The sequence below is a fragment of the Cucurbita pepo genome, chromosome 2 (genome assembly GCF_057944985.1).
Source record: "Cucurbita pepo subsp. pepo isolate OVF chromosome 2, ASM5794498v1, whole genome shotgun sequence".
NCBI lineage: Eukaryota > Viridiplantae > Streptophyta > Magnoliopsida > Cucurbitales > Cucurbitaceae > Cucurbita > Cucurbita pepo.
The window spans coordinates 9,570,382-9,642,470 of NC_141799.1; the positions used below are offsets into that span (position 1 = coordinate 9,570,382).

Consider the following 72,089-nt stretch of genomic DNA (forward strand, 5'->3'; position numbering starts at 1 on the left):
ATATCACAGTTCATTTAAGACAGATTCCACTTAAATTGATTCGTATTCGAGCAAGGTATAGGGGTCAAAATTGGGTACTCAACATTGTACTTATCCTAAATTTTCTGTTGTTTCTTGCTGTTGGTTTGGCTGATTTAAATCTTCTCTTCTCCCAATTGCTTCTCCAAAATTGTTTATAGTTTCCCCTAAAGCTAATGGTACGATAAGTACGAATGCATATATTTCAAAATTGTTTATACAATGATGCTATGCACTTACTGCAACAAATATGATTTATTATAGCGGGTTGATATCCCCCAATCAGTTTTCTTTTTGTCTTTTTTTACTTTATTTTTTTTAAATGGTTATTCCTCCCACCTAAATAAGGGGTATAAAAACCTTTTCTTTCTTTCTTCTTTCTTCTTTCCTTTTTCCTTTCCGCACAGTTTTCTTTTTTCTCTCTTTTCCCTCTAGGCACCAACATTGCTCTCTCTCTCCGACCAGGTGGCTCTTTCAGTGCAACGACCATCCATCACCCATCTCTCTTTCGAATTGCTTTTTCTCTCCATCCATCATCTTTCTTTCTTTCGTTCTTTAAAATTTTCTCCTCAAAGCTGTTTGATTTGCATCAGATCTTAAGATGGTGACATTGGAAGGAAACATGCATTCGGTCGCATACAGCAAGTTAATTGTTTTCTTTCCTTTTCTCATTTTGGTTCAGACTTTTTAAGTGTGTATTTTCTTACCTGTAGAATTTTTCTTTGAATGTAGTTTGGTGAGTTCTGTGAGGTAGATGTGATAGTTGTTTTGTGTTAAAAGGTTGAATGTAGTTTTGTGAGTTAGGTTGACGGAACAAAAACATAATACAAGAAACTATGTTTATTCATTGTTTGTTCAATCAATACATGCCCAAATTGAAGAACCACATGAAGATTACAAAGGAGTTAAAGACTAGAGGAATTTGTTAATTTATAGTTTATTTCAAGCACATTCTACAAGTATGAATGATGTGTGTTGATAGGTTGCACATTCTAAAAGTACCAAGTAGGAAGAAATATATTTGTGTATTGATGGGCTGATTTTGAGGATTTCTTCCACTTAGATCTTAGATAAATTAACTGATTTGAGTCGTTGGCTTTTGTTTGCTGATTTGTAGTGACCCGTTGCTAATTTGTAGTGACTAGGTGAAAGAATTTTTCAGACCTTTTAAAGGCCTTACTAGTTATATGATTATTTAGATTCCTTCAAAATAGACCATCCAAAGTCAAAGTCACTTAAGACTCTAGAACTCTTCAAACACATTGCAAAAGAAAGCATAGAATCAAGCCATTTACTTGTAGAAAATGTGGAACAACCTTTGCTATGGGATTTACTTGTAGAAAATGTGGAACAACCTTTGCTATGGGAGGAGATTGAGAACTCAAAACATTTCTTGTTTAAATATTTTTTGGACTTGGATTATAAAAATGTGTCTATAACTTTTTAACATTTCTTACTTTGGTATTTTTCTTCCAATACTCCAAGGAATTTTACTGAAATCAAACTTGATGTGCTTTATTTAGAATATTAGATATTGTGTTGGCCTATAATAAGAACATTAAAATTTACCAATTTATGTTAGTGACACTTATTCTCTCTTTATAGTTTGTTTGGGTGTATAATTGTTTGTTGGCTTGCTGCATCTCTTGAATGTAAGAATTTTCCATAATTGTTTAGTGTATCTTCCTTTGAAATTTGGTAATAGTTCTTAAGTTTGTCAATGAAGGAAACGAGTTGCCCAGTTTCCATAAGAGTGAGTTTTTGTGTTTGTTGGGCAATGTTGCAACAACTATGGCATACAAATCACTTCTTAGAGGTAAGAAGTTTTGGACTTCCACCTAGTTTTCAGTTATATGATATCTCAATTTTGTTACTTTGGTGTTTGATAAAGGAAGAGCTTGAAAGGACATGGAAAAGAAAAAAAAAAAAAAAAAAAAAAAAAAAAAAAACTTCAACATATGTCAGACCTTTCAATACTATTTTAACTATTATGTCTTTTGTACTTCTCTTTGAATTATTAATTTTTGTGTTTCCATAATGTTGCAGGATAAGCAACAACGAACAATTTATCAATTGACATTGATAAAAGAGTGGAACATAGAAGATAATGATGTCTGTTCAAATACCAATCAAAGATGTCACATATTGTGGATTATGAGTTTTTGTTCTATTTATCTTGTATTTGGGTGGGGAGGAACTAATTTAAAAATTGGAGAAGTGTAACGAGTCTAATATTCTTATGTAGATTTAGTTGAATACTTTATTTTGTAATGTGTTAGCAGATTATGAAATCTCAATTATGAATAGAAGTCTCTTGATGTTTAATATTTAATGTATTATAAAATATTATTTCATGTTCATTGATTTAGCAAGAGTAAATTAAAACTTTATACGACATAAAATGTAATATCAAACGTGTATTAGATTAATTATAGCATACTATATTGTAACTTAAAAAAAAATGCTACTAAAGTTAATAATAGCCTAATATTTTAGCTATGTTTACCTAGGATAGCTTTAATAAAAATGCTATAAAAGATTTCCATAGCATTATATATAAGCTATATTTGCATACTTTATTATAGCATTTGTTATAGCTATACAAAAACGCTATAAAAAGTTTCAGACTTTTAATAACATGAGCTGTCACGACATACGAAAAACGCTATAAAAAGTCTACAATAATGTTTTTTTGTAAGTTGTTGTATCCTATATTTGTTGTGACATACGTAAAAGAATCCACAATATGTAATATAAATAGATACGTAAAAGAATAGCATTTTATGACGTAAAAGAATAGTATGAATCTCATATAAAGTCTACAATAGTGTTTTTCGTAAGCAATGACCATGAGCGTTCTGAGCGTAAGAGATACGTCGGCAATGATCATGAGCGTTTTTTTGTAGGCAATGATCATGAGCGATCTGAGCAATAAGACAATGATCATGAGCATCGATGATTCATACTAAATTTTGTTAGAATCCACAATATGTAATATAAATAGATACGTAAAAGAATAGTGTTTTACGTATCTTTTAATAACATGGACTAGGTTTTTTGCACATTCAAGGATCGAAGACCGCGGAGAGAATTGTAACTATTCGAATTTCTGAAAAAAAAAAAATAATAATTAAATGGTCTCACGAAATCTCCCTAGAAATCGCTGGATTTCTCGCAAGACATTTATTGCCTAATAGAAACATTTCTATTTCTCTAAGTTTCCTTATTCTAAAACCCTATATGTTGCGTCTATGAGAAAACATACGGGTTTTGAAGAGAAAAATCGTGAGACGTACGCAAGGCTTTGAGTTTTCCGTGAGGAGTTTTGGGTAGAAGCGGAGTAACGTCGTGGGCGTTGTGCAATGAGTTGTGGCAGACGAAACGACAGCAGGGATGAGCGTAAGCGTCAAAGTCTTGTCGTAATTGAAAAGGGAAAATCGTGTCTAGGGTTTTTGTGTCTTTCAAGTAAGAAAGATGAGGGACTGGATTGGATCGGGTTTCGGCATCTGTGTACCCACAGGCTCGTACCACCCAAATCAGGCGTCAGTCGCGGCTCCTCTTGGCTCGGATTGGCGTGTACGTCGGCTCGACTGCCAATTCACACGGCTCGGCTTAGCGGCTTAATGGTAGGCTTGGCAGCTCAATGACTCGGGTTATCGGCTCGGTATCTCTATATTATATCGATTCCTAGGTTTTCGGCCCTTTTGAAGCCGTTTCTGCCCTTATTTTTGCATTCTAAGGTCAGTATGGTCCTTAATAATCAAAACATAGTGTTTTAAGATTTTCCTTTGATAACTAACATGAGGGTTAGCTAGAATACGTTATGAAATGTTCCTAAGTATATTATGTGGATCTTATAGGACATAGTATTGGAATTAGCTTGTTGTGAGTAACTTCGGCCAAGACCATCGAGGTAAGTGATCTTACTATTAGAGGTTAACTTATTTAGTGTTGTATGATGGTGCGTGCCCTGTGGCCCCTGCATGCACCATATTTTATGTCATATGACTATGTGATGTATGGATTGTGTTGACTGTTGATGTTATGAAAAGTCATGGTTGATCTACTAGTAGTATTTGCCATGAAAGTGATGAATGTTGCCATGTGTACACGTAGCATGATGGAATTACATTATGAAATGCATATGGAATTGGAACGTATTTTCATGTTATATAATATGTCATATAATGTAAGTTATGTAATATGCCACATAATGTAAAATATGTAATATGCCATGTAATGTAAGTTAAGGGACCTCATGAATATATGTATGTCACTTGCATCGGGATACTTCCCCTTTTTGTCACGAAAGAATGAAATACGATATTTATGTTCGTCATGATATCATGCGGGCCCTTTTCTATTCTGTGGTGCCCGGCGACCTGTAATACATTGTGCCCAACCGAGCCAGGCCCAGGGGGTACGTATATTAGCCCACTTGATGGGTCCATGTGCGCGTACATGGGCCGTGTGTGGAGAAGTACCACTCATCCAACCTTACCCAGAATAGAAAAGCACCCAAGGCCATGCAAAGTTTACAAAAGTTAGGTCCCACTCATATGTTGCATGTGTTTGCATATCTAACCCCAATAGTGGGGTGACTTACTGAGTATTTCATAAAATACTCAAGCCACGTACTACCTATATTTTACAGGTAAAGGAAAAACGCCAATGTACGGCTGACGGTGGAGCTGAAATTACCATTGAAGTTAAGGAGAGGGCATAGTTAACCGATTATGATGTTGAACATTTATTTCATTTAAACTTTTGAATTCAGTTATTGAATGTTTCATTTTGGAGTTAGGTTTAGTTAGATTTTGAACCTTTATAAAAGACTGATGTTGTTTTCCAAGGTTATTTATGATGAGCTTCCACTTAATGAGTTATACATCACTAATTAGGATAAGAAAATTATGGGCGTTACAAGAATTAACCCCAAGAACATGCATAACCGGAGAACTTTAGTTTCGGGATCAAATTGGGGGTAAGGATCGAACTCCAATCTATAGTCCATGTTTTAAAATTGAGTATTCCTTTAGCTTAAGAGGATTAAGATGAGTAACTTTGATGAAGAAATCGAGGGCGAACACATCCTAGATCAAGCTGTCCTAGAAGTCGTGTTTTCGGGTAAGTTACCGACCAAGAATAATTTCTCAAAACTAAGGCCACACACTTCAAGACGTTACTTTAAAAAATTCCTATAGGTGGAGGGAAAGATAAGGAAGAGGTTCCATGAAGAAATCGGATCCTAAAAACCTTTAGAATCAGCTGCCCAATATAAATTTCTGCTTTGAGCTCCAACGAGGAAAAAGTTTTTTGACGTACTTTGGAGGCAAATAACTTACGCTATTATCTACGAGAAGGTACAAAATCAATCCCTAACTCTTCCCTATGATACAATATTTAGTGGATAATAACTATAAGCTTGTTTCATAGACAGAAGAAGTGCTTTAGCAACAATATGTGCTACCCATTAACTAATGATTGCTTGTGTAAGTTTTCACACGACTTGATCACAAAATCTATAGATTTTGTTAAATTGCTTACAAATGTTTGACTTGTTTAAATAATAAATTGCAGTTTCACAATTTATTGGTAAAAGGGTCGAACCTGTTTTTAGTGATCGAAGTAATCCATTATCAACTACGAGGATGGTTAAAATTTCTTGCCTTCATTAACCTAAGATACCAATAATTATCTCAAACTCTTAAACGTAAAGAGAGATTTTCGATCATAAAAAAATTTAATGGATATTTTGGTTTAGTACCATACTATTTTCTTCGTTACATTAATTTGATAACATATTATTCCATAATTTACATTAATAATATAATATTTTTAGTACTATTATTACTTTGGCACATCATTAGTTCTTTGTTTAAGTTTCCTTGTTGATGCTTCTGCCAACAAGTTGTCTTCCAATAAACAAATTTGTGTAGGGTTTCTTATTGCTCTCGTCATCGGCAACCGTAAAAGCTTTAAACTCAGGTGGTGGAAGCCTTGGATCATGTCTATTATTAGCTCCTGGTTCAGCATAGTCATTTATCACAACCGTGGTTGCTTGTTCTTCTGAAACTTCAATTATTACATGAGATGTTTTTAGTTTATATAGAAGGAATGACTTAAAAATCGTATCCTATTAAAACCGCACAAGCTACATGAATCTAAATTATTTGAATTTGTAATGATTTGTGTACCTGGATGAGGCACAATTCGAGCTAAGCTGATGAGGGTGAACGAGAGCAAAAGGAAGAGGCAAAGACGAGCTTTAAACTCCATGTTGTTCCTTTGTGTTCTTATGGAATGAGATCCAAACATATATACATATATAAATTATAGAGAAGGAAAGAAACAAAATTTTTATTAGTTGAAACCACTCCATGGAATGAGAGGTCAAGCGAAAATAGATGGAAATGTTCGGTTTTGAAGTCAAAAAGGGTAAATAAAAGCATCACTGTTTGTGAAAGCTTGTAAAGCTAATGCCTAAATTTATTCATAGGTTAGTTGACCAGAAATGACGAGAGATAATTTGGTATACAATATAGAAACATAAATTATGAATTTTTTTTTAAGACAAATATTCAAATATTTAATTTTTAAGGTAAATATTCAAATTTTTAATTTTTAAGAAAAATGTAGTTGACTTTATTGATAAGGGAGCATAATTGTTTATATCATACCTCATATGCTGCTATGACCTAATTTTTGAGTTGTTTGAATTACGGATCTTAATGTAGACTAACGTGAAGGGGATGTAAATAAAAATACGGTAACAGTTCTCGTTTTTAAAAAAACAATGAAACTTAAGACGTTTAAAAACAAACAGCGTACAAATGCATGTATATATATTTATCATAAATAAGAGTTTGAGTTCAAATTATAAAAGAGATGATGTATATGAACACAACCCATTCAAAAATTCACAAAACCAAAGGAGACCGGTGATCTAGAGAGTCTCCTTGGACTCACATGTAACAACCCAAAAAAATATGGGAAAATTTATTTTTACCCACTCCACCCCTATAATCTCTCTACTTTAATTAACCATTTCTCCATAAATCATCTTCATGTTTATCCTAGGTAATGATCCAATGTTTAACTTTTCTTAGTATAGACCATCACGATGAAATAGGTTATATAATGATAAAATGGTAATTTTATTTTTCATTTTTGAAATACAAGAAATAAAACAAATAAAGTAATACATTAAACTCAAAGATCAATTACAGTTTGAACAGGGATACAAAAGACATACAAATAAATACAAGAATTAGATCAATGAGGTCCCTTCCATAGCTCTATGGCCCACATACCCACCACTGTGACCAGTGATTTATTGCACACTAGAAAACAGGAAGGTATAAAAAATACTGAGTATGCAACCTACATCTAAGCTCTCGTCAAACTTATTCCTGTACATGGAATCATTAGTGAAACTGAGGTTCAATATTTGTACCGACCTTTTTAGGTCTCTACATACCAAAATGCATTACACATCTCCTCTAAGGAATTCTCTAACCTCGTCGGGTTCATAACTGAAAAAGTTAGGGCTAGGGTAATTCTAGTAAGTATGAAAGAGCCCTTTTGCTCTAATGTAATATACATACTTCACACTTGACTATCTACTAAGCTCGTACAAGAGGATTTTCTCTAGTGGTGCTGGGTTTTAACTACCTTATACCACATAGACCCTAACCCCTCTAGGCTAGTTGATGAACAGGGGTGTCACCCTAAGGGTGACAACTAGATTCACCTATTTTTAGGGTCTATGTGGTGTATATAGTTGAGTTGTCACCCTTAGTGAGTTATATGAGTCATAGAGGGTACATAGTTGTGCCTAGTTATTGTCTCCGCTCCAAAGTGGTTTTTTTCCCTTACCCTATTCTACATATTTGCCTAAGCCTAAAAGAAGTTAAATGAAATAGGTCGTATAATTTTTTTTTTTTTAGTTTTAAAATACCAGACATAAAATAAATAAAGTAATATATTAAATTACAAGAAGTTAAATACATACATTCATGAGCGTGTTGTTTTAAATACAAAGATCAGTTACAGTTAGAAACTGGTATAAAAGACATATATAAATAAATATAAGACTGAAAAGACTTGGGTCAACGAGGTACCCTCCATAGCCACACGATCGAGCATGCCCCCACAGTAACCAGTGATCTATTACTCACCTGAAAACATGAAATGTAGTAAGACCATGTATAAAAATACTCGGTATGGAACCAACTTATAGCCTCTTATCAAACTTATTCATGTACATGGAATCTTAAGCTATGTGCTCATACTACCCTTAGAGTTAGCCAAAGTGAGACTCAACACCTGTATTGACATTTTTAGGTCTCTACGCACCAAAACCCTATACATACCTCCTCTAAGGAGTGCTCTACCCCTTTGGGTTCTGAACTGAAAAGGTTGGGCCTAGGGTAAGTCTAGTAAGTATGGAGGAGCCCTTTTGCTCTAACGTAATATACGTACTTCACACCTGGCTATATACTAAGCTCATGCCAAAGGATTTTCCCTAGTGGTGCTGGGTTATAACTATCTGTTGCATCACCTTTTAGGCTAAAATAGTCACTAACTTGTCGCATCGCCCTTTCGAGCGGAGATAGTAACTTGCTTGTTCGAACCCCATCTTGCTGGTCACCCTTCTAAGCAGAGATAATAACTAACCTGGCTCCCCCACTGAGCACAACTGAAACTACCTCAATAACATACCCTCTATGACTCCTGTAATTCACTAAGGGTGACAACTCGACTATATATACTACATAGACCCTAACACCCCTTGGCTAGTTCATGAACACGGGTTGCACCCTAATCATCCCTACAAGGTACATGGTCAACCCAAAGGAGACAGTGGGACCTGTAGCTAGGTCTAGTACCTTAGTAACGTAAAACAATGGTTCATAATCAATCACCAACTTATTGAGACTCTAGGACACATATCGATCGTCCAAAGCAAAATTGGTCATAAACGGATTTTGCAAACCCTTTGGCATGTATCTAAGGACACTCATAACATACATCATGCTCAACATGCTCAATATCAGGAATAAAATCAATCTAGACATGTTGAAAATCTTATAAACATGGTAAAAATATTAGAATTATCAAACATGCAAGCGGAAACTATAGAGCTGTAAACTATGCTAAACCGTAAACCATACACATTTCTAATTTAGCTATTATGATACTAGGTCAATTACGTTTCTAGATATGATTTCTAATCATATGTGCTTGTCCTAATCGAATTCTACAAGTACTATTCGATGTTTGTTCTATATGGCTAGTTACTTGTTCCAGTGTGTTTAGATACTAGGTTTAAAGTCTTCCTGATGCTGCATTTCTTCCAAATTTCTAGGGTAGGATGCAAATTGTGTCTAGTGTCTAGAACAACAAACAATTTTAAGAGAACCAGTCTAAATAGGAGTTAACCATCTGGTAAAGGTCATCAAACATAAAAAATCATTATAAGAACAGATCTCAAAATAGGTGAACCAGTGTGACAGAGGTTAAGAAAACAAAGTTAAGATGATGTATCTATCTCATAGACTGCAACATCATCATCTCTAAACTTAAGATGCTGAAACAAGGCAGTGAGCGTGATTTTCTTCCTCTGAATATTCGTTTGTTTTCTAGCGATTCAACGGATATTAATACCTGAGTTCTTCACAAAATTTATAGTCCTACATATCACAGTTCATTTAAGACAGATTCTACCTAAATTGATTCGTAATCGAGCAAGTTATAAGCGTCAAAATTGGGTACTCAACGTTGTACTTATCCAAAATTTTAGTTTGTTTCTTGCTCTTGGTTTAGCTTATTTAGATCTTCTCTTCTCTCAATTCCTTCAACAAAATTGTTTATATTTTCCCCTAAGTCTAATGGTATGAGACCCATGTCACGACTTGTATAATAGAGGTCGAATTTTAGAATAAAAATTCTAAAATTCTAAACTCAAAAGCTTAACGATAGACAACCTATGGGTTCTTTGCATTTGGCGACTTTCAACCTTCGTTTCATTCATCAAAGTTTTTTTTCTTCGGCCATGAATCTTTATAGACAAGTGTTAAAGGATTAGCTTAAACGTGGGGAAGAAATTTTTCGATTTTCAGAAACTGCAGTCGAAATGTCAAGTCGTGTTCTCAATCCTTTTCCTTTAGCTTAAGTGAAGTATAAGAAAGAATTTTGGTGATGGAAGTGTGCCTAATAGTACCTATATCGTCCTGCCTCATAACCACACCCTCTAGGTTTGCTTCAGCGACAAACTGAGTTTTCTCTCAACTTTGGACGTCCATAATTTAAGTTGAAGTCACGAACTAGTGAGATACGAATCCCAATCTCTTCCATGATACTCCATCTTTACATTTCATAAAGAAATCGAGGGGAGAAACGCCCTAGAATGAGCTGACGGAGTCGGTTTTCAAATGGAGGAGCAATGGCACGTGTGTCTTCTTCCCCTCGAGGAGGAAAAAGATGATGAGGTGGCCAGTTGAACTCAATTGACCACGTTAGCCTATTTTTTTGCTCCTCCTTAATTATTCATAAAATTGGACCCCTTTGTGGTCTGTTCTCATAAAATTCTCAATGGTTCCAGAAACTATATTCACTAAGGAACCTACCAAATAAAATTTGGGGAATTGGGTGTCGGAAGCTCAAAAATCGAGGCCTCGAACACCATACAAGAGGTAAGTAGCCATCTTATACTTTCCTTATGAAATGCTTGTAGGAATCGCTTGGATGTATGTATGAACCTTAAATTAGATGTGTATTAAGGAAACATGAAATAAAAGTACCTAGAATTGTGAGTTAATGTCTTGAATCGACCAAATTGCTCAAGATTTAACTAACGTTAAGACACCTATGTAACATGAAACTTCTTACATGATCTTGTAGTAACGTTATCGATATACTAGTAAATTTTCACGCTCATGGGACCACGTTAGGCTACCCTTTAGATTTGACCTAAATTGAAAACCATTAAGTTTTAAGCCTGCCCCATGGTATTATGTACGAGTCTAGGTTCACCAACAGTCCATGTGTCAAGAATGTACCTCAGATGATTTGAATAGCATGATAAATAAGTTTCTGAGATTCATGCCCAAAAGTAACCATGATCTCTCATCACGAGGTGTACTACGAGACCTCTATTTTTCTTTTATGGGGATGCTCTGTGTTATGTATCATGAGCATAATGTTATGGAGGGTCTCCCATTTCCCTCTCCTAGAAGAGATGTCATGCACCACGATTCACTAGCATGATGACACAATCATGATAGCACCACTCATGTGTTTACAGGGAGAGAACTAAAGGTTACTTTAAGGAAAGTTTTTCAAAATCTATATATGACATATAACAAGATGAGCTCTAAGTGTCATGCCCCTAAAAACACAATAAGAAATGATATCCTAGCTTAAGGTTGCGATTAAGAGTCTACAAGTAGGCTACTTGAGTTCTTATTCACTCCATGTTTATCATTTTTTTTTTTCACGTAACTAAGAGCTGGTCGTGGATGAGAGCAAACTTTGAAGAATAGATTAACCTTGTCTTTTTAGCTAAGTATATTTTAAGTTGTTCTTTTGAGTCTGCTTCTTATTTTGTTTTTGAAATGAGTCTCTATAGACGCTACTTTAATATATCAATAGTATATATATATGAACTTATGTTTTTTCAATAGTTATAATAATAATAAATAAATAAATGAAAAAAAACATTGGATCTTTATAATTGGTATCAGAGCAAACGTTTTTCTATGGCTCAGGTTCAAAAACGACCCTTCACGGCCAAGTAAGAAAGCCTTTAAAACCTTATACCTAAGAAAGACCTAAGACCGAGTGAAAATAAGGTTATAGATTTTCCCGTTGGAAGGAAATATAGACATCAACCTCAGATGGAATCAACAAGTGACCTCCACTACAATCGATAAGTGACCTCCACTACTATTAGAGGAAAGTTAAAAGGATGACACCTAAAATGAAAGTTGCCACAAGGCGTAGGAGCCAGGAACACTCTACGGAAGGAGCATAAGAAGTAGGAATGACTCAACCTTCTGGCAAGGTCTAAAAAATATTCATTTAAGACGGGTTCTACTTAAATCGATTCATACTCGAGTAAGGTTATAAGAGGACAAAGTAGGGTATTGGACGCTCGACTTATCAACAATTCTAGGTTGTTTCTTGCTCTTGGTCTAGCTGATTTGGAGCTTATCTTCTCTCAATTCCTTCAACAAAATTGTTTTATATTTTCCCCCAAAGCTAATGGTATAAGACCCATGTCACGACTTGTACAATAGCGGTCGAATTTCAAAATCAAAATTCTAAAATTTTAAACTTGAAAGCTTAACGATACTTAACCTATGGGTTCTTTGCTTCTAGCGACTTCTAGCCTTCGTTTCCTTCATCAAAGTTGCTTTTCTCCTTACCACGAAACTATACAAACAAATATTAAAAGATAAGCTTAAACGTGGAGAAGAGCTTATGAATGATACCAATATTGAATCTCAATTCAAATGATACTATGAAAGTCTACAACAAAGCTCAATTCGAAGCATGGAGGGAGTACATAAGATTTGAATTTTTGGTCGCTAATGGAGAGAATGAGCTTGGAGGAAATGAAATTTTTGTTGTTTAGATGTGTTTTGAGCTCACGTAAGTATCATGGTCATATAACACTTGAAATCCACTACATAGAACTCCGCCAATTTTCCATAAATGAGAATTTTGGTAATTATCTGATATTTATTTCTTTAATTAATTAATTAATACAAGTGACCAAGTGGGTTACATTTCCAAATTCATCTCAATTTTGAAGACTTGTCAATTATTGATTTTTGTAGGGTAAAATTGAGAGATAAGGGTTGTCAAACTATGAGATAAGGGTTAGAACGCATACTACCCTTATCACGGAGTGGAAAGGAGGTGTGCTATCTTTTTCGTCCTTTTATATCATAGAGGCCTATTACGTTCTTAGGGGCATCTAGGTTGTTTGATTCTTAACTATCATTTCCAAGACATTTAGGACTAACTCCTCAGCTAATCTATACTCGGGTTCACACAAATTAAAACCTTTAATCGCAGCTCACGATCTTAGAGTTCTTGGTCTACTGAAAATGTATTGACCTTGGTTGACTTGAAACCACTCTAACTCTTGTGACCTAGTCGTAACTTTGTTTTCTTGTGCATGCTTTGCTAGGGAGATTATCCTCTCGAACACCTAGAGTAGGGTATACATAGTCTAAACATTTGTGCATGTTTATTAGGGAGATATCCTATCGTTCAACTAGAGCACTCGAAACATACACTAAAATATTCATGAAAACAAAGAAATATAACAGGGAGATAACATCCATCAATTGCCTGAAATAATATCTCATCCTCTTTTCTAACACAACAGAAAATATATAAAGAAAAATTCATCATAAGTCTCACTGTAAAGCCATTTTGGTAATTTCTTACATCTTACCTAGCTTACTAATCCATATTGCCAAACTCATGTTCATCATAAATCTCTTCCAGCTTTGTGTAACATAAAAACAACATGCATCTTGGAATCTTATTCTAGGACATAACGGTAATTTTCTTTTATATTGTACATATAATGCATTCTTATCCAAAGTTTCCCTTTTGTAGTCTTAATCATGCATATTCTAACGGGCTAAGACAATGGATGCCTTCATGTTAGGACGTCTTAGCGATCCTTACAAGTATTATTTGTTAAAATTTGGGCGACTACTTATACGGTTGATGTGTTCCTTCATATCTAGCTTTTTTTTACGTTTGAATCTCTGCAATTTATGAAATTTCTCTCGTAGGTCCTAATTCAAGAAAAATAAGGGTTAGTATCGAGATGAAAAACTGACAAACGGGAATTAAAATGGGATAGAAAATGACCTTTAAGTGCATCATATGCAACTAGAGAGCTGCTCATGCGCAAATAGGTCACGCGCCAAGGAAGAGTATTCGCGCCCTGGACTTGATACGTGGCAACAACAGATCGGTTCATTCGGCTCCTAGGCATGCATTCAAATCTAAAGCTACACGGTGTTCTTCTAATTAGTTATAACCTAGCACAACTCGAGTTTATAACTGAAAAGGAAAGGCCTATGGTAAGTCTAGTAACTATGGATGAACCCTTTTGCTCTAACGTAATCTACGTAATTCATAGCTGACTATCTACTGAGCTCATATCGGAGGATTTTTCCTAGTGGTGTTGGGTTATAACTACCTGTTGCACCGCTTTTTCAGGTGAAATAGTCATTGGCTTGTCGAATTACTCTTCCGAGCGAAGATAGTAACTGACTTGTTCACACCCCCTCTTGTGTTACAATAGTAAATTACCTATCACCCTTCATAGTGGAGACAATAACTAACCTTCCTCCTCCACTAGGCACAACTAAAACTACCTTACTAACCTACCCTCTATGACTCATGTAACTCACTAAGGGTGATAACTCGACTATATATACTACATAGACCCTAACCCCTCTTGGCTAGTTCATGAATAGGGGTTGCACCCTAATCATCCCTACAAGGTACATGGTAAACCCAAAGGACACAGTGAGGCTTGTAACTAGGTTCTAGTACCTTAGTAGCATAAAACAGCGGTTCATAATCTATAACCAGCATAACAGATGCTCTAGGACATTCATCGATTGTCCAACACATAATTGGGCATAAACAGGTTTCCAAACTCCTCTGACATGCATCTAATGACAATCACAACATATATCATACTCAAAAGGCACAATATAGGGAATAAAATCAACCTTGGCATGCTGGAGAGCTCATAAACATGTTAAGAATATTTGAGTTCTCAAACATGCAAGCAAAAACTATAAAGCTGTAAACTATGCTAAACGATAAACAATACACATTTCTAGGTTTAACTATCATAATAATAGATCAATTTGGTCCATAGCTATGATTTGTAATCATATGATACTTGTCCTAATCAGACTCCTACAAGTACTATTTTTACTTGTTCAAGTATGTTCTGGTGCTTGGTCCACAGTCTTCCTCAAGTTCCTTTTCTAACAAATTTCTAGGGTATGTTGCAAAGAGTGTCTAATTTCTTTACCAAAAAAAATTATTTATGAGAACTAGTCTAAATAGGTGTCAAAACAATCTGAATAGTGAGTCAAGGTCATCAAATTCAGTGATTTACCATTTAACCTACCTATGGTTAGGGATCACTTTTGATGACCTTTCTATAGCTATTTCTTCCTAAAATTTCTTAGGTATGTCTTAAATTTAGTCTACTTTCATGAAAATAAAAAAAAAAATCATTAAGAGAACGGATATAAAAATAGGTGAATCGATCTAAATAGTACACAGAGGTTAAGAAAATAAAGTTAAGATGATATGTGACGCCACATTATCAACACTATCACGACCCAATATTTACTACGAGTCGTGACTGAAACCCCCTGGTCCCCCACGAAGCTATGACACCAATCACACACATGTAGCCTAGAGTACTCTAGCGGTGGTTTGTATGCCGTGGTGGTTTGTTAGGCTCCTAGGGGAAGGGTTAGGTCTTTACTTAGTGACTTGTCCCACTAGCCACAAAACCCTAAACTTATCGTTACACTGGTACATGAAAGCTAACTGAGTGTCCATGCAACTATATCCATCATTCATGCAAAAATAAACAAACAAACTCAACAGGGCGATAACATCCATTAGTCTCATGGAGCGCAAAGTTCACAAATTTTCATCCTCCTTTCAACATGAGTTTGAGATAATTCTCTGTTATCTACATGAAACTATTGATATGGGCTTGTAAGCCAACACTGATTTTTTCCGTGCCATCTCGGATGCTGATTGGGCCGGGACTCCTGATGACTGTTGAAGCACCGGAGGCTATGCGATCTTCGTTGGTGGCAATCTTAACTCCTAGAGTTCAAGGAAACAATCAACAGTTTCTCGTTCTAGTATAGAGGCCGAATACAAGGCTGCTATTGATGCCACGAATTAATATGGATCCAAGTCCCCTTGCGTGAGCTCGGGATTTCGCAAGCGCGAGTGCCTAGCCTATGGTGTAACAACATTGGTGCCACCTATTTGTCTGCCAATCCAATCTTTCATCGACGAACGAAGCATGTGGAGGTTGATTATCACTTCATTCGTGAATGAGTATCGACTCATTAACTTGATGTGCGACTCATATCTTCCAAGGTTCAGCTCGCCAACATCATGACAAAGTCAATGCCAACTCCTTTAGCAGTTTTTAGCGCAATCTGAACTTATTATAGTACATCGTCGAGATTGAGGTTTGTTACTAGATCAAGGCTCACCATGTAATCCTCATTGTACACACACACACACACATATATATATATAATATATATATACATGAGATCATGGCCCATATCGGTCGAGTTGTCACCCTTGAAAGTTACATAGAGAGGGTTACTGAGGTAATATATATATATATATATATATATAATATATATATACATGAGATCATGGCCCATATCGGTCGAGTTGTCACCCTTGAAAGTTACATAGAGAGGGTTACTGAGGTAGTTTTAGTTATGATCTATGGGAAGCAAGGTTTTAATTGTGCCTAAATTTTAGTTATGCCCTATGGGAAGCAAGGTTTTAATTGTGCTTAGTGGGAGGAGCAACCTATGGGGAGTTGTGCCTTGGGGGAGAAAGCTCCTTATGGTGAAAAGAGAGCCAGATTACAAAATTATACATTTAATCGATTTAATTTAAGATGGGTGGATAATGATGTTTTATATTTATTCATTTATTTTGCAAATTTTATAAATTAATCCATTATATTATATTTAGGAAGTATAGAACTTAAAAAAACAAACTATTTCATAGTTGTATACTTTACGAAAAGAAATAAATGATCAATAAGTCTGATATTACAACAAATTTTGTTTTATTTTATAACAAAATTTGGTAATATAAACAGATACACAAAAGAATAGAATGAATCTCCACCGTCCATGATCATGCCTTCAATCCACTACATTTAGCAACACCAAACCCAATTCTCTTATTTCTCAGATCGTACTCCACCCACATATTCTGCTGATGAACGTTCCCAATTATATTACTCTCAGTCACAAGTCTATCTGACCGTCCGATCCCCACGCACTTCACCCCTTTCTCCACTTTCGTCAATAACCCTTCCCCTTTCCCGACCAATATCTCCACCCCATTCTCAAACTGGAACCACATGTCGCCGATCCTCCGACCCACCGTTGCCGCCACTGTGCCGTCAAAACACATGTCGGTGACGGCGGCGTATTCATATCCTTTCTTCATCATGGGCCCCACTAATCTGAACATCTCTTCTCTGACCTTGCTGTAGGCCTCATCTACCAAATACGTCAAATCGGAGCCGGAGTCGATCATGGTCTGACCGGCCCTAGATGGGTCCGGTTTGAAAACGGCGGGCGAGATGTTGACTTTGTTGTTGCCTATTCTTATCCCCTTCATCGGGAGGGTGTAGGCCAACTTGTCAAGATTCGGGGAGCGTCGACTTTTGGGGAAAGTCAACATGTTGACGTATTTGAATGTAGCGGAGTTGGGGTTGTCTCCAAGGTAGAACAAGCCGGTTAGATCCGACCCAGTTCGATCCAGAATGCAATAGGAAAACTTGGATATTTTGGCCTGGGAGATGAAGGAGAGGCGTCCAGTGTTCATTCCCAACATACCCCTATTTTGGGTGGAGGCCGTAGCACAGCCCAGAAGGAGGGAGCGTGTAGTTAAGGAATTGGAGAAGGTAAATTTTTCAGTGACGAGATTACCCTCGGCCAGGGTCCCATCCGCTAGAAGTAGGAGTAGTGGCAGTGGCGAGTTGGGTCACAAGAAGTAGAAAGGGTAAAATCGGGAATTCGGGGTCTGCATAGAGTGGTGTTACAGGGAAGGAAAGAGAAAGAGGAGGAGAGATAAGGGTCAAACACATTAATCATGGGCTTCACTGATTTTCTCCTTACTTTGTCGTGGCATTGAATCCAGGACAGTTGGCTGCCGGTGTCTACTACCATGTCCATCTGCTGAGGCGGCGATCCAATGGGAACAGACACCACAAGAGCGTTGGAGTACTGGAAGGGGAACTTCCCATGAGATTTGGTTTTGGAGGAGAGGGAAAGGGAGGCTTCTTGGGAGGAGACAGAATGGGAGGTCAGAGGGAAGGAGAGGGAGAGGGAGTTTGATGGGGAGAATAAGAGACCGAATAGGGAGAGAAATAGGAGAGAGAGAGAGGCATGATTATGGGTTTGTGACTGTTTTGAAGTTGGATATGACCACGGTCCAAATACACGAAACAAATATAAAAAAAAAAACAACAATTAAAAAAGAACTTCTTTTCTATTCTCTTTTTTTGTTGTCTCCATATATTTTATTAGTGGGTCATATCCAACCTGTTTTTGGATGGAGCTGTTGTTTCCATTATATAAAGAGTAAAAATGGAAGAGAGAGAGCACATAATTAAATGTAAGTTCGAGAATTCAAAAATCCTATTTCACAATAGTATTATAAACCAATTTTAGTTTTAGTTTGAACAAATTTGTGGTACAAATTTGAGATCTAATCAGGATTAAATAATTTATTTTTAGTTTGACTATATATGTGATAGAATTTGAATATGTAATTTTTTAGTTCACAACTATGATATTTAATTTCACACTGATAAATCTTTGTTTAACAATAATATGATCGTAGATGTAATCTCCATGAGTAGAATCTACCCTTAATGTGGTTGGGAGTCAATTTTTAAACAAAACCTGTGTAGGACCAAACCAATAGCAACTTAGAAAATTTAGTGACTGACCAATTATGTGACTTTGTTATTGGATTGGTTAGATGAATTGTGTGTAGTATGAATGGGGTGTGTTTTATGTCGCTTACACATGTCGTACTTGTGACTGTTTGATGTGTATCGTGTTATGTTATGTCATAACTAAATCTATATTCTATTATGTGGGATCCCATGAGGCATATACATGACGTTATGTTATGTATCTTGTGATTACTTTCATGTTGTATGATGCATGATGTCTCTAGACATACATTATGTCGTGCACACTATATTAGCATATTCTCTTCTTGTTTATGAAATATTGTTTAGCCATGTATGCTATTCATGAAAGTTATGTTTATGAAAGAATGAAGGTATGACCCACATCATAAGTATATGCGGTGGGTTAAAAGCTATGGGGACCTCATGCATTTTGTGTGTCCTGTGTGTCGGGATACTTCCTCCTTATGATGAGTACGACTGCATACAGTACAATATTGCGTACACTATAAGTATTATGCACGCTCTTTTTCCTCCACAACTTTTCCGGTAGCGCGAAAGTGCGCTAGTCAAAAACCTTGTCCAAGGGGTACATATATGAGTCTACCTTGGGGTCCATGTCCATGTGTGTATACCATGCGTAGAGAAGTAATGTACATCCAATCAGCCTGAACTAGAAAGTGAGACCACCCTAAAATCTTTACACTCACAGGTTCTTCACCCCTAGATCTCTATACTTTAATCAACTCTCTCCATTTTTTAAAAAATAATCATCATATTTTATCATATGTAATGACTCGATTTTCCTCTCATTTTAGCATAAACCATCCCGATGAAATAGGTCATAACTTTTTTTTTAAAAAAAAAAATTTAAATACAAGACATAAAACAAATAAAGCAATACATTAAATTACAAGAAGTTAAATACATATATTAGTAGGCGTGCGATTTTAAATACAAAGATCAGTTATAGTTGGAAATGGGTACAAAAGACATATATAAATAAATATAAGATTCAAAAGACTTAGGTCAACGAGGTCCCCTCCATAGCCACGCGACCCAACAAGCCCCCACAGTAACCAGTGATCTATTACTCACCTGAAAACATGAAATGTAGTAAGACTGAGTACAAAAATACTCAATATGGAACCAACTTATAGCCTCTTGAGTATAAAACTACTCAATATGGAACCAACTTATAGCCTCTTGAGTATAAAACTACTCAATATGGAACCAACTTATAGCCTCTTGTCAAACTTATTCCTGTACATGAAATCTTAAGCTATGTGCTCATACTACCCCTAGAGTTTTAGCCAAAGTGAGGCCCAATACCTGTATTGACCTTTTTAGGTCTCTACGCACCAAAACCCTATACATACCTCCTCTAAGGAGTGCTCTACCCCTTCGAGTTCATAACTGAAAAGGTCGGGACTAGGGTAAGTTTAGTAAGTATGGAGGAGCCCTTTTGCTCTAATGTAATATACGTACTTCACACCTGACTATATACTAAGCTCATACCAGAGGATTTCTCCTAGTGGTGCTGGGTTATAACTATCTGTTGCATCACCTTTTTAGGCTGAAACAGTCACTGACTTGTCGCATCGCCCTTCCAAGCGAAGATAGTAAATTACTTGCTCACACCCCATCTTGCTAGATCAGTAAATTACCTGTCGGTCACCCTTCTAAGTAGAGATAATAACTAACCTGGCTCCCTCACTAAGCACAACTGAAACTACCTCAACAACATACCCTATATGACTTATGTAACTCGCTAAGAGTGACAACTCGACTATATATACTACATAGACCCTAACCCCCCCTTGGCTAGTTTATGAACAAGGGTTGCACCTAAATCATCCCTACAAGGTACAAGGTTAACCCAAAGGAGACAGTGGGACCTGTAGCTAGGTCTAGTACCTTAGTAACGTAAAACAATGGTTCATAGTCAATAACCAACTTATTGACATTGTAGGACACATATCGATCGTCCAAAGCAAAATTGGTCATAAACGGGTTTCGCAAACCCTCTGGCATGCATCTAAGAACACTCATAACATACGTCATGCTCAACATGCTCAATATAAGGAATAAAGTCAATCTAGGCATGTTGAAAAACTTATAAACATGGTAAGAATATTAGAGTTCTCAAACATGCAAGCGGAGCCTATAACGCTGTAAAGTATGCTAAACTGTAAACCATACACGTTTCTAATTTAGCTATTATGATACTAGGTCAATTAGGTTTCTAGATATGGTTTCTAATCATATGTGCTTGTCCTGGTCAACTCCTACAAGTACTATTCGATTCGATGTTTGTTTCATATGGCTACTTACTTGTTTCGGTGTGTTTAGATACAAGGTTTAAAGTCTTCCTGAAACTGCTTTTCTTCCAAATTTCTAGGGTAGGATGCAAATTGTGTCTAGTATCGGGAACAACAAACAATTATAAGAGAACTAAACAGGAGTAAACCAGTCTAAATAATGGTAAAGGTCATCAAATTTAGTGCTTAACCTCTTCACCTATGTTCGGGGATCACTTTTGACGCCCTTTCTATAGCTATTCGTCTTTAAATCTCTTAGGTAGGTCTCAAATTGAGTGTAGTTTCTGGAACATAAAAAATCATCATAAGAACCGATCTCAAAATAGGTGAACCAGTCTAAATGGTACATACAGGTTAAGAAAACAAAGTTAAGATGATGTATCTATCATATAGACTGCAACATCATCGTCTCTAAACTTAAGACGCTGAAACAAGGCAGTCGATGTGATTTTCTTCCTCCGAATATTCGTTTGTTTCCAGCGATTCAACAAATATTTCTACATTAGTTCTTCACAAAATTTATAGTTCTACAAATCACAGTTGATTTATGACAGATTCCACTTAAATTGGTTAGTATTCGAGCAAGTTATAGGGGTTAAAAATTGGGTACTCAACATTGTAATTATCCAAAATTTTATGTTGTTTCTTCTCTTTGTTTAGCTGATTTAGATCTTCTCTTCGCCCAATTGCTTCTCCAAAATTGTTTATATTTTCCCTTGAAGCTAAAGGTATGAGACCCATGTCATGACTTGTATAATAAAGGTCGAATTTTAGAATAAAAATTCGAAAATTTTAAACTCGAAAGCCGATAGAAAACCTATGGGTTCTTTGCTTCCGACGACTTTCAATCTTCGTTTCGTTCGTCAAAGTGTTTTTTCTTCTTGCCATGAATCTGTACAGACGAGTTCCAATCTCTTTCATGGCACTTCATCTTTACATTTCATAAAGAAATGGAGGGGAGAAACGCCCTAAAATAAGTTGACGGAGTCCGTTTTCAGACGGAGGAAAAAGATGATGAGGTGGCTATTTGAACTCAACTTACCACGTTAGCCTAATTTTATGCCCCCTTAGTTATTCATAAAATTGGACTCCTTTGTGGTCTGTTCTCACAAAATTCTCAATGGTTCCAGAAACTAGACTCACTAAAGAAGCTACCAAATAAAATTTGGAGAATCGGGTGCCAGAAGCTCAAAAATCGAGGCCTCGAACACCATACAAGAGGTAAGTAGCCATCTTATACTTTTCTTAAGAAATGCTTGTAGGAATCGCTTGGATGTGTGTGAACCTTAAATTAGATGTGTATTAAGGAAACATGAAATAAAAGTACCTAGAATCGTGAGTTAATGTCTTGGATCGACCAATTTGCTCGAGATTTAAGTAACGTTAAGATACCTATGTAACATGAAACTTCTTACATGATCTTATAGTAACGTTATCGAGATACTAGTAAGTTTTCACGCTCATGGGATCGACGTTAGGCTGTCCTTTAGATTTGACCTAAATTAAAAACCATTAAATTTTAAGCCTACCCTATGGTATTATGTACAAGTCTAGGTTCACCAACAATCCATGTGTCAAGAATGTACCTAGGATTCATCCATGTGTCAAGAATGTACCTAGGATTATTTGAATAGCATGACAAATAAGTTGCTAAGATTCATGCCGAAAAGTAACCATTATCTCCCATCACAAGGAGTACTACGAGGCCCCTGTTTCTCTTTTATGGGGATTCCCTGTATTATGTATGATGAGCAAAATGTTACGAAGGGCCTCTCCTTTCCCTCACCTAGAAGAGATGACATGCACCACGATTCACTAGTAGAATCATGATAGCACCACTCATGTGTTATAGGGAGAGAACTAAAGGTTACTTTAAAAAAAAAAGTTTTTTAGAATTAGCATATGACATATAACAAGATGAGTTCTAAGTGTCATGCCCCTAAAAACACAATAAGAAATGATATTCTAGCTTAAGGTTGCGATTAAGAACCTACAAGTAGGCTACTTACTGAGTTTTTAATCACTCCATGCTTATCATTTTTTTTTTCATGTAACTAGTCGCTGGTCGTGGATGGGAGCAGACTATGGAGCATAGATTAACATTCATCTTTAGTTAAATATATTTTGAATTGTTTTGAGTATGCTTCTTATTTTGTTTTTGAAATGAGTATGTATAAACGCTACTTTAATATACCAATAGTATATATATATGAACTTATGTTTTTTTAATAGTTAAAAAAAAAAAATAGAACTTTGGATCTTTATAATTGGGATCAGAGCAAAGGTTTTTTTATGGCTTAGCTTAAAAAACGATCCTTCATCGCTAGGCTGCCTTTAAAACCTTATGCTAAGAAAGACCTAAGACTATGAATTGAAATAAGGTTATTGACTTTTCCGTTGGAAGGTAATAGAGACATCAACCTAAGATGGAATCAACAAGTAACCTCCACTACACAGGAAAGCTAAAAGGATGACACCTAAGAGGAGAGTTGCCACAAGGCGTACGAGTCAGGGGTTTGCTTCCGAACACTCTACGAAAGGAGCATAAGAAGTAGGAATGACTTAGCCTTCAAGCAAGGTTCATCAAATATTTCTATTCGAGTTCAAAAAAAAAAAATAATAATAATAATCCTTCATATCACAGTTCATTTACACAGATTCTACTTAAATTGATTCATAATCGAGTAAGGTTATAATGGGTCAAAGTAGGGTACTCCACGCTGTACTTATCAACAATTCTAGGTTGTTTCTTGCTCTTGGTCTAGCTGATTAGGAGCTTATCTTCTCTCAATTCCTTCAGCAAAATTGTTCTATATTTTCCCTCCCGAAGCTAATGATATAAGGTCCATGTCACGACTTATACAATAGAGGTCGAATTTCAAAATCAAAATTTTAAAATTTTAAACCTCAAAGCTCACCGATAGTCAATCTACGGGTTGTTTGCTTCCAGCGACTTCTAACCTTCATTTCTTTCATCGAAGTTGCTTTTCTCCTTACCACGAAGCTATACAAACAAGTCTTAAAAGATCAGCTTAAACGTAAGAAGAAATTTCTTGATTTTCATAAACTTTTCGAAACTTAAAATGAGAAATTGAGGACATTCATATGGTTATTTTTCTTTAAGCTTTTCTCACGAAAAACATCCTATTAGAGCTCTAGAAACTTTTGGTGCATGAAAATTGTCCAATTTCAAGAAATTCTTACCAAGTAAAAATTGTCCAATTTCAAGAAATTCTTACCGAGATGCTTGAATGACATTTTATATTCTCAGCCTTTCAATTCTTCACAAAGAAGGAAGAGCTCCTTCTTATTAATATAAAGAGACCAAATTCAAGATTTGAGGTGGTCTATAGAGAATTTTTAGAAGAATTGTGTTGGCATAGTCTGAAAACCTACCTATAAGGCTTCTTATGATCAAAACGATGTAGTCTTAATACTGCATCAAGGGCTTGCCCTCTAATACCGTCTGCTTGACCTATGCTCATGGCTTCATGCATTCCAAGCGGCATAGTGTGAAAACCTACATCCAGGGCTTCTTACGTTCCAAGCGATGTAGTCTTAATAATGCATCAAGGGCTTCACCCTATAATACAGTCTGCTTACCTACGCTCAACGCTTCACGCGTTCCAAGCAGCATAGTCTAAGTCATGAGAATGCTGTATCGTGGGAGGTCTTAGGAGGTTCTTGATTCGTGGCTAAGGAAACTTGCTCTCTTCTTGTTCCTCCGTGACCTTAGGATTCTTGTTCTGTTCTTAATTTGTTCTCCAAGACACTCCCCCTAGGATTTACGACAGTAGACATGCACCTGACAATCCTGTGTCCAAGTCTTCATGCGTTCCAAGCGACACAGCCTTAACCTACATCCAAGGCTTCATGCGTTCCAAGCGACGCAGTCTTACCGCATCTTAGGGCTTGCCCTTCGATACGGTATGCTTAACCTATGCCCAAGGCCTCATGCGTTCCAAGCGGCATAGTCTAAAAACCTACATCCAAGGCTTCTTACGTTCCAAGCGATGTAGTCTAATACTACATCAAGGGCTTGCACTATAATACAGTCTGCTTAACCTACGCTCAAGGCTTCATACGTTCCAAGTAGCGTAGTCTAAGTCATGAGCATGCTGTACCGTGGGAGGTTTCGGCATAGGGTTCTTTTTCTGCTCTTGATTCGTTCTCAAAGACACTCCCCCTAGGACTTACGGCACTAGACATGCACCTGACAATCCTGTGTCCAAGTCTTCATGCGTTCCAAGCAACATAGCGTTAACCTACGTCCAAGGCTTATGCGTTCCAAGTGTTCCAAGCGACACAACGTTAACCTACGTCCAAGGCTTCATGCATTCCAAGCGACTTAGTCTTACTGCATCTTAGGGCTTGCCCTTCGATACAGTCTGCTAAACCTATGTCCAAGGCCTCATGCCCAAGGGCTTGCCCTATAATACAGTCTGCTTAACCTACGCTCAAGGCTTCATACGTTCCAAGCAGCGTAGTCTAAGTCATGAGCATGCTGTACCGTGGGAGGTCTTGGCATAGAGTTCTTGTTCTGCTCTTGATTCGTTCTCTAAGACACTCCCCCTAGGACTTACGGCACTAGACATGCACCAGACAATCCTGTGTCCAAGTCTTCATGCGTTCCAAGCAACACAGCGTTAACCTACGTCCAACGCTTCATGCGTTCCAAGTGTTCCAAGCGACACAACGTTAACCTACGTCCAAGGCTTCATGCGTTCCAAGCGACGTAGTCTTACTGCATCTTAGGGCTTGCCCTTCGATACAGTCTGCTAAACTATGCCCAAGGCCTCATGCGTTCCAAGCAGCATAGTAGAAAACCTACATCCAAGGCTTCTTACGTTCCAAGCGATGTAGTCTAATACTGCATCAAGGGCTTGCCCTATAATACAGTCACTTAACAGTATAAAACCTACATCCAAGGCTTCTTACGTTCCAAGCGATGTAGTCTAATACTGCATCAAGGGCTTGCCCTATAATAAAGTCGCTTAACCTACGCTCAAGGTTTCATACGTTCCAAGCAGCGTAGTCTAAGTCATGAGCATGCTGTACCGTGGGAGGTCATGGGAGGTTCTTGATTCTTGGCTAAGGTAACTTACTCTCTTCTTGTTCCTTCATGACCTTAGACTACTCCCCTTGATAGACCATAAAGGTCACTTGCTCGGTACATACTTGAACATGTCATCCTACAAGTCTACAGGGCATCTCTTCTAGGTGAGAGGTGAGAGAAACTTGAGGCATGACATCCTGCAAAGGAAACATGGTGCAGGGCATCTTGTGCATCGCTTGGTAGGAGGTCATGAGTCACTTTTGACATGATTAGAGTATTACCTAGCATTCTTGAATTTTTGAGTTTGGGGACCATGGTCCTTTGTCCTTGAGTAGTACCTAGCATTTTTCTTATTCTGGTAGTTGTAAAGCTTATGTGTTGTTGTTCTTGGTTCTTAATCTTGTAAGTTTCTAAGGTCCTAATGCCAGGTGTGTTGTTGTTCTTGGTTCTTAATGTTGTCTAAGGTCCTTAATGCAATAAGTGGTAACTTTTATTTGCAACCATATGAACCCATCTTAGCGTGATTTGTTCTAGAAGAGTCTTGATTCTTGGGGTGTTTTCTTTAGGTTTTTCTTGGGACCTAACTTAGTTTAGGTTCAACTTTGTTTAATTTAAGAGGGGGGTTATTGATGTTTTATATTTATTTAATTATTTTGCAAATTTTATAAATTAATTCATTATATTATATTTAGGAAGTATGGAACTTAACAAAAACAAACTATTTTGTAGACAAGAAATCAATGATCAATAAGTGTGATATTACAACAAATTTTGTTTTATTTTATAACAAAATTTGGTAATCTAAACAGGTACACAAAAGAATAGTATGAATCTCCACCGTCCATGATCATGCCTTCAATCCACTACACTTAGCAACACCAAACCCAATTCTCTTATTTCTCAGATCCTACTCCACCCACATATTCTGTTGATGAACGTTCCGGATTATATTACTCTCAGTCACAAGTCTATCTGACCGCCCGATCCCCACGCACTTCACCCCTTTCTCCACTTTCGTCAATAACCCTTCCCCTTTCCCAACCAATATCTCCACCCCATTCTCAAACTGGAACCACATGTCGCCGATCCTCCGACCCACCGTCGCCGCCACTGCGCCGTCGAAACACATGTCGGCGACGGCAGAATATTCAAATCCTTTCTTCATCATGGGCCCCACTAATCTGACCATCTCTTCTCTGACCTTGCTGTAGGCCTCATCTACCAAATACGTCAAATCCGAGCCGGAGTCGATCATGGTCTGACCGGCCCCAGATGGGTCCGGTTTGAAAACGACGGGCGAGATGTTGAGTTTGTTGTTGCCTATTCTTATCCCCTCAACTTTTCAAGATTCGGGGAGCGTCGACTTTTGGGGAAAGTCATCATGTTGACGTATTTGAATTTAGCGGAGTTGGGGTTGTCTCCAAGGTAGAACAAGCCGGTTAGATCCGACCCAGTTCGATTCGGAATGCAATAGGAAAACTTTGATATTTTGGCCTGGGAGATGAAGGAGAGGCTTCCAGTGTTCATTCCCAACATACCCCTATTTTGGGTGGAGGCCGTAGCGCAGCCAAGGAGGGAGCGGGTAGTTAAGGAATTGGAGAAGGTGAAGTTTTCAGTGACGAGATTACCCTCGGCCAGGGTCCCATCCGCGTAGAAGTAGGAGTAGTGGCAGTGGCGAGTTGGGTCACAAGAAGTAGGAAGGGTAAAATCAAGAATTCGGGGTCTGCACAAAGTGGTGTTACAGGGAAGGAAAGAGAAAGAGGAGGAGAGATAAGGGTCAAACACATTAATCATGGGCTTCACTGATTTTCTCCCTACTTTGTCGTGGCATTGAATCCAGGACAGTTGGCTGCCGGTGTCTACTACCATGTCCATCTGCTGCGGCGGCGATCCAATGGGAACAGACACCACAAGAGCGTTGGAGTACTGGAAGGGGAACTTCCCATGAGATTTGGTTTTGGAGGAGAGGGAAAGGGAGGCTTCTTGGGAGGAGACAGAATGGGAGGTCAGAGGGAAGGAGAGGGAGAGGGAGTTTGATGGGGAGAATAAGAGACCGAATAGGGAGAGAAATAGGAGAGAGAGAGAGGCATGATTATGGGTTTGTGACTGTTTTGACGTTGGATATGATCCACCGTCCAAATACACTGAAACAAATAAAAAAAAAAAGCAACTAAAAAAGAACCTCTTTTTTATTCTCTTTGTTGTTGTCTAGCTGTATTTTGTTAGTGGGTCATATCCAACGTGTTTTTGGATGGAGCTGTTGTTTCCATTACATAGAGAGTAAAAATGGAAGAGAGAGAGCATATAATTAAATGTACGGTAGAGAATTCAAAAATCCTATTTCATGATAGTATTATAAACCAATTTTAGTTTTAGTTTGAACAAATTTGTGGTACAAATTTGGGATCTAATCAAGATTAAATGATTTGTTTTTAGTTTGACTATATATGTGATAGAATTTGAATATGTAATTTTTTAGTTCACAACTATGATATTAAATGAATGAACTGAATTAATTTTACCGTGATAAATCTTTGTTTAACAATAATATGATCGCAGATTTAACCTCCATGAGTAGAATCTACCATTAATGTGGTTGGTAGTCAATTTCTAAACAAAACCTGTGTAGGATCAAACCAATAGCAACTTAGAAAATTTATTGACTGCTTAGGCAAACCAATTATGTGACTTTACTATTGGATCGGTTAGATGAATTGTATGAAGTATGAACGACGTGTGTTCTATGTCTCTTACACATGTTGTACTTGTGAATGTTTGACGTGTATCCTGCTATGTTATGTTCTAACTAAATCTATATTATGTTACGTGGGACCCCATGAGACATATAGATGATGTTATGTTATGTATCTTGTGATTACTTTCATGTTGTATGATGCACGATACATAACATTATATATTATTTAGCCATGTATGCTATTCATGAAAGTTATGTTTATGAAAGAACGAAGGTATGACCCACATCATACGTATATTTCATGTATTTTGTGTGTCATGTGGGGATCTCATGCATTTTATGTGTCATGTGCATCGGGATACTTCCCCTTTATGATGAGTATGAATGCATATAGTACAATATTGTGCCATGATATATTGCACGCTTTTTTCCCTCCGCGACTTTTTCGGTAGTGCGAGTTTTCATGTGCACATGTAAAGATACGAGTCTACCTTAGGGTATGTGTACGAGTCTACCTTGGGGTCCATGTGCTCCTGTGTATACCGTGTGTAGAGAAGTAATATACATTCAATCAGCCTGAACTAGAAAGTGAGACCAATGTCATGATGATAATGAAAGGATAGGTCCCAACATGATTGTATTTGTTTGCATTTACTGATTTCAATAGTAGGGTTAGTTACGAGTATTTTTAAATACTTAAGCCACGTGCTATTTTTTTCAAGTAAAGGTAAGGCAACTCTGTAAGGATAACAGCGTTGTTATGAAGACCATGGAATCAAATCTAGGATAGTTGTACTTATTTTTATACTAAAGCCCTTAGGTTACATCAGAGAATTTTCGTTAATTGAAATGGGTTTTACGAATGTTTAAGTTAATGATATCGTTTATGAAATATTTTAATTGAATTTGTTCACACATTATAGATATACTATGCCTGCACTGACAACCTTGATTTTAAGTATTTTATTATTGAGTAAATGGTCTTGCTAATGACCTTTAAAAATGATAATAAATGTTTCAATAAGTTTAATTATGCACATCAAAGCTAACATAGTAACACTGTGTTTATATTACTCTCCAGCCACCTTAAAAAAGTAATAGTGTAAAAACCCTATTGTTTCTGGGGCTAGACTGACAAAGGATGAAGAAGGAGTCAAGATCAATGCTATAATGTATAAAAAATTTATTGGAAGTCTTAGGTATCTAACTGCAGACTGAATTTAATGTATGTAGTGTCACTCATTAGCAGATTTATGGCAAGTCCAACTGAGTTGCATTTGCAAGCTGGAAAAAGAGTGTTGAGATACTTAAAAGGTACGGTAGATTTGGGAGTTCTTTATCGAAAAAGGGTAATGTGTGATTATGCAGGAGAAATAGATGATAGGAAAAGCACTTCTGGTTATGTGTTTTTACTTAGTGATGGAGCTCTGTCTTGGTCCTCCAAAAAACAACTTATAGTTACTTTATCCACTACTGAAGAAGAATTTGTGGCTGCGCCTCTTGTGCTTGTTAAGGGGTGTGGATGAGGAGAGTTTTGGAAAAACTTGGTCATTTTTAAGATAAGTGTATCACTATGTTATGTGATAACAGTTCCACCATTAAGCTATCTAAGAATCCAATCATGCATGGATGCAACAAACACATTGATGTGAGGTTTCATTTCTTGCGTGATTTGACCAGAGATGGAGTTATTGAGCTGAAGCGTTGTGTCACACAAGAACAAGTTGCAAATATTATGACAAAACTACTGAATTTGGATGCGTTAATAAAACTACGTGAGTCAATGGGTATATGTGTAGTACCACGAGTAAACGTTATGTAGGGATGTTAGGACCACTAAAAGCCAACCAAGTTGTGTTTGTATTTCAATGCAATTGATTTCAGACAACAGTGAAAATTGTTAAATCAAGACAGTGAAAAAGAGTGCGTAGAACCAGAATAAAATATTGTAAAAGCCTAATGACCTAAAATGGATAGTGTACCTGTCACCATAGTGTCGAACCTCCTAATGTCTCTACTGGTGGACGCATATGCCCTAGCTTGACCACGAGTTTGTACTAGTCTGTCCGCCTCTTCCAATGCTCTAGGTGGATTAGGTGGGTCTTTGGAGTTCTTGGTCGTGCAGTTGATGGCGATATGGCCACATTGAAAAAAAAAATCTCGCCCCGGCCATACATCTTCCTTCATGAAACTTTTCACAGACCTTGCATGTACCCTAAATTTTCACATATCCAGAGTCGCCACTAACGTCTGATGCTCATCTTATATACAGAATATAACTTTAAAAATGTTTATCTTAAATAGCGGAAATTTTAAAACTTTAGAATACATTAAACCACTAGAAAACATTGTCGGACTTACGTGTTTCAAACATCATGCTGGAGTCAAAATAAGATAAAAAAAAATTATTACAAATTAAATAATTTAAACAAATGAAATGCAAACACCCTATCCTAACCAAGACTAGGAATTTTAAATATGCAACTACCCTATGCATGCGTCACAGTCTCTGATAATGATGTCGTTGTCAACCGTACATGGGCACCTTGCCTTTACTTGAAAACAATATGGCACACGACCTGAGTATTTTGAAGAAATACTCAGTAAGTGACCCCACTATAGGCGTCATGCTAATGCAAACACATGCAATCATGAATTAGGAACCTATCTCTAATCATCATAAGGGTGGCCTCCAGTCTCGGACAAATTGGATGTATAATACTTCCCTACACACGACTCACACGTCCGTGTGTGAATCCAGGGCGCTCACACACCCCCTGGACCCTCTAGTCAAGCTAATCTGTAGTGACGTCCGGAGGTCAGTGGAACCCCACAGTGTCATGCACCTCATGAACACCCTCATTTGTGCGCGTCCGCACTCGTCGTCATATGGTGCGCGTCCGCACTCATCATCTCTAGGGGAAGTAGCCCTATGCTTATGAACACACAATATGCATGAGGTCCCTCTAAGTCCAATTATACGTCTCTTCTGACACAACCCTCTACTCTCATCTCTTTGTTATACTGTGTAATACGTGCTCCTAGATATTTACATTAGTATCATTTTCATGCTCTTAAGGTTTTGTCCTATGTCGATCTAACGACGTGATACAATATGGCATACAATATCATAAGGCATGTTCAACATGGAAAACATCATCATGTTAATACCATCGTCATGCATACATCATACTCATCATAAAAGCCATTAAGTGCATCAAATATGACATGTAAGTCATGCATCAAAACATAAATAACGTACATATAACTAACATCACAGCACAACATCATACTCATACATCATCATAATTCATATAATCTTTAGCCTATCCTATAGTAAGACCACTTACTTTGTTGGCCTTGGCCGAAGTACTCCCTAATTAGCTAAACGTAAGCTCCGTTCCTTGAGAGCTGCTTCCTATGTTGTCGGGGTTTATTTCCTATCACACCGTTTGTCACCTTCCGTTAGTATGTCACAATTAAATTACCAATAACTCAATAAATGTGAAATATGGTCTAAAATGGCCTCGATTACCTTAACCAGGGCCGAAAACAGGTTCAGGACGGTCAAAATAGTGGAAATCGAGCTAAAATCTGAGAAGTCGAGTCGAACAGCCGTTGGGAGCCACTAGAGGAGTCACCAGAGCCGTTGGTGCGAAGCCAAGCTAAGGGACTGCTCGGGACGCCATGTTTCCACGTGGCAGCAGCAGCAGAACGTGCCTCGTCGTGCGCTAGCATCGGGTGAAGGCGCAGGTCGCAATCCGGTTCGGGACATCGACTGCAAAAGGCTACTAGGTCGGACTGATCGTTGGGCCTTGGCTTACTGGACTAGACCGCAAGTGTTTGGGTTGCAGGCCGGTGCAGTTGGACCGTGGGTCTAGTCTCAGGTTTGTTCAGCTAAACCATCGGCTATTGGGCTGGATTGAGGTTTGGGCCAAATCGGAACTTGGCCCTCCATTTCGCGGGTTGGACTGGGATTGGTTTGGGCCTCGGGTCTAGGTATTCGATTCGTGCTGACCTGAATTCGATGGATCCTTCTTCCTTACCTGACTTCTGTGCAATTTTCCAGCGCGTTCTCTCTCTCCTTCCTGCGGCGTTTCCGTTGCCGATTTCGGTCCCCTTTCTTCCTTTTCTCTCTGTTTGTCGTCCCTCTTTCCTTCCTCGAAGTTTTATGGCCTAAAAATTCCTAAAACCACATATCTAAGAACATTTAGAAAAACTCAATTTTCTGACCTCGGTTCTCGACGACGACGCTTATGAAAAGGCAAAAAAACGTACCTTGAGTTATTGTGCTATCCTTAGAGATCCTTCTCGTGATGGTAACTAAGCATTTGGCATTGGTTTTCGGGTGGTTTGGGACTCGTCGGGAAAAATTGGAAACTCGCCAACATTATTCGAAATCTCTCTCTCTCTCTCTCTCTCTCTCTCTCTCTCTCTCTCTCTCTCTCTCTCTCTCTCTCTCTCTCTCTCTCTCTCTCTCTCTCTCTCTCTCTCTCTCTCTCTCTCTCTCTCTCTCGTATTTTCTTTCTTTTCTTTCTTTGCAAGTATTCTGAGGTGTTTTGGGAGTCTTGGGCTCAAGGCTGAGTGGGGTGCGGTTGTCGTTTCGCGTGGGATCCGCAAAACTCGGTGGTCGCCGGAAAACTTGCGGGTTTTTCGGCGAATGAGTTTTTTTTTTTTCTTTTTCTTTCCTTTTCTTTATCTTTTTCCCAGGTCGTTACATTATATACCCCTAAAAAGCACTTTCATCCTCGAAAGTCTCAAACTCTTGTACTAACTCGGCGTATTTTTCTTTCGTCTTCACATTCCCACGTGATTTCCTCACTATGTCCGCCACAGCACCTTAATGAATGCAATGTTCTTGTTGCATAAGACTTTTACTTCTCTGCCTAAGATTTTTACTTGTTTTTCCTTTTAGCTCAGATCTTTATTGAGTTGGAGTAGTTTGTAGTCTATTACGTGGATAGGGTCTGTAATGTACTTCCTCAGCATCGAAACGTGAAATACATCGTACACTCCTGAGAGGGCGGGAGGTAGGGCTAACTTATACGCTACTGGACCAATTCTCTTTAGAATCTCGAATGGTCCAATGAATTTAGGATTTAACTTGCATTTACATCCGAACCTCATGACATAGGTGTCACCTTAAGGAATACTAAGTCCCTTATTTCAAACTCTAAGCTTCTACGTCTTACATCGGCGTAGCTTTTCTGTATACTTTGAGCGGTACGCATCCTCGCTCGAATTTTCTAGACAACCTCATTGGTGAGTCAAACCAACTTGGATCCTACTAACTCTCTCTCGCCTACTTCATCCCAACATAGTGGGAACCTACACTGTTTCCCGTACAGGGCCTCAAATCGTGTCATTCCAATAGTTGCTTGGAAGCTATTATTATAGGAGAATTCCATTAGGTGGAGTTTGGAATCCTAACTTCCCTTAAAATCTAGTACGCAAACGCGTAACATGTCTTCTAGAATTTGGTTTAACCGTTCCATTTGTCCATCTGTTGGGGGTGAAAGGCGGTACTAAAGCAGAGGATGTTTGTTCTTTATGGTTCTCTTATTTAGTTCTCTGTAATCCATGCACAGACGCATCGATCCATCTTTCTTCTTAACAAACAACACTGGTGCACCCCAGGGGAATACGCTAGGTCAAATGAACCCTTTATCCAGTAAGTCTTGCAATTGCGCCTTGAGTTCCTTCAACTTTGTTGGCGCCATGCGATAGGGTGCTTTGGAAATAGGCTTAGTTCTCGACTCGAGTTCAATGACAAAGTCGACCGCTCGGGAAGGGGGTATTCCAGGTAGGTTGTCCGAGAATACATCCGAGAACTTGTTTACTATTGACACATTTTCTAGGGTCTTTTCTTTTCCTCTTACGCCTACTGCACATGCTAATATCGCCCATCTGCCTTGTTGGACTAGCCTCTTTGTTTTCAACATCGAGACTACCTTAGGGGTAATTCCGATACTTGTGCCTTTAAATTTAAAGGCATGTCCCGCCGATGGTGAAAATTTTACTTCCTTTTTACGAAAGTCTATACTAGCACGATTTTCGACTAGCCAATCAATGCCTAATATGACGTCGAAATCTGTCATGCTTACTACCATCAGGTCCACGCTTAGTGTTTGGTTCCCTATGATTACTTGGTCATTCTTTACTCTATCCCTAGCTACTAAGTCTACCCCCGAAGGGGTGCTTACATACATTTCATGCAATAAGGGTCCTAATTTGAACCCTGTTTGTACAACAAAAGGCATAGAAATAAAGGAATGCGTAGAACCAGAATCAAATAAAGTAAAAGCAAAATGACCTAAAATGGATAGTGTACCTGTCACCACGACGTCGAACTTCCCAGTGTCCTTGCTCGTAGACGCATAGGCCCTAGCTTGAGCTCGCGATGGTGTTGGTTGTTCCGTCTGCTCTACTACTTTAGGCGGGTTTGGTTGTGCTTCAACGTTTCTGACCATGCAGTTCACGACGATGTGCCCCTCTTGACCATATCTGTAACACGCTCGGTTGCCAGCCATGCACCTCCCACCGTGTATTCTTCCACAGATAGTGCACCCTTCTTCTCTCCTTCCTCTAGCCCCATCTTAATTCCTGGGGTTCTTGTCAATACGTTGAGGAGGGTGTCACTCATTCCATCTTGGAGCAGGTCTGTTGTTGGAACGGTGCCTACGTGCTAGTGGCGGACGGTCAGAGCCTCCTGATTCATGTGAGTGCTTCTGCTCAATTACTACTGGCTCCTTACGTCTTTCTCATCCTTTGGTTTCTCTAAAGCCTTGGCAGTTCTCAAGGCTTCGTCATAGGTCTTTGGGTTGAATGCTTCCAGCATGCGGCGGATTCTTGGTTCCAGACCCATTACAAACTTCTCTGTCATCTTTTCTTCGGTGTCCACCATGGACAGCGCAAATCTCTTGAGTCTCTTAAACTCTCGATTGTATTTCTCCACTGTGAGTCCACCCTGTACCAGATGGGCGAACTCCTGTTGCCTCTTAAGTCGCTCTGACTTAGGATAATATTCTTTAAGGAAGGCCTCCTTAAACCGTTCCCAGTTCATAGGTCCCCCTTCTAGGTTAAGAAGGATTTTGTTATCTCTCCACCATATCTCTGCGTTTTTCTGTAGGACAAATGTTGCGCATGCGACCTTTTGGTTCTCTGGGCACTTCATAGTCTAAAAGGTGGTTTCTACAACTGCAATCCACATTTGGGCTTCTATGGGGTTTTCTAAGAAACCGGCGAATGGTCGAGGGTCATATCTCTTGAAATCCTTTATCCAGTTTGAACATCTAATAGGTTGTGGAGGGTTTACTGGGGCGGTGGCCTGAGCATCGACTTTTGCTTGTGCCTGTGCATGTGCTTGGGCCTGTGCTTGGGCATGTTGGCTGGCTAGTAGATTGGCTTGCTGTGTGGTTACCAGGGTTTGAATTAATGCTTGGATAGACTCACACATTAGCTTAGTATTAGCATCTACTCCGGGCGCTGGGGGTGCAACCTCAGGTGTGGCTTGTGGTGGTAGAGCAGGCTGGGGTGGAGGTTCAGCTTGTAGTGGAGGCACTAAAGGTGGTAGCGCAACTGGTGGTAAAGCTGGGGGCGGCGTAACTGTTACCGACCTAACCTCTGATCCTTCTCGAGGTGGACCCTCTACTGCCACACCTCGTCCTATTCCTCTAAGACGGGGTCGCCCCCATCGTCGTCTTCCTCTTCTTCGTCGTCTGGGCATGGTTCTATAAACCAATATAAGGTTGCTTAAGTCTAAGGCCTTAATACTATGCATATATAAATAACAATATACATACTATACAATACATCATAATACCATAGAAGTAAACACTCAACATGTTATACATCATATCACACTCATTAATAAATACTTAAAATATACCATAATTTCAACGGTTGGGTTTTATGTCTTAAAACTCATAGTTTGTCAACAAAAACATATTCTATTTTCAATAAAGTTATTATGGATGTTTATTCAGTAAAGATTGTTATTGAATAAATTGAATTTTACGATCATTAATCTAAACTCAAACTAAGAATACTCTGGCTATAGTATGATTACTTGAACTATATTTAGAGACATAAGAGTGGATCAAGTTCAAGTATATAGTGAAAATGATCTATAGTACAGGGATAAGGCTGAGTACCTTATCCTGGGGACACTATGGATGCGGCCCACATTTGTATATGATATAAACAATATGATCACTAAATTGTACATGTGGAGACATGTGAGTGGGGTCGTCTTATGCAATGAGTATTGCATAAGAACAGACCATGAAGAAAATCACTCTCACTTTATAATGTCGTTTACTATTGAGACTGATTTTTTCACTCGATGACCTAAGTAACTCGACCATAATCCTAAGCTAACTATGAACTCCTGTTTATTCAGAATTATCCTTAGATTTGCATGGGTGAGAGTGTCCCGAGTTCGCCGAGTAATAAGCCTCCTATTTCAAGGGTAAGACTAGGTGAATAGCTGGGGACATAGGGTGCAAGATAGAATTCACTCCTACCCGCTTTTAGGAATAGTAGAGAGGTTGTTCCCTTAAGTACTGACTCTAGGTCTTGAACAAGGGGCCCCACCCTCTCATTGGCCCAAGAGAGATTCTGTTTGGTGGTTGGACCACAAACCAATTATTCATTAGAGGATCCGTGGGACTTAAGGAACAAGAAGTAACTTTAGGGGTAAAAACGGTAAATTTACCAAACTCTAGTTACAAACAACCTGTGAAGGATCGACTTACTAATCATGGTTATATCAAATGGACAGAAATATATCTATAGTGAGGGGAGTGCAACTACTAGGCTATAGTGAAGTGTCATAATAGTTAAAGAATGTTGGTTAACAAGGTTAATGAGTTTAGCCGGTTAATCTCAGATCGTTGGAGCCCATGATCTGTAGGTCCATTAGGTCCCCCTGCTAGATCATATCAAACTAAACCTTAGAACAGTGTGACGAGTGAGTTTGAAATGTTCGAACTAAAATTAGGGAATATGCGCTAAATATATATGATATATTAACCGCATTTTGTTTTAATTACGAATTAAACAAGAAGAGAGAATTAGAGATATTTAAATAAGATTTAAATATTTTAATTATGAATAGGGATTCATAATCAATATGTGTCGGAATTGATTGGTATTGGCATTTGATTTAATGTTAAATATTAATTAAATTGTTTAAATAATCATTTAATATTATTTTAATTTGAAATTAATTGTTGAATTAAAATAAAGAAAGTCAAAATTTAGTAATCTCAAATTTGCATGAACATGCAGATATGATTATAAATAGACATAAATAGAGTGATCAAGTTACATGAAAAGTCTTCTTGAAAAACTTTGGAGAAATTATCTCAAAACTCTCTCCTTACATATACTAAATTCCTTTCAAGTTTAGTCACTCACTAGATTCCACAATCTCGTTCTAAGACCGAAGAATAGTAGGGAAGACACTAGTGGTAGTTTGAAACTGGTTCGTGAGGAAAAAGAAATTTGAACTACAAAAGGTTAGTATTCAAACTCATTGAGTTTTAATGCTTTTGAACATGCTAGCTAATTTATTGATGTATTTAGAGTGCCTAAGATTCAAATTGCTTCTGCATGTGTTATATTAACATCATCATCAACAATACTAACAAGAAAATGCATGCGAGTTCTAAAAGCATCTCCTTTTTTATCTTATGCAAGGTGTATCTGATGGTGACGAGGCATCGATGTTAGGACCATGGATCGTGTCAAGCCTACATCATAGGCTAGTCTACAAAATCTAAAACCTAGAGCTCTGATACCAACTGCAACGACCCTAAATTTCCACATATCCAAAGTCACCACTAACGTCTCATGCTCATCTTCAATGTAGAATATAACTCTAAAAATGCTCATCTTAAATAGCGAAAAATTTAAAACTTCAGAATACATTAAACCACTAGAAAACACTGCCAGACTTACGTGTTTCCAACATCATGCTGGAGTTCAAAATAAGATAAAAAAAATAATTACAAATGAAATAATTTAAAAAAATGAAATTCAAACACCCTATCCTAACCAAGACTATGAATTTTAAATATGCAACTATCCTATGCACGCGCCACAATCTTTGATCACGATGTCGCTGTCAACCGTAAATGGGCACCTTGCCTTTACCTAAAAAACAATATGGCACACGGCCTGAGTATTTTGAAGAAATACTCAGTAAGTGACCCCACTATAAGGGCCATGCTAATGAAATCAGATGCAATCATGAATTAAGGACCTATCTCTAATCATCATAAGGGTGGCCTCCAGTCTCGGACAAATTGGATGTGTAGTACTTCTCTACACATGACTCACACGTACGATTGTGAATCTCCAGGGCGCTTGCACACCCCCTGGACCCTCTGGTCAAGCTAATCTATAGTGACGTTCGGAGGTCTACAGAACCCCACAGTGTCATGCACCTCATGAACACCCTCATCTGTGCGCGTCCGCACTCGTCATCATATGGTGCGCGTCCGCACTCTTCATCTCTAGGGAAAGTAGTCCTATGCTTATGAACACACAATATGCATGAGGTCCCTTTAAGTCCAATTATACGTCTCTTCTGACACAACTCTCTACTCTTATCTCTTTGTTACACTGTTTAACACGTGCTCCTAGATATTTACATTAGTATCATTTTCATGCTCTTAAGGTTGTGTCCTATGTCGATCTAACGACGTGATGCAATACGGCATACAACATCATAAGACATGTTCAACATGGAAAACATCATCATGTTAATAACATCGTCATGCATACATCATACTTATCATAAAAGCCATTAAGTGCATCAAATGTAACATGTACGTCATGCATCGAAACATAAATAACATACATCACAACACAACGTCATACTCATACATCATCATAATTCACAATCTTTAGTCTATTCTATAGTAAGACCACTTACTTGGTTGGCCTTGGCCGAAGTACTCTCTAATTAGCTAAACATAAGCTCCCGTTCCTTGAGAGTTGCTTCCTACGTTGTCGGAGTTTGTTTCCTATCACACCATTCGTCACCTTCCGTTAGTATTTCATAATTAACTTATAAATAACTAAATAAATGTTAAATACGGCACCAAAACGCCCTCGATTACCTTAACTAGGGTCAAAAATAGGTCCGGGAGGGTCAGAATGGTGGAACTCGGGCTAAAATTTGAGAATCCGAGCCGAAACAGCTGCTGGGAGTCGCTGGAGCTTCGTCGGAGGGAGGCTGAGCCGTTTGCACCAAGCCAAGCTGAGGGACCGCCTGCACCGCTGTATGCCACGTGGCAATAGCAGAACGTGCCACATCGTGCGGTGGCATCAGGTCAAGGCGCGGGTCGCAATCCAGTTCGGGTCGTCGGCTATAAAAGGCTACTAGGCTGGACTGATCGTTGGGCCTCGGCTTACTGGATCGGGCTGCAGGTGTTTGGGTTGCAGGCCGGTTCGATTCGACCGTGGTTCTGGTCTCAGGTTGGTTCAGCTGAACCATTGGCTACTGGGCTGGATTGAGGTTTGGGCCGAATCGAAATTTGGGCCACGGTTTCGCGGGCTGGACTAAGATTGGTTTGGGCCTCAGGTCTGGGTCGCTGCCGGTTGGGCCTTAGGTCTGAGTATTTGATTCGGGCTGACCTAGATCTGATGGATCCTTCTTCCTTACTCGACTTCTGCGCAATTTTCTAGCACATTTTCTCTCTCCTTCCCGCGGTGTTTCCATTACCGATTTCGGTCTCCTTTCTTCCTTTTTCTCTTTGTTTTTCATCCCTCTTTCCTTCCTCGAAGTTTGGTGGCCTAAAAATTCCTAAAACCACATATCTAAGAACGTTTAGGAAAACTCAATTTTTTGACATCGGTTATCGACAACGACGCATACGAAAAGGCACAAAATGTACCTTGAGTTATTGTGCTATCGTTAGGTATCCTTCTCATGATGGTGCTGAGCATTTGGTGTCGGTTTTCGGGTGGTTTGGGACTCGTCGGGAAAAATTGGAAACTCGCCGACGTTATTCAAAATCTCTCTCTCTCTCTCGTATTTTCTTTCTTTTCTCTGTTTGCAAGTATTCTGAGGTGTTCTTGGAGTCTTGGGCTGAAGGCTGAGTGGGGTGGAGTTGTCATTTCGCGTGGGATCCGCAAAACTCGACGGTCGTCGGAAAACTCCCGACTTTTTCGGCGAATGAGTTTTTTTTTTTTTTTTTTTTTTTTCTTTTTCTTTTTCCTGGGTCATTACATTGCATCCTAATTTTCCCCTTCCTCTAGCCTCATCTTGGTTCATGGGGTGTTTGTCCGTACATCAGGGAGGGTACCTCTCAACTTGTTGAGGGGGAGGTCAGTTGGCATAGCGGGGTCTACATGCTGGTGGCCGATCATCTGAGTCCCTCGAGTGATAGTGTCATTTGCGACCAATAGTAACTGACTACTCTCGTCGTGCCTCATCTCTAGGCTTCTCTAGGGCTTTGGCAGTTCTCAAAGCTTCCTCATATGTCTTTGGATCTATGACTTCCATCGTGCGGCAAATCTCCGAGTGCAGGCCCAAAACAAGTTTCTCGGTCATATTTTGTTTAGTGTCCACCAATGACGGTGCAAATCTTTTCAATCTCATAAATTCTTTGTCATATCTTTCCACTGAGTGTCCACCCTCAATCAAATGGGTGAATTCCTATTGTTTCTTAAGCTGCTCCACTTTGGGATAATATTGCTTTAGGAAGGTCTCCTTAAATCAATCCTACACCATAGTGTTCCCCCTCATGGGTTAATACTATCTTTATTATCCGTCCACCATACTTCTGCGTCCTTTTGCAACATAAATGACGCACAAGGGACATTCTTGTTGTCTAGAAATTCCATCGACTCGAATATGGTTTCCATGGATGAAACCACATCTAAGATTCTATTGGATCTCTCGTAGTACTAGTGAATGGGCGTGGATCGTATCGTTTGAAGTCCAGTACCAATTCGCTCCTCTAACAGGTCGCAAGTTGTTGGCTTGTTAAGTGACCATCATGGCTTAAAACGATTCTCACATCAGATTAGTCCATCCTCATTACTGATCCTTCTCAAGGTGGGCTCTTTTCAGCCTCACCTCTTTCTCTACCTCTAATAGGGGGTCGTCTCCTTCCTCGTCTTCCTCTTCCACGTTCTCTGGGTGGCATAGTTCTAGAAACCAAGATAATATTTTTTAAGTCTAAGACTCACTAATATAAATAACAATATATTGCATAACACAAAATCATACTATAGAATGCAATATCACATCATATTCACCAATATCACAAAAATAAAGTGCATGTGATTTAATGGCGTTTTTTTTTTTTTTTTTTTTTTGTTATCTTATGCAGGATATATTTGTCGGTGACGGGTCATCGACGGTGGGACCATTTAATGTGTCAAGCCTACCTCGTAGGCTAGTCTAAATAATCTATAACCTAGAGCTCTAAGACCAACTATAACGACCCTAGATTCCTGCTACCCTAAAGTCGCTATCGTCATCTTAACCTAAGCTCTTATATGGAAATTAACCTAAGCTCTTATATGCAAATTAACTCTTAAAACATCATCTTTAAAATCATAATGTCAACATAAGCATAACATCATCATTGAAAACACTAATATGGTCTTCAAAAACATAATTCAGAAACAAAATTAAAGCGATAATAATAAATAATTCAAAAACATGAAAAGCATAGCACCCTATTCTAACGTAAGTCTAAAAATTTAAATATGCTACTAGCCTATCCACATCGCATGGTCTCTGATTACGATGTCATTGTCAGCCGTACAGGGGCGCCTTGCCTTTACCAGAAAATAGCACACGACCTAAGTATTTCGAAGAATACTTAGTAAGTGACCCCGCTATAGGGGCCGTGAAAATGAAAATACATGAAATTCATGCTCTAGGGACTTATCGTTAAAATCATCCTAGGGGTAGCCTCCAGTTCAGATTAAATTGGATGTGTAGTACTTTCCACACATGATCCACACGTGCGAGTGTGAATCTCCATGCAGTTTGCACCCCCTAGACCCATCATAGTCGAGCTAGCCATCTGTAGCGACGTCCAGAGGTCAACCCCTGAGTGTCATGTGCGGGATGATTATCATCATCATTGTAGCATACACGTCTGTACTCATCATTGTAAAAGGAGAAGTATCCAGATGTTATGTACACACTGAAATGCATGAGTTTCCTATGATTCCTCGTCTTTAAAACATCTTTATGACACAACCCTATCAGTAATATATGTGCATTAATCTTCATATTATCATCATCAATAACATTAACTAGGGTTGTGTCCTAGGAAAATTATCGTCATAATGTAGTATGAAATTTACAGTGTAACAATAAAATAAAATAGAATAAATAAATAAGTAATAATAAGATTGTAACTGATACCATCTCTCCACGAATACGAAGCAACTTCTTCCCCAAATATCTCAACACCTCCTCCAATCAGACAATTCTAAAAAACAAAAAAAAAAATGGTAAATTTCCATGAGAGATGTTGTCATTCCTGGAAAAAGAAAAAAAAAACGTCAGATTTAAGAAAAACGAAAATGACCTTCACCTGTAAAAAAACAAAATGGCCTTCACCAGTAAACGCAGATTTACGTGAAAAGAGATGTCGTGGTTAAGGTATACATATTTACCTAGAGAGATGTCGTGGTTAAGGTACACATTAAATCATTCTTTTTAGTTTATCCTAATTTCATTCTAAGAAACCAGAACTAATTATATCTCAAGCAATTATTTACGTCAATAATTTTGTATGAATTCTAGTAAATCAATTAAATTAGAAACTTTTATCCTAATTTTATTCTAGGAAATCAGAACCTATATCTCAGATCTTGACTTCGGTCAATAATTTTGTATGAATTCTGGTAAATCGATTAAATTAGAAACTAATAATATTTGTGAAGGTAAATACAAAATTAAAAGGAGAAAAAAACAAAATACAAAATACTGTTAACAAAAAAAAAAAAGAAAAAAAAAAGAAAAATTTAGAATGGATTAAAAATTGGCCAAAAATATATGTGAAAGATTTGAAAATACCTAAAAGATAAAAAGATAAAGTAGAGTGCATATACACAGAAAATAAAAGAATTTCACTTCAAATAACTCCATCAAATTACAAAAGAAAATAGAAGGTCAAATTAAATAACAAACATGAGACGGCAACAAAATACAAAAGAAAATAAAAGATCAAATTAAATATCAAATGACAATAAAGTACATAATATTTTCACTTCAAATAACTCCATCAAATTCTTAAGATAGTAATAATAGAAAATGAAATCTTAATAAAAATAGAGTTATATAGATATAGATGGATGTTATAACGTTCCAAGATTTTTCTCATGCAAAGTCTTTAATGCTCGCATGAAGTCTAGCACATAAATCATTGTAAGAGTTAGAGAATTGAATATGAAATTGTCATGGATTCATATAGGATGACCTGGATACAAAGGACAAAATCGAACTTTCATTAAGGATAAATTGATGACACCCGCCTGAACTAACCAGATAATTGACCTTACTATAGGATAGGCTAAAAATTGTATGAATTATGATGATGTATGAACTGTTTCGTACGATGCGGTATGATAGTATGTCATGATGTATGAGTTATGACGATGTATGAGCTTTATCGTATGACGTCATATACTAGTATATGATGATGTACGAGTGTATGATAATGTATGAGTTATGATGATGTATGAGTTATGATGCTTGATGATGTGCGTAGTATATATAATGAATGACGTACTTGATATGTTTGATGCACTTTATGGCAATATGATGAGTATGATGATTGCGTGACGTTTACCTTAATATGATGATGTTTTCCATATTGAGCATGTTATATGCTGATGAGTGCCATATTGCATCATGTCGTTAAATTGACATAGGACACAACCCTAAGAGCACGAAAATGATATTAATATAAATATCCACGAGTATGACACAACCCTATCAGTAATATAGGTGCATTAATAAAGAGTAAAGAAAAAGACGTATCAAAGACTGCATTTAGGACAAGGTACAATCACTACAAGTTCGTAGTGATGACATTTGGCCTCACTAATGCCCTAGCTGTGTTAATGGAGTTAATAAACCAAGTGTTCAAGGAATGTCTAGACACTTTTGTGATCATACTCATTGATGACATCCTAGTGTACTCGAAAACGGACTTAGAACACTAGGAACATCTCCGAAAATTCCTAACTACCCTAAGAGAGAACAAGTTGTCACTAGGTTCTCCAAGTGCGAATTTGGCTACAACAAGTCTCTTTCTTAGGACACGTGGTGTCAAAGGACGGAGTATCTGTAGATCCCACTAAGGTCGAATGGCCACAAAGTGGGAACGCCCAACTACGGTAATATCAGTACAGAGTTTCTTGGGATTAACGGGATACTATCGAAGGTTCATGTAGGACTTCGCTAGGATAGCCTCGCCTTTGACACAATTAACGAGAAAAGGAGTACCATTTACATGGAATGATGCTTTGAGGCAAGTTTCCAGAACCTAAAAGAGCGATTGGTAACCACCCTGGTACTCACAGTACCCGAAAACTCAGAAGGGTACGTAATCTATAGTGACGTGTCCAAGAAGGGACTAGGATGTGTGTTAATGCAACGCGGTAAGGTTGTTGCATAAGCGTCCCGTCAACTAAAAGAATACGAAAAGAATTACCCTACCCACGACTTGGAGTTGGCCACTGTAGTGTTCGAGCTGAAAAATTTGGCGACACTGCCTGTATGGAGAGAAAACTCAAATTTTCACCGACCACAAGAGTTTAAAATATTTCTTCACCCAAAATGAGTTAAATATGAGGCAAAAAAGGTGGCTAGAATTGGTGAAAGACTACGATGTAGATATCCAGTACCACTCTGGAAAAGCAGACGTGGTCGCAGATGCTTTGAGTAGAATACTACAGTAATATATGTACATTAAAATATGAGGCAGAGACGCTTTAAGTTCATCATGTCGTTAGTTTCCTATGATTCCTCGTCTTTAAAACATCTTTATGACACAACCCTATGAGTAATATATGTGCATTAATCTTCATATTATCATCATCATTAACATTAACTAGGATTGTGTCTTAGGAAATTATCGTCATAATGTAGTATGACATTTACAACATACTTCTCAACTTAATATGGAAAATAACGTCATATCAAGGAAGTAACATCATCTTACGTCGTCATGTTAACATGCACAGTTATCATCAAGTAACATCATAAACACATCATAATCATCGTAAACATCATAAAGCGTCATCATATAACTCATACATGTCATCATACATCATAAATCATCATCAAGGCATCATAAACAAAAAGCATAGACGACATGTGCGGGAGCCACTAGGCATGTGTCGTCACACATCAAACAATTGTCTAGTCTATCCTATAGTAAAGCCACTTACTTGTTTAACCTTAGTCGACATTTCCCTAAATTCGAGTTTTGTTAAGCTTTCGTTCCTTGAAGCTACAACAAACGTCGTCGGGGATCAATTCCTATTAGGTCGTTCATTGCCTTTCGTTAGTATTTCACAATTCAAATATAAACTCAACTTGAAATTGTGAAATAGAGCATTGTATTGACCTTAATTACCTTAATTAGGGTCAACAAAGGATCGGTGTCAAAATTGTTAAATCAAGCCGATTGAGCCATTTTTTAGTCGAAGGACTACACAGAGTCGAGCTGAGCCGTGTAAGCTGAAGGAGTTCTTTTTCCGCAGGGTGACACATGGCACAATAGGGCACTGATCAGTGTGCAGCCTGAGTCGTGTCGAAGTGTGGGTCGTGGCTGCTGTAGGTCTTAGCTGACACGGGTATTGGGCCTCGAGCGTTAGGTTGCTGTAGGTGAGCCAAGTAGGTAGTTTGGATTGGAGAGTTGACGGGTCGAGATCGAAGATGCGTGCGTTCTGAAGTAAAGGATCGGTGTTGCGGTGCTAACGGATTTGGGCCTCGAGTGTGGGCTGCAGGCGTACGCAGGCGACTCGGTGGGGAGTATGGTCGAAGGATTACGTTGTCCAGTGAGTTTTGGGCGTGCGTGCGCTTCTTCAGAGCATTGCCTGAGAACCCCGGCGCCTCGCTGGAATTCTCAGGGCTTCCGACGACTAATAAATATTTTTTTAACTAACGTTACATTAAACCTCTATCAACTTTACCCAATCCACTCTGCAATTGAATTGAATTATTAATTTATTTACGTTAGATTGAGTTCAAATAAATAAAAAAATTTATAGCTGTGAAATTAGAGTTCATTTAACGAATTTAATTTTAAAAATATATTATATTTATTTAATTTCATTAGTATTTTTTTATTATTTAGAAAATGTCTGAACTAGACCCAACCCGACCCGACCCAACCAAATTCACAAACACCCCCACCACCGATATCCAATATTAAAACGACTCGAGAAATTTCTCAATTTATGGCAGACCATTTTGTATTATCTAAAGAAGAATAGTGGTTGGAGCACAAAGCATTACAAAGCACAATTATTAATATTTTATTCGTAAGGAAAATAATCGAAGAAGAACCAAGAAGAACAATCTTGATTCTCTCTCCTCTATCGCTCCTTTCTTTCAGCCTCTGCGTATTAAACACTCCATAATAAAGTCTACTCTCAGGGTCTCACTTCATCACACATCCCGCTCTCTCTTCACCTTTTCCCGAATCTTAAGGAGAACAACTACAGGTTCGTTTCTCACATCTTTCCTCCTTTTTCCTAATTCTGATTTTTGTTTAATTCCCAAGTTTCTACCTGGATTTGATGTTCTTTGTTTTCTGATTCAATTCACCTCTGTGTCTTTTATCATTTGCATCTCTGCTGAATCTAATTGTGAGATTGCCTTCTCTTTTTCTTTTTTTTAGGTTGTGATTGATGAGGTTGGATGTTGTTTGATGGTTTCATTTTTCTTTCTTCCTCCATTTCTTAGTGAAGCATTTCTGTTTTAGCCTGTTGGTTTGAAGTTTAGGAAATGTTTGTGGTTTCTTTGTTTTAATTGTGATTTTGCAGCCCTCGGTTTTGTTATTGATTAGATTTTATCAATGTGATTCTTCTGATATGTATGATTTCAGTTGATGATTGGTTATGATACTCATAATTACACGCTTTTCTGCCCCTTGCGATTCGATTCTGCTCCCAACTCTGATACTTATTCTAACTTTGATACTTATTCTATTTTAGTCCTTGCACATAGCGGCTTTGTGTTTCTTTTCTTTCTATATAAATTATTTAATACCAACCCAAGTAACTAATCTCAACATAACCTAACTCCTTAAAGTATTTTATCCTTAGCCAAGAGATTAGAGGTTTAGATTCTTGTTGAACTCGAAAAAAAGAAAAAAAACAACATAATGTACAATGGATAGTGGTAAATGGTTTACAGGAATGCATGTATTTACTTGAACAATTGATGTCATGCAGCAAATTTTAATTAAATGACAATGACTAAAGTAGATTTTGATGCGAAGATTAAAGACTAAAGTTTAGTTAAATGACCATGACTAAAACTTTACATCATTGCTGATGACATATAATTGAAGTAATGCCTTGAACTGGTCTTATTTCAAATCAGTTTAATCTAAAAATTCAAAGTTGTAATCATGTTTAAATATATTTGTTTACTGAACTATAGAATTATGTTAAGAAATAAATTCTCTTCAATTAAACTAACAGATCTAGTAAGATGATCTCTAGCAGTCATGGAATGTCATTAATAATTTAATTCTTGTTCTTTTCATCATCTCTTCTTCATCTCCATGTTTGAAAATTTTGAGGCATGTGATGTTGGCCTATACTACTGATCTTCGATTTGCAATATAGTTTTCTGATCTGTTCTGTTTTATCAAATACCAGTTACATTTACAAATATTGGACCTTTTGTGGATTGAGCTAGCTTCTAGGTATTTATGTGCAAGGATTTGTGTAATGGCCCAGATCCACCGCTAGTAAATATTGTCCTCTTTGGGCTTTCCCTTTTGGGCTTCCCCTCAAGGTTTTAAAATGCGTATGCTAGGGGAAGGTTTTCACACCCTTATAAAGGGTGGTTTGTTCTTCTTCCAACTAATGCGGGACATCATAATATAAGTGGGCAGGTAGATTTTGCTTGATTTTGGCCTAAACAAATGCTAAACCAACCTACTGGTTTAAGGAAAATTTAAAACCAATATCAAAATTGGCTTTTTGGAACGATTAAAGTGACTGCCTAACAAAAACTGATTGAAACCAAACTGATTGAAACTGAAAATATCCATCATATCTGATCCAAACTGATTGAGAGAAGAATATATGGACAGTTCAATTCTCATACTGACAATTACTTTTTGAAATGTCCCAATTTTTTATTTCTTACATTCTGATTGTGGGCATGTTGCCGTTGATCATAATAATGTTAACGGACTCTTAGATCAACCAGGAGGTCAATGGGTTATGCTCACTTTTGAGGAAAGTCATCGAGTTGAGTTCTAATATATAAGATAGATCAACACAAGTTCTGTTTATCACACAATCTTCTTGTATGTATGGAACAATGACGAGCTTCGTTTACAATTTGCTTCGTGGTTGGGTGTAACTGTTAAGATTGGTTCCAGTGTTGTCTGCTGTGTACCTTTTTCTACTTCTTTCCTGCTCGGGGGCGCTATAGGTAAATTTGTCAAAGATCTGACTCTCTATTTTGTTCCTTTGACAATGAATTGCAGCTGGGAACTTGAGAGTAGGAGATTGGTGGAGGTGTATAAATATGAGCCTGGCATGTCTTGTATGCAATAGTGTAGAGAGCCCTTCACACTCTTTTCGGAGCTATTCAGTTTCGAGTTCAGACAACGAGGGAAGATGTAACTCGATGGCTAACTGTCTAATTTGGAGACCATCTTTCCCTCCAACACACCACCCATCATATGCAGCATCAGCCAAGGTAACTCCCCATCCAAACATTGTGATCAGTGACAGAATGGATGGTAACCCAAGGCTGGTGCGGAGCCGAGCAGTAAGAAGGGACCTGGTACGGGACTGGAACTTCGACGAGGTGGTTGTAGTTCAGCATTAGTAAGTTTGATGAGAGTAGTAGGGTTTTGAAATGGGTGGTTATGGCCTGCAAAGATGGGGCTTCCTATGTACTTATGTTTTCTTGTGGTTACAACTGAACTCACACTTCCATTGGAAGAGTTTGCACATTTGTAAGCACGAGAAAATGGGATTTAGAACTTTGTTTATATATTACCTATTTACTACTGATTCATAGGAGGCAGGCAGGGTTGGGATGGGGTTAATTAGGTTTGTAAACTTGGATGGAATTATGGTTTCAAAGATTTCCATGATATACACCAAGTTTATTTGCATATAAAACAAATAAAGAAGTGTTTAGAACATTTGTTTGTCCAGAGCTTCAAAGCTGCCCCTTCAAAACTCTTCAAACTTGTTTTAAATTTGGAGAAAACGGTTGACTATGGGTTTTGGATTTGAAAAAGGTTAATTTTGGACTCCATAGTTTCTTGGATCTGTTTCTCCTGTACTAGGAGGGTAACTTTCTTTAGGTGGCATTTGTTGATTGCACGAGTTTTGTCTCTTTCATGAGAAATTTGGATGGTTTCTCCACTCTCGGTTGTCTTTGAGGAGGGGTTGTTTGGGTGGTTTCTCCACTCTCGGTTGTGTTTGAGGAGGGGTTATTCTTCTAGTTGCCCTGATTAACTTGATTTCCGACATAAAAAAAACTAAGGTTGAATTACTTCAATATTGGTCAAAAGTGTGTTCCTGTCCACAATATATACAAGATTCAGCTTTTGGTTGAGTCATTAGAGCTGCAACTTGGACATCTCCACAATATACACAAGATTCAGCTTTTGGTCGAGTCATTAGAGCTGCAACTTGGACAAGTGCTTTAGTCATTGAACCCGTCCGAACACTAGAATTTGTAGAATATTAGTCATCGAAGCTAATTGATCGTTAATAGAGGTCAAAGCATCAACTTTAAGTACTCCTCGGGTCTTCTTTCTTGGATTGCTCATCACATCAACCCACTAACCAATGTTAGATGCTATTCTTTCTAAGATCTCATAAGTTTCATTGTACGTCTTTGACAAGATAACTCCATCTCCATTTGCGAAACATTCACCACTTGGGAGTAATATTCAGTTCATTGCAGAAAGTCTTCATTTGGATACAATGGGATAGTCCATGATGAGGAAATTTTCTAAACATCTCTTTAAATCTCTTCCAAGCCTCACTTAGTGTCTCATCTTCAAACGGTTGAAAAACAACTATTTCATTTCTGAACCGTGCATTTCTAATGGGTGAGAAGTACTTGATCAGAAATTTCTACTAGACTATTCCAAGATTCAATTGTTTGGGAGCTAATCACATTTTTATCCACTCTTGGAATCATAGTCACTCACTCCCAAAAATGATTTTAAATGTAGATGGGGGATCTTCTAACGGTAGTCCATGGAACTTGCCCAATGGTTTACACATTTGAAATATTATGAGCTTTAGCTCAAAAGTAGTTACTTGCATTTCAAGTTTGATAATGCAGGGATTTAGCTCCTCTATAGTTGGGTGTGCATATGCTATGATTGCTATTTCTCTGTCATGTGCTAAATGAATAGCATCGGTAGAGGACCCTCTTGTATGTCAACCCCCTATTATTCAAAATTATATTAATAATCATGGATTTCATATAATATTAAATTATAAATAAAATAATCAAATTATTAATTACAAGTTTTAGGACATAAATCACGACAACAAATACTTAGGTAAAGTGGTCAACTCAATTATTAATAACAACTCTTTAATAAACTAAAATAAAATCATCAACATGCATTAACTACATAGAACTCTCCTATCTCCTTTATAAGATTTATCTCTCCAAACACATTGATTTGATTAAGAAAAGAGAGTAAGAGATTAGAGAATTATTAAGCTTGTTGTTATCCTTCAATGGAAGTTTCCCTCTTTTGAGCTCTCTTGTCCCGATCCTTGCCTTAAGCTATCCTTCTTAATCCATTTTTTTCTTTTTTTCTCATTAGTTGTAACGACCTTAGACTTTTGTTAATCTAAAGTTGCTACCGTCATCTTAATCTAAGCTCTTTTGTGGATTTAACTTAAAAAAGCATGACATGAATCCCCAGGTGGTTCACACCCCCCTAGACCTATCATAGTCGAGCTAGTTATCCGTAGCAATGTCCGGAGGTCAGCAGACCCTTAAGTGTCATGCGAGGAATGAGCACCATCATTATTGTAGTGTACGCGTCCGTACTCATCATCGTAAAAGAAAAAGTAGCTCGATTTTGAGGTCCCTATGGTTCCTATGGTTTCTCATCTTTAAAACATATTTATGACACAACCCTAATTCCATCCTTATATTACTATAAGTACTATATGTGCATTGGTCTTCATACATTCATCATCGTTAGCATTGACTAGGGTTGTGTCGTAGGAAAATAATCGTCGTAATGCAACATGACATTTAAAATACCATTTCATCTTAAAATGGAAAATAACGTCATATTAAGAAAATTCCACAATCTTTCATTGTCACGTTTTCATGCATCATTATCATCATAGAGAATGTCATCATTTAACAACATCATAATCATCATTTAACATTAGAATCATCATTTAACAACATCAGAATCATCATATAACTCATTCATGTCATCATACGTCATATATCATACATCATCATCAAAGCATTATAGATATAAAGCATAAATGACACGTGCAAGGGCCACTAGGCACGTGTCGTCATACATCAAATAATTGTTCCAACCTATCCTATAGTAAGACCACTTGGTTGGTCTTAGTCGGCGTATTCGCTAAAATTCAAATACGCTTGTCTTCCATTCCTCGAAATTGCTCCAATTATCGCCGGGAGTCGTTTTCTATTCCATTTTGTTTAGGGCATCATAGCAACCTTAATTACCTTAATTAGGATCAAAATCAGCTTCAGGATGGTCGAAAAGTAGAAATTGGGCAAAAATACCCTTTACCAAGCTTTCATACAAATATACAATTAGGCGTTCATACAATTTGATCATCTTTTCATGTGGAACCATAATGACTATTTCTTGCTCACTAATTAGAATAAAGGGAGCAAATCATGAAAAAAATGGTGAGTATGCATAATGATTGATAAAAAGGCTCGAAAAGAATGGTGCACCTTGTTAGTATAGGTAATAGTTTCAATTCTTTTAAACCTCTCTAAAGGATTCTATCGTAAGGATCACTCTCATTTAGAGATCTCAATTATTTCGCATACTCATCCCTTGTTCTGGTATCACATGCTCACTACCTTTCACCTTGGTACGTCCTTAAATCACATTCTATTAAGAGAGGTACCACTCTGATACCATTTGTAACGTCTCATACTCAAGATTTAGAATATGAATGCGACGCCTAATGGAAAAGTTATTGTTTTGAAGATCTTTTATATTTTAGATCTAAAAGTTATATTTTTCGATAAAATTGTTAGATTGAATTCTTTAAGAGACAATCATTTAGAAGAAGTAAAATGTATCCAAACCCTACTCGAAAATGCAAAAAGAGCCTAAAGACAATCATGAATTTAGGTCTCAATATTCATGATATATGTTGTGTGTGCGTTTGCAATTCTCGACCCTATCAGTTATATCACTTACTGAGTAGTTTTAAATACTCTTTTTTTTTTTCAACGACTTTAAAGTATGATTGTTTTTTGCTTGAGTTAATTTGAAAACGTTATGACATTCATACAGTAACTATCTAGACATATAGTAGCAGTATTGTCATTATATATTTAGTACTTTGTAGCCAATGATTAAAAAAAATTAAAAACAAAGGTTAGACCGATGGATGATACAAACTCAGAGATCCGACATGCTCATTGCCTCCTACTTCACATTTTTTATATAATACTATGGTGATCAAATGAGCACAATACATGAATCAAAATTGAACTTAGATCCCAATTGAAAATCCAAAACATAATGGAATATACCTAATTTTTCAATCTGAGTTAAAAAAGGGATGGGTTTGGATGTATTAGCATGATTTAAGGAACATGTTTGGAAGCATTAAGATGTTATGTGTTTTTTTTCTTGTTGGAAAAAGGATAAGGAAAGAGATAGAAATAGATAAAATAGATGAAAGCTATCGTGCTTTGTTATTGTTTTCTGACTCAACCCTTAAAAAGGGTTACACAATTCGAGTATTTATAGGCCATGAGAAAGAGTAAAATATGGAAATCTAGATAAATTCAAATCTACTAAAATCTCCTATAATCTTGGTAGTTTGAATATTTGAATTATTTCTCAACTACTTTCAATCATATCTTCATTTTGAATACTTTGAATCATATCTCAACCCTCCCCTCTGATTCAAAGTTGCAGATGTCAAGTACAGAGCTTTTTTTTACAAGGCCTTCGTAAGTATGTCTGCTTCAAACCCGTACAATGTCTGTCTCAGCTTGTATACCTTTGTTTCTTTGTCTTCTTTTATTAATCCCTCTGGCGGTGTTACATAAATCTCTTCTTGTAAATCTCCATCAAACTGATAAACAGGCCACCATAATGGGTTGCATGTCCCATGTAAATCTCCATAGAACTTTTCGTTTGGCAAGTCAACCATATCCTGTTCCATTTTTCTTAACGGATTGCATCTCTACTGCCATGGCTTTCTTCCCATCTTCTTTTTCAGTTGCTTCTTCATAATTCATAGGGTCTGAAACAATAAGAGCAAATTGACATGATGCATACATGTCAGCTAAAGATTTATACTTCCTTGGAGGTGTCTCATCCGAAAGTTCTTCAAGAGAAGAATTGCTGTTCAGTGATGCTGAAGATGATGAATTTGACACATTTTGTGTTGCAGTGGATGTACTGGGAGATGCACGGGAGTTGACCCTTGTTTCTTCATTTGGGGAAACTTCAACTGTAATCTTTTGCTGCTCCTGTTCTTTACTCCAATCTCAACTCACGTTTTCATTAAATATTACATCACTTCTAACTAAAATCTTTTCACTAAGGGGGTTGAATAATTTATATGCCTTTGATTGAGTACAATAGCCAATGAAAATGCATTTTTCAGATTTTTCATCAAGCTTTTGACGAGTTTGAGAATGTTTCAAAGTATAAGCAACACAACCAAAGATTCGTAAATGACTTACAAATGGTTTCCTTCCATGTCATGCTTCATAAGGAGTTCGATTCATAACAGCCTTTGTTGGTGAGAGGTTTAATAGATAAACAGATGTTCCTACGGCTTCTGCCCAAAATTGATTTGGAAGTCTCCTTGCTTGTAACATACTTCTTGCCATCTCCACAATAGTTCAATTTTTTCGTTCAGCGATTCCATTTTGTTCTGGAGTGTAGGGAGTTGTTAACTCCCTTTGGATGCCCTCTTCTTCACAAAACAAATTGAACTCTTTAGATATAAACTCGCCACCTCTGTCTGTGCGATGAACTTTAATGTGACAGCCACTTTGGTTCTCCACCATAGCTTTAAAAATCTAGAACTTCTGAAAAGTTTCTGACTTATGTTGTAGGAAGTAAACCCACCCAAGGACTTCGTTTGCATTGGCCCATATAAATCAGCATGAATTAGTTCTAGACAATGTGAAGCTCTTTTAGCTTTTTCAACAGGAAAGGACTTCCTAGTCTGCTTGCCATGAATGCATCCTTCACATAAATTAGTTGAGTCAATTCTTGGTAATCCGAAAACCATACCTTTATCCCTGAGTATTTTCAGGCCGTTCATATGAAGATGTCCATATCTGAGATGCCATAATGTTGAGTCATCTTTTGTGTTAGCAGTAAGAGCAAAATCCTTCTTGTTAGAAACATCCCGTGGAAACACTTTATTTGAAGTCATGGCAATTTGAACTTTATGTCCTGATTTCTTATGTGTAATGACACGTGTTGTCATCAAATAGAACGGAATGTTCTCTGGTCATCAATTGTCCAACACTCAATAAATTGTACCCTAAATCAGGTACGAATTGAACATTATCTAATTGTTTTATCTTATCATGACTGGTTTCGACTTTCACTGTACCTTTTCCTTATCTCTTTTGTATTTCCAAGTTGCACCTTAATTTTTTGCGTCTCATCCATCTCTTTGAATAAGGATTTGGTCCTTGTCATATAATTCGAGCATCCGCTATCAACAAACCATAAGTCACCTTTTTCCAGATTAGTATCCATGCACGCCATAAATAGCTTTTTTCTTCTTCTTCATTCTCTGCTGCAAAATTCATTCGTTGATTTTTATACCAACAATCAGATTTTGTGTGCCCATACCTTCTGCAATGGTAACATTGTATGACATTCCTTTGTTCATAGAATTGTCTCTATCCATCACTTCTCCATCTACCTCTGTTATCACGACCACCATGGAAGCTGCGAAATCCTCCTCTTCCACGACTTCTACCTCTACCTACTAAATGAATATTTTCTCTTTCGTTATTTTCGTTGTTGGTTGTCTCCTTCATTTGTAGTGCCTTTTCTTCGTTCCTTTCTAATGATCTATTGATTCTTGCCTCGTGAGCCTGAAGCGAGCCCATCAACTCATCAACGGAGAGTATGGATAGATTCTTAGCTTCTTTTATGGCAGCCACCACATGGTCAAACTTTGGAGTCAAGCTTCTCAACACCTTTGCAACAATCATTTCGTCTGAGATTTTCTCTCCATAGGTTTGCATCTGACTGACTATTGCCATTGTTCTTGACAAAAAGTCAGCAGTTGATTCGCCATTCGTCATGAGTAGAGTTTCAAAATCACGTCTTAGAGATTGAAATTTCACTGTTATGACCTTTGAATCTCCTAGAAGCTCCTTCGGTAGAATTGACCATGTTTGCTTTGATGTGGTTGCTGCTGCAATTTGTTCTCCTAGAAACTCCTTCTGTAGAATTGACCATGCTTGCTTTGATGTGGTTGCTGCTGCAATTCGTGAAAAGATAGTCTCATGAACTGGTTGCTGAATAGTGAATAGAGCCTTGACATCGTTTTTCTTGGTTTCTCTTAGTCTCTCCTTTTCTTCTATTGTGGGTTCTAATACATCAACAAACCCGTGCTCCACCAAGTCCCACAACTCCTGCGATCTAAGCAAGGTCTTCATCTTGATGCTCCACCACTCATATTTCTCACCATTAAAGATTGGTAACAACGATGGAGAGGAAGAAAAACCAGCTATTGCCATTTTTGTTTTGTGAAAGAAAATAATCACTCACCCTCGTGTTGAACGAACTTGACTCTGATACCAAAATTGTTGGAAAAGAGATAGGGAAAGAGATAGGGAAAGAGATAGGAATAGATAAAATAGATGCAAGCTGCAATGCTTTGTTATTGTTTTCTAACTCAATGCTTAAAATGTTACACAATTACAGTATTTACAGGCTTATACACTTCACCATAAAATATGGAAATCTAGATAAATTCAAATCTACTGACAATCCCCTAAAATTTCCTAAAATCTTGTTAATTTGAATATTTGAATCATATCTCAATTATTTTAAATCATATCTTCATTTTGAATACTTCCCACTAACACCCAAACCTGTAACAATGGAAAATAAATAAATAAATAAATAATAATAATAATAATAATAATAATAAGAATAAGAATAATTTTTTTAAAAAATGGTAATGGATCCCTCCTCTCTCCTTCCATCTCTCACTACTCATTTCCTAAATATAAATCTGGCCAACAGATCAAAAATTTTTTACCACTGCAGATTTACCCATTCAAAATTCCTTCTTTCCTACAAAAATAAATAGAAAAATAAAAGGTTTAAGTAGAGTTAGTTTTCGGGGAGGAGATATGCCATTTGAAGAGATTGACTTGAATAGAAAGGACAAAATCGAACTTTCTTAAAGATAAATTGGTGACACCAGCCAAGTTAATCACGTAAGTGGGTTCACTATCGACATAGTTATATTTGATGTTGACACATGCCCTGTGGTTCTGCACGTGTCATATATATTGATATGAATCGATATGCTTATGATATGATATGTGTATGATATAATATGTGAGTTGTATGATAATACTTATGGTGCGATGTGTTCAATGATATGTTTGAGATAGGATACGAGAAGGATGCACTAAACGTAATGTAATGATAGGAGTAAGATACGTTCATGAAACGTTAAGGTTAGGTTACGTATCGAAGTGCTATGGATATGAGAGATTGATAAAAACGATATGGTCACGATTGATTGATAAAAGAATATGGTTAGGTTATGGGTAGAAAGGGATAGTATTATGATAGATTGATAGAACGATAGCGTTAGAATACATTCCTGTAATAATATGACTAAGGTACGTTCATGTAACGTTATGATTGTGATAGATATAAGAATGTTAAGGCTATGATAAGTTAAAGAACGATATGACCACGAAGTGTTTATGATATGATATGATTATGATACAACATGTGAATGACGGATATATATTTATTGTGATATGATATGAAACATATTATGGTACTGAGATATGCGATAATTGACATGTTTATGATATGATTATGAAGTGTTTATGATATGATATGATTATAATACGACATGTGAATGATGAATATATATATATATATATATATATATATATATATATATATATATATATTTATTGTGATATGATATGAAACATGTTATAGTACTGAGATATGCGATAATTGACATTCCTACAAACCTGACGACGACATCGCAACTTGAGACCATGACACATGCATAAGGTAATCGTATTTATTTTCTTAGACTTAGGCTAAAATAGAATATTTTACTTTAAACGTTTATTTATTTTATTTCTTCATTCCATTATTATTTTATTATTCTTTTTCACTTTTGATTAATTTAATGTTTTAATTCTAGTCCGTTTTGTTTGGTGTCTTTAATGTTTATTTAATGTTACATGTGGCATGTTCTGATTTTATGTTATCCATGAAATTGTCTCATGATTAATATAATCATATCCTCTTGGAAATGTGATTAGTAAGAATGGAGCTAAATTACGAGTAATGACAAATTTATCCTTTTTTAATTTATGATATTAAATTATATCTTTCTTGATTTAATTATTTTTAGTGATTTTAAATCATAGACAATTAAAAATCCACTCCAATTCAGGCCAAGAAGACTTTTGCCCACGCAACAACCCACCCCAATCCACTCGACCTATCAAGACATGCGACCCAACTCAATGCCCCTGCACGCTGCCAAAACGAGCGTGTATGTGGTTCACTCCTTAATCGTTGGTTCAGGTTTAGTTCGCGTTTAAATCATCAATTTAACTCTAGAGTGTCTAGAGTTCAACTCGCTTGATTTTAGATCAGAGTAGCTTAGGACCGATTTAGGCTCAATACAAATGAATACTTATGATTTACCTAGGTTCACACCAATACAAAGTAGCAAAAAGAAAAAAAAAACATTATACGTCAACTAGTTTCAATAAATATGATAGGGTGGAGTCTAAACATGATCTCTAATGTCTCCAGCTCGTCCACACCTTCGTCTGGTCAAATAGCACCTCTTATATATAGAAAGAAAAATTTGGAAATAATTTAGATGAATAATAATTTACTCACTAAGTAGCAAACCGGTAAATTAACTAGTCACGTTAATTATTTAGAGTATCAAGTTAAGAGACCAATTTTAGAGCTTAAGGTATCGGTCATGTTCTCAGTCTAATCACTAGTTCATCTCATTAGTTTGATCACGTATCCTAGTTCTAGCTCAAGTTCTCATCTTGTGTCGCTTCTCAAATCATTTCTAGTCATGGGCGTCCTTCTAAGAGCATAAGTTGTATCTGCTTAAAGGATAAGTTTTGGTAAGGTTTTCATGATATTTTGACTAACTTCTCCCTATTTTCTATATATATATATTATCTGTAAGGTTCATTCTCGGCCAAATTCGGATCATCTGCAAGGCTTTCAAGCAACTTAAAGCAGCTAACAATTCAATGGTCAATATACTTATGGTCCTAACTTAGCATTCAGTTCATCTATCAAGTAGTTACACGATGATTATTAAACTAATAGGCAAAGAGTCACCTATCATCCATCAATCCCAAAGTGTATGTATGGGCCCTTGCCACTCGAGGCATAGTTACCCACTAGGATTCGTTTGGCAAATCTCCCATGATACCAGCATAGTACCATCCTAAAAAGGGGTATTTCTCCAAACAATGTACATCATGATAGGGCCACAAGCATAGAGGAATATGGCATAAACACACTAATAAACAAGTCATGCAACATAGTTATCAATGATGGAGACCCTAATGGCATATTCAACATACTTGTCACAAATTACAAGTTAAAAATTACTTGGTTGTGTCGATAATTTCCTTTCTCACATAAAACTCTCCTAAACTCGATTATTATTCTCCAATTTTCTCAATTTAAACCTATAATAACAATTTTTTAGAGTTAATATTGATATATAAGCTTATAATAGCCAAGCAAGAGGCGAACCTGACGAACCGAAACCAACCATGAAGTTTGCACAGGCCTCCTCCTTCGGCCACACACGTGATTCTCACATGCCTTCTTTTCTTTTTGCTTTTTTGTTTTCACACCTACATAACCCATTAATCTATGGTTGATTGTAACTTAACCTGTGGTTGTTATTTCATATCATTTTCTTCTTCAATATCTTATATCTTGTTCATTGAAATTACTTTCAACTCCTATAATGAAATACACCAAGAATTTAAGGTTTCTAAGTCATGAACACTATTGCATTTTACTCTACTTGAAATTGCTTGAGATTTTGTGGGATTAAAACGGAAGTAGAGTGAAGGAGTATTTATAGGAGAGACAGACAATTTATAACTAAAATATCTAATTATTTATTCCTAAAATACCTAAATCATTTTCTGGTATCTAAATTATTTTCCTAAAATATCTCCCTATTCCTAAAAATACTTAAATTATTTTAGACAATGAGCTCATCCAATTATTAGGAGAGATTGGGTCAGTGATGATATTTTAACACTCCCCTTAATCACACGTCCTCATTTGTCGCACCATGTGAGCTAACAACGAAAGCTCTTATATTCGTCAGTATTCAGCCCTTTTGTAGACAAGTCTCCCACTTGTTCATCCATATTCTTACTTCAAGACTTTGTCTCTAACAAAATGACAATGCACCTCCACATGCCTTGTTCTAGCATGAAACATCAGATTTTCTACTAAACAAACTGCAGAATGGTTATCGTAATGAGGTGGTACTGGATAATTAATTTTTTGGTGTAAATCCTCTGTTAAGAGTTTCAGTCATGTACTTTCTTGAGTTGCTCTGATTTCTGCTCTATACTCCGCTTCTATAGTTGATAATGATATTGTTGATTGTCTTTTGCTACACCAAGAAATTGTTCTTGAATCAAGCTTGAACACGTACTCGATGCTTGATTTTTGGGTATCGTGATATCGTGCATAGTCAGTATCACGATATCTAGCTAGCTTGCAGTCTTTGCTTCTTTTGTACAAAATACCATAATTGATTGTATCTTTGACATATCTCAAGATCCATCGAGTTGCAGCCAAATGAGAATTCTTTGGATTTTGCATATACTGACTTATGACTCCAACTGCACTCTCAAATTTCTTCAGTTGATTCATATAGATCTCCCAATCCAACTCTCCATGTAAGAAAGAATTCTTCACAATCATCTGCCATCATTTTCAATCATTATTTACTGTTAGTGCTATCAAAACATGTACAATATTGATCTTTGCTACTGAACTAAATGTTTCATCACAATCTAGTCCATATTGTTGAGAGAGTCCTTGAGCTACAAATCGAGCCTTGAGACTCTTGTTTAATTCATCTTGGGGATACTTTATTTTGTAAACTCACTTGCAAAAGATGGGTTTGACATCTTCTAGCCTACATCACAAGTTTTATTTTGCTTCAAGGCTATAAATTCATCCTTTATGGTCTTCTGCCATATTTTGTGATGCTTCTTCATACGTCTCTAGTTCTTTAACTTCATCTTTTATATTAGTTTCATTGACATACTTTGGATTTGACTTTTGGATTTTTTCTATCTGTCTAAGTTGTTGAGGTGTCATTTCCTTTTCACTAGGTTCGCTTGTTGAGTCATTTATTGCTCACCAACATCAGTGTCACTTGGATGTTCACGCATAACAACACTTAACCAAATGTGTACCGTTTGCTCCCTTATCTTTTGTGGTAATATTTCTTCAATGTTGTCCCAGTTTAGTAATACTTCTTTTTACGAGGGCCACCCCACTTCCATTGTGTCGCTCTGATAATCAGTCATGTGGTTTGAGCACCCTGAATCAGTGATCCAGTCATTCTCATAAGCGATATGCTCTCTCATCAATACCATAAACACTAACTCGTCTTCTTCTATGGCACTTAGTACATCTACATCTCATTCATCATCCATCTTCTTTTTGGAGGTTGCCACATTACTTTCAATGGACTTTTCGTGGACCAACAATCCTTGGACATGTAGCCTTTCTTCCTGCAATGGTAGCAAGTACCTTCAAATCTCTTCCCTTGAGAATTCTTGTTGTTGTTCTTCTGAGCTCTCCAAGGTTATGCAGTTTCTTGGTAGCTTCTTCCTTCGTCACATTTTTTGTATCCATGTGGCTTATTGTTGCTCCAACTATTACTTGTGTAAAGTGCTTCTTCTTCACTCTTCAGCGTGATGCTTCCCATTTGCTTAGTCGTGGCTTCTTGGTTGGCTAACAAATTTTTAAAATGTACGAGTGATGTTTGAGCAGGTCATCCTTGTATAACAATAACAAAGCTTCTATATTTTGGTCGCAATCCATGGATAATAATCATGTTCACTCGAGCTTCTCCAATAACAAATTTTGGATATAGTTTAGTAATCTCCCAACAAACTGACTTGACCCTATGAAAGTATTGAGCAACCATCATGTTACGTTGTGAGATTGATAACATTTCGTTCTCTATAAGTTGTAGTCGTGTATCATTCTTCTTGGAGAACAGCAGCATGAACGTGTCTCATGCTTCTTTCGGTGTCTTGTCATTCCGAATGTGCTCTAACATCCCTTCTTCAATTGTGGTTTTCAAGGCAAATATTGTTTTGCTTGCTTTGATTCTCCATTTGTGCAAGACGCCATTAGGATCTTTCTCTGACATCGTAGTTTCACTCCCAGCAACGGCATCCCAGAGGTCATGTCTTTGTAAAGAGAACATCATGCATGTTGCCCACACGTTGTAGTTGTTGTTGAGTTTCTTAATTTCTCCAACGATTTGGAAATCACCATTGTGTTGGCAATACCAAACAAGCCTTTTGACACAAAACTTGCAGAGTCACGGACTACACACGTCACAAAAAACTCACTCACTAATAATCTCAAGAAAGCGTCTTTCATGTGGAAGATCAGACAGAGCTACAACACAGAGCATATTAAGAATTTTATGATATCAAAAAACCTACACAACCTCGCTCCAATACTAAATTGTTGAACACAACTCTTTGTGGGAAACACTCGCTCTATTTATTTTAAGACTGATTGAAAAGATATTACAAGACACCATATAGAATACTATTACACTTTGCTCTATTGAGACTACTTGAGATTTCTTGGATTTATAGGAGAGTTTAGACAATTTATTCATAAAATATCTGATCATTTATTTGTAGAGTACCTAAATTCTTTTAGTAAAATAGTATCTTTTATTCCTAAAATATTTAAATCATTTTACTAGAATATCTACATATCTCTATTTCTAAAATACCTAAATCTTTTTCTTAAAATACATAGACAATATGACCCTGTTAGACTAGTGATGATATTTGAACGACCTCAAAAAAATATTCTAGCTTTAGAGATGGGCCATTGGGAATGTCCTAGAGTCGATTCACCTAACTTGAGAAGGTGAAGGAGTTTGAGGAAATAGAAACGATACTAAAGCTACTTGACATTTCCTTTTCAATTCTAACTTTGCAAATGCGAGCAAGCTTCGAGAGAAGGATAAATCATATTCTAGTGAGTTATGATCAAGACCAAAGCTAGAACACTTTAGGATCTTGACACATATTGGAACTTGGAGGCATACTAAACAACGGGGTTCTAAATCATTTCTTATATTAAGGGCTTCCTCTTGCTTAGTATAGTATCAAACGACCCTACACCTAAATTCTATCTCATAATATAGGGCTTGCTCCAATACCAACTAAGATATGAAAATAGAATCTTCAAGTCTCGAACAAAGAAATTGTGAGCCTTGAAGGTGTAGTCATAGTGATTTGGATGTCAAAAAAAGGTGTATTTTGTTCGAAGGCTTTATAGAGAAGAAGTCGAACCTCAATTAAGGGGAGACTATTTGAGGACACCAGAGAATGGGGCACTTAAGTGTGGAACAAAAAATGTACTTTTTTCGATAACTCCAAATAAGGAGTCGAGCCTCAATTAAGGAGAGGCTGTTTGAAGACTCTAGAGAATGAGGCCTCGAAGGAGGCTCTATGATATACTTTGTTTGAGGAAAGAATTTTTTAAACCTTATGAAAAAACTTATGTTCACAGTGGACAATATCAAACTTGTGTGGAGGTCGTTATTCTTATTACTTGGTTCATATGTTCATTGCTGGTTAACTATCATCTAGTTATGTTCCGCTAAACAGGTTCAATCTAGAGAATACAATGTACTATTCAAACTTGTTTAGCCCTATTCATGATTCTAGAGTTAGAGTTTGTCGATGCCTCATAAATCATAATAAAACTTTTAGACATACAATTTCATACACAAACAAGTCAATTCAGGAAGCTCAGTTCGATTAAAGCATGTATAACGGCCAAATTCTTTTATATTAGACTAACCTAACTAACAAAAGGCCATAAATCATAAATCAATGTTTCGTATTCTAAGTAGGCATAATACGTCCTATGGACTTAAACATAAACTTATTAGACTAAAACATGTTCGGAATTCAATTACATCCTCAGGTTAAATGAACAAAAAATTCTTACATAGTTGTTTAGGACACTAAACGTATCATGTGAGATCATAATCAACTAATCATAACAATCTATTCTACAAGGATTTCTCGAAGAACTTTTAAAGTGGCTATTGACTTGTTCGGGTGTGTTTTGGAGCCGGGTTTTCTTGCTCTTGAAACTTGAAATGTCACCAAATTTCTGAAGGAGTTCCTAAATTGAGTCAAAATAAAGAAACTAGTGAAAAACATATCTGAAGTGGACTTCAAAGGTCCAAATAGGTTAAAATAATTAAGAAGTCAAAATCGAAAGTTGACCGTTGACTTTCGTCAACGCTGATCAGTGAAACGATCAGCGTCTTCATCCTTCCACCTTGCAAAATGCGCACGTGAGGCATTCTTTGTGCCTTTGAATATTGAATTTATCCTAGCGTTCTAGGCCTCGTCTTGAGTTACCTCCTTCATCATCAAAGTTGTAGCCTTGATATCCATGGAGCTCAAGATTGTAAGTCTCGTGAGTTTTTGTATAGGCCTCGTCTTGCGAGATTTTCTCTACCACGCAGACGAGTTAAGATCTAAACAAGAAAAATAGCATGAATGAGTATAAACTTATCCAATATATCCCTATCAATCGTTTAAACCTAAAAGTTATATGCATAAACATATCTCTTTTGCCTCTCTCTTTCACCATTTTCCACTTTTGTCTTTCTCCCCACAATCATCCTCATTTAATTTTTCAATCTAACTTTTAAGGTTATATGGGAAAATAGTGAGTTGTATAAACATATATTTTTTTTCTTTTGAATCAATTATTGGAGCATAAAGATAGATTTTTTCTTTCAAAAAGATAGATTTTCTTTTCTTTCTATGGTGTTTTGTTGTTTTCCTTTTGAATATAATGTAAATGTGATAGGAGAGAAAGAACCCATTGGTGTAAAAACAAAACATTCAACAAAAAGGTGGTGTAGATTACTTTTGGTCAATGCTTAGACCCAAAAGGATTAACTCAATGTGTCCGAGAAGAGAAGACTGTGTTGGTTGTAAAGCTAAGCAAATAGCTTCGGCTCCAAGAATAGAAGACTGTATTCGTTGTAAGAGATGCGAATCTATCTGTCCGACGAATTTCTTGAGTGTTCGCATTTATTTATGGCATGAAGCAACTCGAAGCATGGGTCTAACTTATTGATACGTTATCGAAAAGCCCCCGTTGAATCCATTTGATTTCTTTTTTACCGACAAGAACTCGTGGTAAAAAATAAACATACTATTTCATTTTCGAACCTAGGTTTTTTACAAATATGGTTGCAATATCTTTACACATCCTTGCACATGATGTTAAAAAAAGAGTTATACACCAATATTTTACACGTTTAAGAGAAACACTTAGTAGACATTTTAATACCATTCTTCCCTCTGGTTATATATAGTTTAGGCTGGACTTTAATATATAAATTTGAATTAAGAAAATACCGCAGATACATTCTAAAGTATTCGACAACAATACCATTTAAATGATTTGATGCAAGGATACCAACCAAGAACTTCCAATTGAATTTTTAATAGAACGAGCATTGGACTATTAAAAGGTCTATGGATTATTCTTTGGGAAAAATTTTGTTATCAATAAAGGTTCAATGTCGCACGATCACAACTTGCTACCTCATGAAAAGTCAGAAATGTTGGGACCAAATGAGTGACACCAATATATATACACAATCAACTGCTCATGCATCAAACATATCACTAGTAAAGACGGAGAAAGGAGTTCGTGGACTCCTTAGTAGCAATAATCAATGGGTTTGAGAATGTAACGAGCAATTATCTTTCAAATTCCAATGAAAATATTCAAGAAATTACTTCATTGGTGACTGAACAAGAATCTACTAGAGAGGGCCGTCGAAAATTCGTTAATTAATTAAATTAGAAAAGTGGATAGGTTGAGTATTCGAACGAGACTTCGAACGAGTATATATATACACATACATACGTGTATGGTGCAGCTATTAAATTTATATTGAGTTGTCATTTGATATTAATGGTATATATATATATATAAATATCATACATCTTTATTTCATTTCTTTTAAGATAATTATTAAGATGGATTATATTCTAAATAAGTTTAAATTCTAAAATTTAGTGAATAACAAGTTTATTTTAAATTAGTTAATATTGCTTTAATAATTTAATTTAATAAAAACTAATTAATTAACAACTATTAATTAGTTGAAATTACTTGCCAAAACTAAATAAAAATATGATTTCTTTATATAAATACTCAATTTCCATCATTTTTTTTTTCATATATCTTATTTCCAAGTATCATCTTAAGTTATCTCTAGATTTTTAGTTGATAACTTATAGCGTTGAACACTTAACTCCACGAGACACTTTCAAACTACTAATCTTCCGTGTGAGATAACAAGGTAGAGATCCAACTCCTAGGTCTTGCAAGGCTTGTGAATACAAAAGTGGACCTAATCACTAGCAATGAGTTCACTACAAAAGTTTATCTAATAATACTCCCCTAGTTACCACAACGTACGAACAATGTGACATACAAGAGGTAGAATATAACACAGGCACACTTCTATTGTTACATCATTTATCTATATTCATGTTATTTTATAATGTGCATTAGTTACGTTCTAAACATGCTTAAAAAAAATTAGAACACTAATCCTACTAGAAAAACTTGCACAAAAAAACATCCACTAATCCTACTAGAAAAACTTGCACAAAAAAACATCTAGCAACATCTTAGAGACTGCTATCCTTAAAATACTTTACTATGTTTGATATGTTTATCTCGTTTCATCAAATCACCTAAGATCAAATTCCAACCTATGTAGACTTAGAAAATACTAACTCATGGCATGATCGTCTTAAAAACGACAATTAATGGGTTAAAACACGTAGCTACTTATTTGTGTCGGTGTTTTCTTTCTAGACCAAATCAACTTCTCAATTATTATTATTTAGTTTCCAAATATTTATATTTGGACAAATTCCACTTTTTACTCCAAAGCCATTATTCATGCATATAATCTACTTTTACGAGCCTAATTTGATTTGCTTTTGGAATATTTATATTTGGGCATAAATTCCACTTTAATGTTGCTTACTTTTTCTTATTATGTTCTAAGAAAAAAAATGTAAAACCATAATAAATAAAATAAACATTATGATTAATCATGATTCTATTATTAGCATTAAAAAAATATGTATATAAAAAAAATTTAATATTTAATTTAATATTTAATTTAATATTTAATAAATTTAAAATTAAAGAATCTATGTATATAAAATTGAGATTCTAAATTTTAAATTTTTAGAATTTATTAGAACACTCCCAAATTTAATTTATATAATATTAAGAATACTTTTAAAATTAACTTATAGGTCGGTTTAGGCTCGGAATCCAATGATTAAAAAATTACTTTTTCGTCACTCCAATTAATTATTTCAATAATTGTACGGAATGAAAGTGTGAATTAAATAATTATTTTGCGCAATACGACGACGTAAGAGAAACGTTGGATTCCTCTCATTTGCCAAGAAAGTGGGAGAGGGGAGAGTGGCGGCGTATGCCTAACCAACCGTAAGGTGGTGGGAGGGGACACACCTTCCAATGGTGTTTTTGTGATTTATTTATATGTTAAATTATCATTTTAATTTCAAAACTTTCACATTTATGCATGTTTTTAATTTGACCCGTGTTGTCGCTATTATATACATGTCATGACATTGTATGAAAAAATTATTTAAAAATAATTCACTTTAAACAAAATAATAGCATAAAAAAATAACATTATTGAATATATAAAATGACACATAGACAGACCACATGGTACATTTCATTCATACAATACTCAATTCATCCAACCTAACTCGAAGCCATTTCAACAGTAAGTCCACTTATTTGGTTGACATAAAGTAGTTAATCTAAGCTGAAGTCACTAAATACTTTTTGTGTTAGCATGATCTCGCTCCTAGAAGTCTAACTCCAAATTCCATGACATCATATTTAGGATCTCGCTCAGAAAATTAATTCATCTAACTTCATTAACTAATCTAAATTTGGCTCCAAATATGTGAAATTGGCAAAATAGCAACGTTCCTAACCTCAAATGTTTCTAAAAGCATGAAAAATACCTCCGGAACGGTCCAAAATGGTAGGAGGGGACCAAAACACCCAATAGAGTTGTTTAAGTGGAGCCAAGCCGACAATGAGCAGTGTCACAATCATGCTTGTCTATGGCGTGTTGCATGTGGCCACATCTTAGATGTCTCGGTCATGCTTGCCTAGGATGTGTTATCCATGTTGCATGCCCGCTCCAACCCCCTTTTACTTGCTTTCATGCTAGATAGACTTTTATTATTATTGTTAGGTCAATACATGGTTTTTGACCCGTCACCAAAATCATGTCTATACCTGTCAGGGCTAAAATGCTCTCAAAATGTACTATAGTGAGATGTGACTAGTGGTTAATTCTTCCTACCTGGTTTAGATGCTTTTAAAGTCGTTATTGCCTACTCGCTTTTAGTTTATAACATTACTTTCTCTAAAATTGTTTTCAACATATTTCCTCACTCACGTATTCTAAAACATTTCTCACAAACGTGACTCAAAGCTCGAGCATACCTTAATATTGTATGTAAAGTTTGAATTTCACATGGCTGACTTGTTGGCATGGTTATAACAAGTCCCACACAATCACTATCCCACTGCCGCAAGAGTGCGATTGTGACAAGTGGTATCAAAGTTGAGTTGGCTCCTTTGATCGTAGCATATAGACATGTCCGCAGCAAAACAACTGAGCAAGTCCCAAACTAACCGATTGGTAGAAATCGGAGAATAGTTACTCTACATGAGTGAAGTTCCTGATGGAATGGGGCTTTTAGAATCTCGGATGAATGAGATTTCCACCTTGAAGCAATGGTTGTCCTCTGATTAATTATTCGAGCGCAACGATAGCTCAACAAGCTTTGTTGTCTGAATAGATGAATGCATCGAAGTCTTAGACAATGCCCAACAAGAAATCGTTTATATGATCTTATAAATGTTTGAGAATTTGAGAGTAGCCTTTGGAGTGGTCAGAGCTGAAGTGGCAGATCTAAGCATCAAAAAACCTCACCATGAGAGCGGTGGGGAACCAAACCCCAACTAGGGTGTAGTACTCAACAAGATAAAGGTCTCAAAGCCCAAGCCCTTCAATAGAGTTCAAGATGTCAAGCCTCTAAAGAACTTTATCTTCAACCTCAAATAGTATTTTCGAGCCACAAATACTTGTAGTTGAAGAAGCGAAGGTCACGTTGGCAACAATGCATCTAGTTGACGATGCAATGTTGTGGTAGAGATTCAAGTACATGGACATTCAAGATGGTCGGTGTACTGTGGACACTTGGGAGAGTTTAAAACAAGAACTCTTCTCTAAATTCTTTCTAGAGAATGTCGAGATAATCACAAGAAAGAAGTTAAGTGAGTTGAGACATATTGGTAATATCTAAGACTACGTTAAGCGATTTTCTGGACTTATATTGGATATTCGTGACATGTCCAAGAAAGACAAGGTATTCAGTTTTGTTGAGGGGTTGAAGCTATGAGCGAAGGTCAAGTTTTATGAACAAAGGATCCAAGACTTTTCCACGGCCTATGGTACAGTCGAACTACAATTTGACCTTAGCAATGATCAATCACAAGATGAAAGGCAGAACCAGACTTATGTATTTGGGGGTAATAAAAATTATCGACCCAACTCCTCCAAGGGTGGGGGAGGTGACAAACTTGAATGCAGAGGAGAGGAAAGCTAGTGCTCCCAACATAGAGGTAGAAATCAATGGCAAAAAACTCATATCTAGAATATTCACCGTCAAGGTTCCTTGTCCTGCTGCATATGCAAGGGAGCCCATCGAGAATCTGAATGTCCATAGAATGCGACACCATACCCCTTCCAAGAAAAACTAGAAGTGAATTCAGAAGTTGAGTGTGGGATGGTAGAAACAAAAATACCGTTAGTTGAGAATGTTGAACACCCCCGTATGGAGGCACTAAAGTACTTGTATGCACTCCAAAAGAGAGTGGAAGAGATAGAGGAGCTAATGGAACACGTTCTTATATATGTCGAGGCCTGGATTAATCACAAAGCGGTTAGAAATACTATTGTCGACTCTGAAGTCACCCACAACTTCATGACGGAGACCGAAGCAAAACACTTGAACATCTTTTCACATCGAGACACAAGAAAGATGAAGGCCGTTAATTACGCTATTTTACCTATCTTAGGAGTTGCAAAGAGAACTCTAATCAAGCTGGAGACTTGACTAGACAAACTCACTTTGTAATAGTCAAGATGGATGACTTCGACATTGTGTTAGGGATGACTTTCTACTAGAATACAAAATCATTCCAATGCCCCCAGAAAAATGCTTAGTAGTAACGGGGTCTAACCCAACGATTATTCAAACAAACACCTATCAACCAAGAGGGGTGAAAATGATGTCGGCACTACAGTTGAGAAAGGATCTTAGCCATGATTGATGTTATGTCAGGATTATTATGTTAAAATAAGACTCACTAATTTGTGAAGTAAATCTCACACACACTAACGATAGAACGCTCCGATACCACTTTGTGACTAACGATAGAACGCTTCGATACCACTTTGTAAAAATACTATTCGCGTATTTGTGAAGAAGATGTGGAGAGGGGAGAGACAAGGAGACAAATAACACTGATTTTATCAAAAAAAAACCTTTTCTATTGATCTGTATTTCTTTTCTATCTTGCTCTATTTTTTTCTCTGACCTTACCATTAAAGAATGAAGTATTTATAAGTTTTCTAACTCTAATAATAGATATGTGAGACACCTCAATCCTACCATTATTCCTAGCTCTTGGACTTTTCTTTCAATTGACTTTTTAAATTAACCTCTCTTAACAAATTACCTAAAATTAACTTTTTGCATTTTAAGTTTATTTCAACAAAACTAACCGTTTAGCATTTTAAGTTTATTCCAACAAAACTCCGCTCGTAAACTTAAATACTATATTCAACCATTCCACTTGCATCGTTTTTGTTTTCTCGAGCTCAGTCGTGGTTTCTTAAATTTCCTCTTCTTGTCCTCGAGCAGCAAACTAAGCTTGTACTTTTCTGACGAAACTTCATTTGGAGCTTCTCAAGAATAGCCCATTTGAGACACAACCTCCTCATTTCTCCCGTTCTCAGCCACGCTCGACTCAAACGTTATAGCTTCTTTCAGTTTACTCAATTCCCTTCCCAAGTCGACAA

General features: G+C 36.9%; 1 protein-coding gene, 1 non-coding gene and 2 pseudogenes across 3 annotated transcripts; 2 read left to right on the forward strand and 2 right to left on the reverse strand.

Annotated features, from left to right (window-relative positions):
* Positions 1-16,838: 16,838 nt before the first annotated feature.
* Positions 16,839-20,851, reverse strand: LOC111787792 (aspartic proteinase PCS1-like; annotated as a pseudogene).
* Positions 20,852-26,920: 6,069 nt separating this feature from the next.
* Positions 26,921-35,389, reverse strand: LOC147793595 (aspartic proteinase PCS1-like; annotated as a pseudogene).
* Positions 35,390-47,397: 12,008 nt separating this feature from the next.
* On the forward strand, positions 47,398-50,120 carry LOC111786655 (uncharacterized). Of its 2 annotated transcripts, XM_087121082.1 has the most exons (3): positions 47,398-47,579; positions 47,756-47,788; positions 49,586-50,120. In XM_087121082.1, exons 2-3 carry the CDS (start codon positions 47,776-47,778, stop codon positions 49,930-49,932), a joined length of 360 nt encoding a protein of 119 aa, XP_086977208.1. In that variant the 5' UTR covers positions 47,398-47,579; positions 47,756-47,775; the 3' UTR covers positions 49,933-50,120. The 2 variants fall into 2 exon arrangements, with proteins under 2 accessions (XP_086977208.1, XP_023522659.1); XM_023666891.2 differs by lacking the exon at positions 47,756-47,788 and having other exon boundaries at positions 47,400-47,579.
* Positions 50,121-51,054: 934 nt separating this feature from the next.
* LOC111789444 (small nucleolar RNA R71) lies at positions 51,055-51,160 on the forward strand. Its single transcript, XR_002814342.1, has one exon. It is a non-coding gene; the product is annotated as a small nucleolar RNA R71 (small nucleolar RNA).
* The last annotated feature ends 20,929 nt before the right edge of the window (positions 51,161-72,089 follow it).